Below are 72,089 nucleotides of genomic sequence, written 5' to 3'. Positions count from 1 at the left end.
GAACTCTTGAGCTTTATGGATGCTTACTCAGGATACAACCAAATCCTCATGAACCCTCCGGACCAAGAACACACAGCCTTCACTACTGACAGAGGACTATATTGCTATAAAGTCATGCCCTTCGGCCTAAAGAATGCAGGAGTGACTTATCAGAGACTGGTCAATTCAATGTTCGCTGAACAGATTGGGAAGAGCATGGAAGTTTACGTTGATGATATGCTAGTCAAGAGCAAACATGCTGACCAACACATCACCAACCTATCTAAAACTTTCACCATTCTGAAGAGGTATCGAATGAGGTTAAACCCCAACAAATGTGCCTTCGGCGTAGGCTCTAGCAAATTCTTAGGCTTCATGATAAGCCAACGAGGCATTAAGGCTAATCCCGAGAAGATCAAAGCAATCCTCGACATGAAGGAATCACTAACATCAAAAGAAATCCAGAGCCTTACTGGCAAGGTGGCAGCCTTAACTAGGTTCATCTCTAAGGCCACAAATAGATGTGCTCCTTTCTTCAAAGCACTTAAGGGAAGTAAGAAGCACATTACATGGACTGATGAATGTGTCGAGGCATTCAAGAACCTCAAATACTACATGAGTAAAGCCCCTCTGCTCTTGATCGGATCATATTTATATATATTTTTACTTCAAATTCACTCGTCTTTTCTTGGTTAGTTCCTTATATTTTTGAGCTATTTACGTTATTTTTGTGTTTATAGGATCTGTTATGCAAAGAAAATAAAAATAGCACAAATGAGTTTTAAATAATAAACAGAAATTATTTTATGTAGGAGATTATTTTTGGCTGATATGTTGACCATTTTCAAATGTTTCACTAAAATGATTAAGGTCACACCACCAATAATTTATATTGCTTTCCAGCTCACAACTTCCACATGCTGTTGGTGCTGCGTATTCTTTAAAGATGGATAGGAAAGATGCATGTGTGGTGGTGTATGTTGGTGATGGTGGCACAAGAGAGGAGTGAGGCAGTGCGGAAAGATTATGCAGTGGATGGCAGACTGGCAGACAAAGGCTGGTGGAAAGAATAAGAAAATAAAAGATGGAATATAAACCAGAGTGGAGGGAGAGCACGGGGTGGGGGTGCGAAAAAGAAAGAATAAAGACAGAAAGGCAGGTGGGAAGCCTGGGGGGGAGAAGCAGCTTAGCTGCGGGGAGAAAACCAACGAAGAGAAGCGGAAAGAAAGAAAGCTGCCCTTGGCAGCGTGAGAGAAGACAAGCTGCCTTTGGCAGCGTGAAAGACAAGGGGCAGGTCAGAGAAGAGGAGCAAAGCTGCCTTGGGCAGTTTTAATCAGAAAAGGCACGGACAGACAGAAGCAGCAAGCTGCCTTCTCTCTCGGTTAAATCTTTCCAAACTTATATTTTATTTCTGTTTTAATAATGTGTAACTAAATTTATTTTGGCTAGAGGTTAATTCAAAGCCATGAATATATTTGTAATATGAATTGATTACCTTCAGTTGTGATTTCTGAGTTGTGATTTAATTTGCTTAACTGCTTGATTGATAACTTATTTTTGTATGTCGATTAAGAATGCATACTTAATTTACATGCATGAATTTGATGCTAGAATACAAGTGAATTTCACCTAATCGTTATGAACTTATATTCACAAGTAGTGAAGGTTGTTATCCACAATCGTGTTAAGTGAATTCTAGGCTGGATTAACATGCGTATTCCATAGTTATGAATGCCTAGTCAATGTTTATGATTTCCGTTGAACTTAATGATCTTTGTTGAATGTCTCTATCATGCGTATCCCATAGTTAGGGACTTTGATGAGGAATAATTTGGTTGTAATGCGTATTCCATTCAATCCAATGAATCTAGGGAAATCTAAGAGTTAATTTAAGCGGACCTAATTAACTTGGAACATTGTCATTCACAATTTATTGAAAGAACAACTGAAAATCAATTTAGGTTGCATATGTGTCATGTGTGGAGAAGAACCCTCTAGCTAGTCCGTCACCTATCCTTTCACCTTAATTTCATGCTTTTGTCAATTCTGTAATTTATTTAAGTTTAATTTACTTCTCGTCAAAACCAAACCCCCCCATTATTAAATTATATTATTTAGTTAGTTTTCATTGTTGTTAGTCTTTTAATTCAATTTCCGTCCATTTCAGTTCCTAGTGTCTAATTTGATTGTTTTCATTATTTTGAGTCATTCTAAGTGTGTTTCGAGTTATTAGAGTTTTTAGCCTAGTTTTGTGTCCTTGAGTCTTATTTAATATTTTTAATAGATTAGCAATCCCTCCTAATCCCCGGCCTAGAACGATACCCTACTTACATCTATACTACAATTGTCAAAAAGAGGGTTTAATTTGTGTGTGAAGTAATTCTCACATCAGCTCTCCGAACTTGAGGTTGGTGATACTCTCATTATCTATATGTCGATATCGGCTTCAGCAGTAAGTTCCGTTCTTATTCAAAAGGATGGTAATGTCGAATGGCCTGTCTACTATTCTAGCAAAGCCTTACAAGATGCAGAGACACGATACTTCAACATTGAGAAATTGACTCTAGCATTGGTCATGTCTACTTGAAAATTTCGCCCTTACTTTCAAGCACACTCCATCATCATGCTTACCAATCATCATTTTCGACAGATACTCCAAAGTCCTGACACTTCCGAGCGAATGATCAAATGGGCGATAGCATTGGGTGAGTTTGACATCTCCTACCAACCAAAGCCAGCAGAGAAGGGCCAAGCAGTGGCAGACTTCATCGCCGACTTTACATATCCTGTTGACATTTTTTTGCGCCTAAAGAAATGGTTTCATTACATTCGGAAGCTCAAAAAATATAACCAACAACCCCAACATGGAGTCTATATGTTGATGGCTTGTCCAACCAACAAGGTTGTGGAGCAGGACTAGTCCTTACGACCCTTAACAAAGTGGCGATGAAGTATGCTCTTCGTTTCAAATTCAAGTTGTCGAACAATAAGACCGAATATGAAGCCATCCTAGCAGGCTTACATTTAGCCAAACACGTTAGGGTTAAACGAATTGATATTTTCAGTGACTCCCAATTGGTGGTTAACCAGGTCACCAACAACTTTGATGCTAAGGATAGCTCCATGGCAGCATATTTGACACAAACATAATTATTGCTCAAGCACTTCCACTACCAGATCACCCAAGTTCCTTGAGCGGTAAATAGTCATGCAGATGCTTTGGGTCGCCTCGCCTCAGCACCAAGCACCATGGCTGCGGAAGTATGCAACTTACAACAAGGGGATAGTTAGATTACCCCGATTTATAGATTCCTTGCTCATGGCACCCTTTCAAATGACAAAGTCCAAGCTAAGCAGATTCGATATAAGGCTACCCGTTACTTGATCATTAATGACCAACTCTACAAGCGGGGTTTTAACCTACCATACCTAAGATGCCTTACGCCCGCAGAGGAGGAAACTGTCATTGGGAAATACATGAACGAGTCTGCAGAGATCATGTTGGATCTCGATCCCTACCATACAAGGCTTTTCGCCAAGGATATTATTGGCCAACACTCCATCAAGATGCCATCCGAATATCTCGCTCATGTGATAAGTGTCAACACTACACAACTATTCCTCACTTCCCTCTTGAGCCGTTCACTCCTATGATCAACATTTAGCCCTTTGCCCAATAGGGACTTGATTTGATCGGCCTAATGCTTGCAGGGAAGGGTAAGGTCCGCTATGCAATCGTTGCAGTTGACTACTTCACAAAGTGGGCTGAAGTAGAACCCTTGGCAAACATTACTGAGGCAAAAATAGAAGACTTCGTATGGAAGAACATCCTTTGCAGATTCGGCATTCGCAATGCGATAGTCACTGACAATGGGCGACAGTTTGACAACAATAAGTTCAGGATGTACTGCTCTAAGTTTAACATCCACTTATGTTTTGCCTCCCCAGCTCATTCCCAGTCTAATGGACAAGTCGAAGTCATCAACAAAATAATCAAGCAAACTTTGAAAACCAACTTGGACAAGGCTGAAGGATGTTGGCTAGAATTTGTACCCCAAGTTCTTTGGCCATACCGCATTTCATATCGGACATCAATAGGAGAAACCCCATTCTCACTTGCCTTTGGTACAGAGGCAGTTGTCCTAGTTCAGCTTGAGCAAGTAATGTTTCGAGTTCAGAACTACATGCAAAGCGAAGGTAATAAACAACTTACCCTCAACTTAGATCTAGTCGAGGAACACAGAAACCAGGCTCACTTGAGGAATGTTGCCTATAAGTAGTGTATCTCCAACTACTATTACTTAAGGGTCAAACCTCGTTCTTTCAAAGTGGGGAACTGGGTATTAAAGAAAAGATTACTCTGACACAGAGTCCTGAGTGAAAGAACATTTAGTCCAAACTGGGATAGACCGTTTGAAGTTGTTGGCATCAGTCACCCTGGCTCCTATAACCTTAGAAGCTCCGATGGCAAGACCCTTGGTCATCCATGGAACGCTGATCACTTGAAGTACTATTACAAGTAAACTCACATTGTACAAGTGTTAAGCTTCAGCCGTTCGACATCCTATGTAACGAAGACTATTTGGCATGAATTCAATAAAGAGGTGATTTAGACAACTCGGTCCTAATCCTCTTACATTCCTAGCAATGAAACACTCGGGTTCAAAGCTTCAACATGAATGTTTCAAACATGAAACAAAGACTAAGTATATGTCAACAAGATTATACAAATAAACGAACAGCTTCACAGTATATTCGTTCAATCATACATTCCAACACATTCATACATTAGCCAACTGTGCTTCAAAAGGGTTCAACATACTTTCTATCGATCGACACTTGCTACAATATGCCTTAACATCGTACCCATACTCTCCTTCATGCCACCAACCAGGTGATGAAATGTACAACCCGTACTCTCCTTCATGCCAGCAACCAGGTGATGAAATGTACAACCTGTACTCTAATATCATTTGGTAACTTGCCATTCATGCCACCAACCAGGTGAAGAAAAAACTCATCCTCGTGCCACTAACCAAGTGATGAAATGTGATGAATGAACTCACCTTTGTACCACCAACCAAGTGATGAAAGTAACTCATCATTCATTCCACCTATCAGAAGACGAGTGGTACAACTTGTACATGTGAACTCTTAGCATTCACAAATAATCAAAAACCCTCAAGCTTGACAACTCAACTAGGGGAACACTTATGTCCAACAAGAGTTATAGTCACTAACAAAGTCTTATTGCAGCTAACAACTTCAGTGCATGGCATGTGAAGATCAAGCTATTTATCCCTCTTGCATCTGCTTCAAACATTTCTCCTCTCTAACAATGCAAACACTACAACTCGTAGAAAGCTTCACACACTTTTGATCAAGACAATGTGAAGCAAAACCAATTTATGGTGCCAACAAGAGCTTTATCAATGGAAGGCAACCATAATTCTCAAAAGCTTCACACACTCTTGATTAAGACAGTGTGAAGCAAAACCAATTTATGATGCCAATAAGAGCTTCATTAAAGGAGTTCAACCACAATTCTCAAAAGCTTCACACTCTTAATCAAGACAGTGTGAACCAAAACCAATTTATGGTGCCAACAAGAGCTTCATCAATGGAGGGCAACCACAATTCTCAAAAGCTTTGCACATTCTTGATCAAGACAGTGTGAAGCAAAACCAATTTATGGTGCCAACAAGAGCTTCATCAAAAGAGTTCAACCACAATTGTCAAAAGCTTCACACATTCTTCATTGAGACAGTGTGAAGCAAAATCAATTGGGAAATTCAACATAGCTTCATCAATGGAGGACAACTACAAATTCTCAAAAGCTTCACACTATCTTGATCAAGATAGTGTGAAGCAAAATCAATTCATGGTACCCAACAAAAGCTTTAACTCCAAAGCTTCACCTACAAAAGCTTCAACACAAAAACTTCAAAAGCTTTAACACAAAAGCTTCAACTCCAAAGCTTCACCTACAAAGCTTCAACACAAAAGCTTCACCCACAAAAGCTTCACCCAGCATAAAAACTTCAAAACAAAAGCTTCACCTAACACAAAAGCTTCACCTACAAAAGCTTCACCCATAAAAGCTTCACAACAAAAGCTTCACCCACTACAAAAGCTTCACCCACAAAAGCTTCACCCATATAAGCTTCACCAACAAAAGCTTCACCCACCACAAAAGCTTCACCTACAAAAGCTTCACACTATCTTGATCAAGATAGTGTGAAGCAAAATTAATTCATGGTACCCAACAAAGCTTCAACCTCAAAGCTTCACCTACAAAGCTTAAAATATATATATATTTTCGGAAATTCGAAAATTTGAAAATTCGAAAAAAAATAAAATCGAAAAAAAAATTTGCCTAGGCCTCATCTTCTTTGGGCATAACAACTTTTATAACAAATGTATATGAAATAGGAGTTTTGGGCTACCACTTAGAAAGGAAAATGGTTAAGTTTTGTTACTTTGGAAACTTGGCTACTAGTAAGACACCTCCTTCGTCAACTCCCTCGACCAGAGACTTGGGGGACTCCTACCATATGCTACTGCACCTTGATACTCGGAAGTCTCACGACCACTCAGTGACTTGGATTTTTTCAAGTCTCAAACCGAGAAGTTTACCTCGCTCGGGAAATTAAGGAAGCACTACCTCAACCTACATGCTTTACTCACAAAGCTTCAACATACAAGCTTTAACAAAAGGAAAAATTCAAAGAACTTAGTGCAGAAGGCTTTGGTGTATTTAACACAATACGTTGAAATGAAGCAAAGCTTATTTATTGATATCTCCGATAAGTTACAAATATGTGCATATACATGAATCAAAATAAACAAATAAGAAGGAGCCTTCACAAAGGTTGCTCAGGAGAAGTCTCAGCAGTCGGCAGAGCCCCAAAAAGAGAAGGCACCGAAGGGTGATCATTCGGAGCCTCAGTACTGTGCAGAACCCCAGAAAGATGAGGCACCTGATGTTGATCATTTGGAGCTTCATTACGCGGTACAGCCCCAGAAGACGAAGGCAATAAATGCCTTTGGAACAAACCCACAAACCTCTGATGATCAAGTAAAATCTGACCATCAGATTCCTGCAACAGGTCAAGCTTCCTCTTCATGTTTATAGCATAGTCATGTGCGAGCCTGTGCAACTGTTTATTCTTATGCTTGAGCCATTTACCCTTCTGTTTGAGACTTATCACTTTAGCCGCCAATGATTCAACTTGGTGGGTTCAAGTAAATAGGCGTTGGGCTATATTAGACATAGAACCTACACACTGAACACTGAGAGCCAGAGAATCCTTAAGAGCCAACTCATCAGACAGTTTGGAATGTAGTCTGTTATCTTTGGGAATGAGAAGGTTCCTGGCCACCACAACAACGGTCATATCATTCTTCATCATAGAGTCCCCAACGGTAAGAGGATCAATAGGGGAGAAGAAGGATGGGCGTCATACGTTGTCTTGAGAAGGCATGGTTGCCTCTTCACCAAAGTTCAAGTCAAAACGACGATCAGATGGGCCAAACATTCTCAGAAATGATGAAGGAGAAATGAGGTGCAATAAATCTCTTAAGTACAAAAATAAGGGGAAAATTCCTACAAGCAATAACTCTCTGAACGTACTTCTTGCACACAATTGGTGCCCCTATAAAAGAAAAGGCAACAGGGCCGTTGGTTCAAAAATCGAAGAGGCACCACTCTCTGGATTTCGAGAACCAGAATTTCCAAGTAAAATATGTCGACAATCCCCAGACATAACATCAGCTCCTCGGGTACCACAGATAACTTTGCCAAGGATTTCTGACAAAGTTTAGACACATAAATTTTAAAGGTCCAGCTACCCTATTATTACCCACAAGGGTAAAGGGACAGCACCACTGCTTGATAATTAGAAAGTCCTTATGTGTGTCAACCTCTGTCCTTCGTGGCAAGGTAGACTAGCAAATATGCCCAACCTTTACTCACATTCGAGAAAACACCCCCAACAAGATTGCTTGCTCAAAAATTGAAAAGGCACCATTCTCCGAATCTCGAGAGCCAGACTCCCAACAAGATTACTTGCATAAAAATCAAAAAGGCACCGCTCCGAATCTCGAGAGCAAGACTCCTAGCAGGATTACTTGCTCAAAAATCAAAAAGGCACCGCTCTCCGAATCTTAAGAGCCAAACTCCTAACATGATTGCTTTCTCAAAAATCGAAGAGGCACTGTTCTTCGAATCTCGAGAGGCAGATCCCCGATAGGATTGCTTGTTCAAAAACTGAAGAGGCACCGCTCTCCGAACTTCGAAAGCCATATGTTCTTAGATAAAGCTTATTTACAATCTTCACATGCAACATCAGCTTTCCAGATACCACAAACCACTTTTTCAAAGTGCTCTGACAAAGTTAAAACACGTGAATCTTATAGCTCCCACTACATTGCTATGACCGAGAAAGGTAAATGAACAACGTTACCACTCGCTGTTGGGATAATTCCTATATATGTCGACTTTCATCCTCCACAGCCAGGCAGACCTGCAAATAAAAAAAATGCTCAACTTTTCTTCACATTCGAGAGGGCACTCTCAGTAGAGTCTCTCGAAATACTCAGCTTCTTTTCCCCCTGATAATACCTCTACAAACAAGCCTCACCAGAGCAAGAATATCTCATATCATCAGGGTTAAAAGCAAGAGTATCCCATATCATGCTTTTTCCCCGTCTTTTCCTTTGGCTTTGTTCTTACCTGCAAGACAAGGAGAAAGAGAGCAATCAGTCAGCACTTGGAATCAAGCTTCCAGTCAGGAACTAACTGCCTAGAACCCCTTGCCTGATTACTTTCCTGGCATTGCTCTCGAGTACTCATCTTCAACATCATATGCTTCTAGAGAAGATACCACATCTGCCTGAGGAACAGATAGGGCAAGTGAGAAGGATACAAGGAAGCATGTGGAGACAAGCAAAACAGAACACGTGTCGATTCATCTATTACTTTGTCAACAACAAAAGTATCCCATATCATCAAGGTGGAACGCACTCTTGATTTGATGGACTTGTTTTCACCCTTAAATTCTTGGGTCGGCCTTATACTCTAGAGGAAACTAGAAAACCTTCCAGCCCAGTTCAAGAATAAGCCTGTGAAAAGTTACTTGTTCAAAAGAAAAAGTATCTCATATCATCTCTTCTCATTTTTCTTCTCTTTATCCTTCCTGCTGCTTGCAAGATAGGGAGAATGAGAACAATCAGCCGGAACTCGAAATCAAACTTCTGATCTAGGACTGATTGCTAGGAGCTCTGATTTCTTACCTTGTCTGTCACCTCTTTCGGCAGATCTCCTAGCTCGGCGAATTAGTGGATTCCTACTACATGGTTTGTATCGCGTTTAAACAAGCTTGAAACTACAAGTAAGCTTCAAGTGAAATTGATACATTACCTTGTACATCTCCACCGATTAAATATACCACCCCTGGATGAAGGAAGAGTACTTCCAAAGAAGATGCCACATCTACCTATGAGACAAATAAGGCAAGTGAAGACGATGCCACACTTCGGTACTTAGAAGTTTCGTGATTACTCAGTGGCTTGGATTTTGCAAGTCCCCAACCGAGGAGCTTCCCTTATTCGGGAACTTAGGGGAGCATTGTTTGTACCATACTTGACCAATCCTGAAACTACTTAGCACCGGTCAACGTTATACCGTCAAGGACCCAGAAGAGTTTCCCTTCAACCAGGAGGCCACTCACAGCGCGACACGTGTCAACATCAGAAGCCAATCATAACACGACATGTGTCAATGTCAGAATGAAACTAGAAACTCTCTTCTATAAGTAGAGATCATTCTCTCATAATATTTCCTAATGTCATTTGTACACAATACGTTGAAATGAAGCAAAGCTTGTTTATTGATATCTCCGCTAAGTTACAAATATGTACATATACATGAATCAAAATAAACAAACAAGAGGGAGCCTTCATAAACGTTGCTCAGAAGAAGTCTCAGCAGTCTGCAGAGCCCCAGAAAGAGAAGACACTAGAGGGTGATTATTTGGAACCTCAGTACTAGGCAGAACCCCAGAAGGAGAAGGCACCGAAGGTTGATCATTTGAAGCTTCATTACACTACAACCCCAGAAGACGAAAGCAATAAATGCCTTTGGAACAAACCCACAAACCTCTGATGATCAAGTAAAATCTAACTATCAGATTCCTGTAGCTAGTCAAGGTTTCTCTTCATGTTTGTAGCATAGTCATGTACGAGCATGTGCAACTGTTTATTCTCATGTTTGAGCCCTCTGATCTCCTGTTTGAGACTTATCACTTCAGCCGCCAATGATTCAACTTGGCAGGTTCGAGCAAATAGGCGTTGGGCCACATTAGACACAGAACGTGCACCCTGAACACTGAGAGCCAGAGATTCCTTAACAGCCAACTTATCATACCGTTTGGAAAGTAGTCTGTTATCCTTGGGAGTGAAAAAGTTCTTGGCCACCACCGCAGCTGTCATATCATTCTTCATCACAGAGTCCCCAATGGTAAGAAGACCAGTAAAGGATAAGAAGGATGGGCGCCATATGTTATCTTGAAAGGGCATGGTTGCCTCTTCACCAAAGTTCAAGTCAAAACGACGGTCGGATGGGCCAGACATTCTCAGAAATGATGAAAGAGAAATGAGGTGCAATAAATCTCTGAAGTGCAAAAATAAGGGGAAAATTCCTACTACCAATAACACTATGAACGTACTTCTTGCACAAAGGGCAACATGGCCGTTGGTTCAAAAATCGAAGAGACACCACTCTCAGGATTTCGAGAAGTAGATTTTCCTGAGTAAAATAAGTCGACAATCCCCACACGCAACATCAGCTCCTCGGGTACCACAGATAACCTTGCCAAAGATCTCTGACAAAGTTTAGACACATAAATTTTAAAGGTCCAGCTACCCTACTATTACCCACAAGGGTAAAGCAACAGCACCAATGCTTGATAACTGGAAAGTCCCTATGTGATGTTGGAAATATGCCTTGAAAGTCAATCTTTGGAAGAAACCTTTCAGGACAAATGAATGGATGTATTGATGACTATTATACATCAAATGGCAAAGATACTAATTAGGACTACCTCAATGAACGATATATGTCCTAAATAGTGAATCCATGGACAATGGATCGATTTAAGAAGTAATCTAATGATGTTAGACTACAGAGACCTTCTTCACATAACCGTCATGTCCAAAAGGTTCCTGGTCATAGGATTGTCAAAGGGAAACTGACAATGCATAGACCGGTACATACTATCTCCGCTTCAATTGGAAGGATGGAAAGTCTCATCCCATTCGTGTAGTGACACTAAGACTAGTATGTAGCTGCTCATTAAGGGAATGAGTTCACTGAACACAATTGAATGAGAGTACTTGCATGGAGGTCTACTCACATGTCAAGCAAGTAACTCTTATGGTTGGAATAATGTAAGTAGTCATTTGACCTGAGGCATCGTCGTTGTCTTGTGGTTAAGTACTTGATCTTTGATTATGTTAAAGTCACCCCATTCGTGGGTGTCCACGGCATAGTTGGGGTTAAGCCACTTAGTCATGAAGGCAAGTGAATGCGCAACAAGGAATCTCTAATCTTCGTTAAGAGAGGAAGAATACTCTAAGATATGATTCGGGAATCTTCGGCCGAAGTACCGAGCGTAATAAAGGAAAGTGTTCCTGTACGACTCAATTGAATCATATAAGAAGGAATAATCACATTAGGGGTTTGACATAATATATCCATACCCTAGTGATGTGATTGAGAGTATAGTTTTAGAGAAGGATCGAATTACATTGTAATTCCAACTGAATAGGTTCTCCGAACAAATTCTACATTAGCTTGGGTAGCCATGATATATAGTTAGATGTCACTCATGGCTTGTGAGTTCTTCTAGATGATTAAATGTAGTAGTCAAAGAAGAAGGTGAATTAAAAGTAAGTTTTAATTCACTAAGTGATTGGATTAAATATAATCAATTGGATTGATGCCAATCACCTCACTGCCTTGCTAATTAGAACCTAAAACGATTGTTCACCAATACACTCTTGTAGTGAGTAATTAATGGATGATGGAAATAATTAATTGGATTAATTAAGTGTTGTGATTAATTAGAAAGTCTAAAGAAATCATAAAAGCAATATAAGATCGTTTTGCGCTTAAAGAAACGTTCGGGTTTAATTGGGTCCATTGGGCCTAAACCCATTGGGCTTTTATTCAAGCATTGGATGACTTGAAATAAATAAAAGCCCAAAGCCTAAACAACACTAAGGGGGCCGGCCATATAGACTGAAAGAGGGAGAGAAAGGTCAAATGTTGACTTGTTTCTTTTTGGCTATATAAGGAACTTTATAGCATATATTTTCATTAGGGTTTTTTGAAGTGTTGAAAGAACAAAAGGAGAAAAGAAAAATTATCTCTCTAACACTTACACAGGCCAGCCACCATAAGGGTGATTTTAACTAATCATCTTCTCACCCTTTTGGTTATTCCTTCGTCCTTCTCACTACACTAATGGGTGAGGATCATTAGAGGTTTTCAACTTTGGAAACTTGAAGAGAACCTAGGAGCACTCATTCTAACAAAGTGGAGGAGGCAAGGAAGGAGGCTAGGCTCAAGGACTTCAAGGAGCAAAGGTCTTGGAGGTGGTCCATCCTTGGTCTAAGATCTAGATCAAGAGGTATAATACTACTCCTAAACTTTGTCCTTAAGTAAATTTGTTTTTGATGCAACTTACATAAACCTATGAACCTTGAAGGGGATTTACATGACTAGAGCTTTGATATTATTTGTTAAAATGCTTCCGTTGCTTTCATATATAAATTTTGAATTGTATATGCATGCTAGTCACTAGAAATCCCAATATGAAATCTCATAAATTTCCCTTCAAGTGGTATCAGAGCCAAAGGTTTATGTATGATGTGTCCTTTTGGATTTTATGCATATGGGTTTTAATATTATGTATGACATGATTATTTCTTCATTCAAAGTATGTTTATCTTTTGTTTTTCAATAGTTGAAAAATGTGAATCAATAGTTGAAAAGATATGTATGCAAAAGGGTTTTGGATGCATGAATGAAGATTGAGTTTAGAACTAAAATTTGGGGTTTTTATTCCAAAAGGGAGGGCACGGTTTGGGGGGTGGTTTTGGGTTGTGTTTGTGTTTTATTGTAAACCACTCTCACATCCTTTTAAAGCTAGAAAAAAGTGTTCTTGTCACTTTTGTTTTTGGGTTTGAAAAATCACCAAGAATATACAAATCTTGAAAATGTGTTCATGGTTTTGTTCTTGGTGTTCATGGTTTGGTTTTGGTGAAAATGGTATTATTTGGCTTTCATGCATTGTTTTGTGGTTTTGGATGATGAACATACCATCCATAGCCATATCAAAAATTTATTAAATCCTAGACTTGACTAGGAGAATTTCCATCACCTTTTTCACTAAAGTCTTCAAAGCAAAACCAAGTGACAAGCAAAATTTAATTTTTTCTACATAATGTTGATTTAATGCTTGTTGTGTAAGAATGTGTAAGAGACTTCCCATCTCCCCTTAATGTGGCCGGCCTCCCCTAGTGGATTACCCACTTGTGGGGCTATTTTGTATTCTTTGAAAAGTTGATATTTATACTTTCAAGTATTTACGTTTTGACCCCTAACTTTTGATATTTGCATAATAGTCCCCATCCATCTAAAAAGTTAAAATATTTGATTTTAATTTTATTGGTTGTTTAAACTCATAATACTATTATGCCCATATGCACTAAATCTAAATGTTTATGTTGCATTCCATTTAATTATTTAATGTGATTAAGTAGTTAGAAAATGGGTGACTATGGACTTATGCCTTAAACGATAATTGAGCTATAAGATAAGGCGCTAAAATCAAATTGTTTGAACCTTGGGAATGTGTTTTAATTACTGTTTTAATTGGACCTTGTCACCTTTGACATTAATCTATCTCTCCCTCTTAGTATATGTAATTTGTAGGAATTTGTACAAAACGGTTTGTAATTCTTATTACTCCTTAATCTCTTTTAGTTAGTTGATTCCCTCTAGTACTAGACTAGAGTTTCTTTAACTATTGGTAAGGAGACATAACTAAAAGAGGGTTTTGACATGAGATTAAAGATTAAATGGGTCCAATGCCCTAATTAGCAATGAATGATTGTCTTTCATTTCTAATGGCTCAATGAAAATGTTTTAATTGGATTGAAAAGCACGTAATTAAATTGACACAACCTCCCCGAGTTTATATTCAACAATGTTGGCTCGTTGTTGCAATAACCTAATAAGTCCATGGTCATCCAAGAGCCTAAGATAGCTATAAAGTCCAATTTCAAAGGAATGCAAAAACCATAGTAGTAATAGTTACTTCCAATATTTGAAAAATTCGTTTTTGATGTTGATTTGTTTTTCTCAAAACAAATAGTGGGAGTATCATACGCTACTAAATTATAAATGAATACAATTAGTAGTTATATATATCTCCAATATTTTGAAAATTGTTTTGATATTGATTTGTTTTATGAAAACGAATAATGGGGATATCATATGCTACTAATTTCATTAACTTTGGACTAGTAGTTATAATAGGACAATTTATTTGAATGTGATTTAATAAATAAAATTGATGAGACCTTAAAATCCCTCAACCAACATACAATATTAAGTTGAAAGCGAAAGCGTGCTTTGAACACTTTTTCGTGACCTTCCACCGTGGTAGGCTCCAAGCGTTTATGACTTGTACACCGCCTTCACCCTATCATGGGGGAGTGCAAAGTGCATGCTTATATTCAGGAGGAGTTTATTTAAAACATTTGATGAGGTTAAGGTAGGCAACGAGTGTGGCCAACATCGTATCATCGTGAGGTCATACTTGAACCCCTAGCTAAACCGGCATGGTGGGAAAGAACTTAACTAAGAGAAATGATGCCAACATCGTATCATCGTGAGGCATTGTTTTCTAGAGGCCAAAAAGATGGGTAATCACAAGAGGTTGTTGTGAATGGGTACTTGTACCCTCTCATTATTATTTTTGCTAGCCAACATCGTATCATCGTGAGGTGGGCTTGGTAATAGTGAGCCTCCCATAACCCGCTAGGAGTTTTCTTTGAAATCTCCCGGATTCCATCTTGAGGGATATGGAATTTGCCAAAAATGGTGGGTGGTGTCATTCGGTTTAAAGACCCGAATCGTTTGACTTAATCAACAACCAAACTAATTATTTTATTGTTTATGTATTTAGATATGGTTGGAAGCACACTCGCGAAAATACTCGACAAACATTGCCTAGAAGGGCACAATTTCCCATCATGGTACCGTAATGTCAAGATTCTCCTAACATTGGAGAAGATTGTTTACGTGTTAGACAAGGCTCCACCTCACATACCTCTCGGCCCTGAGGCCACTGAGGATGAACGTGCTAAGTATGACAAGCACGTTGAGGATGACACACAAGCCAAGTGCTATCTGTTGGCTTCCATGAATGAGGAGCTACAGAGACAGCACGAGGGCATGGACAGTGCATCTTCCATCATACTCCATCTTAAAGAGTTATATGGTGAAGGGACGCGCAACCGTCGCTTTAGCACTGTTTGTGAACTTTTGAAGACCAAGATGGTCAAGGGGGCTCCAGTGCATCAACATGTACTGAAGATGATAGGATTCATTGAACAATTGGAGAACCTTGGTACTCCACTTGACGGGGAATTGGCCCAGGACTTCATATTGGCTTCTCTTTCTGATTCATTCTCGCAATTTGTAATGAACTACAATATGAATAAGATGGATAGTACTCTCTCTGAGTTACTAAACATGTTAGTAACTGCCGAGAAGACTATGAAGAAAGAGAACGTTGTAGGGACTGCTGCAGTAGCCTACAACAAACCATCCTCTTCCAAGGCTAAGCCGCAAGGCAAAGGCAAAGGGAAGGAGAAGAAGTCTCCCACTCCTAAGCCACAAGGAGGAGTGAGGAAAAAGAAGGCAAAGGAGCCCAAGGGGACTTGCCACCACTATGGAAATGAGGGGCATTGGAAGAAGAATTGCAGGTTATACCTTGCAACTCTTAAGGACAAGCCACAATGTATGGTTTATGTTCTTATCTTCAATTCTAATTGTTAGATCTTCTAAATATTTATATTTGATATAAAGGGCTAATCACTTGTATAAATGTATATAGGTGGAGGAGCCAAGTAGAAGAGGAACAAGCAAAGAGAAGTGTGGAGAAGGGTTCGGCCACCATGTTTTTTGCTAACTACTTAGGAGGTTTGTTAGGCATTAAAGATAGTCTTTAAACTTTCTTATTTTGTTAAGAACTTAATGTGGCTTCATATGATGGAAGATCACTATTAGTGCCTAAATATATAAAGGTATTTATATTAGTCTCTAAATGTATAGAGCTAATACTTTTTGTATTAAACATTATGAATGTTTGAATTATCATATTAATGTAATGTGATGTATACCTTCTAATATATTATTTCCTTAAAAGTAGTGTTATGAATTGAATATTGTCTTGTTGTATCCTAGTTGAGATACAAGATTTATATCACTTATTGTAATGTGATAAACCAAATTTTAGACTTATCAATTATGGATAGATCTCACATGTAGGACATAGAAGGATACAATGAATCTTTAGATTTGGTTCCAATTGTCTACCTATGAGTTCTATATGAATTGACAAAGGTCTAGAGATTCCTTTCTTGAAGAAAAGGAAGATCACATTATAATGATATAAGTAATAAGAAAAACGTTTCTTATATGGTTATCACTTAGAACACAATAATCAAGATCACTCTTGACTCAATTAGTAGTTTTGAACAACTAATTGGGCATTCTTTAAATTGTTTTAAAATGTCAATTGTGTTAGTGATTAAACCAAGAAAGAAGTGTCTAAATCTATAAAATGTTTAAAGACTTTAGTCACTTATTAACGAGACATTAACTTAGTGAAGATTGAAACAAACGAGCTTGAAAGGTTTTAAAGCCACTACACAATGTCTTCTACCCGTATACTCCACGTTTATACATTTTGAATGTATGAAAAGATTTCTCATTAAAATCATGAGAAATAGTGGGAGGTGTAAAAATGGATATAAACTTGAATATGATTGGTTTATAGTTGTCAAAAGAATAATAGTACTTGACTATTATTGAGAGTTTGTGACTTTAATTGTTAAAAGACTCAAGCTCTTCAAATGTTAAAATTCCATGTTGTGTAACATTTTAAAGAATAGTCTATTAATGTTGGTTTCGTCAACCTAGCATAAAATGGTTATATGTTGGGAGTTGTCCATCATTCTCTTTTATGAGAACAAGCTAATAACAAAGCATATGGACAAGTTGATGAAACAAAAGAGAATAGTCTTTGAATGTTGGTTTCATCAACCTAGCATAAAATGGTTATATGTTGGGAGTTGTCCATCATTCTCTTTTATGAGAACAAGCTAATAACAAAGCATTTGGACAAGTTGATGAAACAAAAGGGAATAGTTTCAAAATGAGTCACAACATATGGTTTAACAACAAGACAATCCAAATTCAATATCTCATGTACTATAACGCTCTATGTAGTTTTGATAAAGAATTATATCAACCACCTAGAAGGAATGGTTGAGTTTCTATATCCTTAGTAGGAGCCATGCTTCCACTAAAGACTTGGATAATTCTTATATGACTACATTAAAAGATCTTAGTATGACTAAAACTTGAAGTATGGTGTATGACACCATATAATTTAAATGAATAGACTTGATAAAGCAAGTTACACATTTCAAATGGAATTACTTGAGAAGGAATTCTTTTGTGTATGATTCGTTTAAATAACTTGTGTTAGCTAGTGTTGTTGATAGTCTCAAAATTGTTGATACATCATCAATAAGCTAATGGATCTGAATGACTGTCAATGGATCCAAGACAAGTTAGTGGGAGCAGTATGCATTCAAATCAAGAAAATATAATCGTTAAGTTTTTGAATGAATGCTAAGTTACAACAAGGCCAGTGGGAGTGATGTCATATTTTGAGCAACAAGATATGAATAAAGTCTATTTGATAGACTTGATAAAACATAAATGTTACTCGAAAAATGACAAAAAGTGACACGGTCAATTTTAAAGTATAGACTTGAAATTGGACTTATTGATGTAGCAAGGCTATCTCAAGGATATTATTTGGGAAATTAAATCTCAAATGTTGAAGATTTAGGAAAGCATTTTCCTATATGATAGAAAATCACTTTCGAAACCCTTATAATGAATGTGTCATAAAATCACAAAAAGGGACACATGTATGGACTTGTAAAGTAGATACCCAAAAGTGAAGAACCACAGGGGTTGTCACTTTAAGATATTACTATATCCCAGGATCAGAACCAAAGCAACTGATAGAGTATTATTGCCTTTAAGAAAGGAACATCAGAGTGGGACTCGGGAAGCATGCGTTCACTTAGGTAATTAACCAAAGTGAAAAATAACCCATTTTAACAAATGGAACTTCATAATGGATGAAGTACTAATCATATGAATGTATTGTAAGTATTGTACTACAATGGTCTCAAGGTTGGAGCAAAATTTGTATAAAGTATACAAACGAAATATATAATGATATATTGTTTTAGAAACTGCTTCAAAAGGTGTTTTGAATGGAAAGGGTTCTTTTAGAACCAATGATTGAATCCAAACCATAAGGTCGTTAGTAGGATACTACGACGTAATGGGGCGATAGCTCAAGCCATGAAATCAAGGTCTCATCAAAGTATTCGAACACAAGAAAGAGACATCATCAAATGTTTTGGAAACATTTGATAAATGAATCCTTTTAAATAAAAAGGGATTAATACATAACCAAGTTAACCTACGAGCATAAGCTCTCTCAACTAGCATGTATAAGATACACTAGTGATTGACTTTAGTGCAAGTGGGAGATTGTTGGAAATATGCCCTGAAAGTCAATCTTTGGAAGAAACCTTTCAGGACAAATGAATGGATGTATAGATGACTATTATACATCAAATGGCAAAGATACTAATTAGGACTATCTCAATGAACGATATATGTCCTAAATAGTGAATCCATGGACAATGGATCGATTGAAGAAGTAATCTAATGATGTTAGACTACAGAGACCTTCTTCACATAACCGTCATGTCCCAAAGGTTCCAGGTCATAGGATTGTCGGAGGGAAACTGACAATGCATAGACCGGTACATACTATGTCCGCTTCAATTGGAAGGATGGAAAGTCTCATTCCATTCGTGTAGTGATAGTAAGACAAGTATGTAGGTGCTCATTAAGGGAATGAGTTCACTGAACACAATCGAACGAGAGTACTTGCATGGATGTCTACTCAAATGTCAAGCAAGTAACTCTTATGGTTGGAATAATGTAAGTAGTCCTTTGACCTGAGGCATCGTCGTTGTCTTGTGGTTAAGTACTTGATATTTGATTATGTTAAAGTCACCCCATTCGCGGGTGTCCACGGCATAGTTGGGGTTAAGCCACTTAGTCATGAAGGCAAGTGAATGCGCAACCAGGAATCTCTAATCTTCGTTAAGAGAGGAAGAATACTCTAAGATATGATTCAGGAATCTTCGGTCGAAGTATCGAGCGTAATAAAGGAAAGCGTTTCTGTACGACTCAATTGAATCATATAAGAAGGAATAATCACATTAGGGGTTTGACATAATATATCCATACCCTAGTGATGTGAATGAGAGTATTGTTTTAGAGAAGGATCGAATTACATTGTAATTCCAACTGAATAGGTTCTCCAAACAAATTCTACATTAGCTTGGGTAGCCATGATATATGGTTAGATGTCACTCATGGCTTGTGAGTTCTTCTAGATGATTAAATGTAGTAGTCAAAGAAGACGGTGAATTAAAAGTAAGTTTTAATTCACTAAGTGATTGGATTAAATATAATCAATTGGATTGATGCCAATCACCTCACTGCCTTGCTAATTAGAACCTAAAACGATTGTTCACCAATACACTCTTGTAGTGAGTAATTAATGGATAATGGAAATAATTAATTGGATTAATTAAGTGTTGTGATTAATTAGAAAGTCTAAAGAAATCATAAAAGCGATATAAGATCGTTTTGGGCTTAAAGAAACATTCGGGTTTAATTGGGTCCATTGGGCCTAAACCCATTGGGCTTTTATTCAAGTATTGGATGACTTGAAATAAATAAAAGCCCAAAGCCCAAACAACACTAAGGTGGCCGGCCATATAGACTGAAAGAGGGAGAGGCATTGCTTTCCGAATCTCAAGATTGCTTGTTGAATAAAAGCCCAAAAATGCCCAACCTTTACTCCCATTCGAATAAAAATCCCAACAAGATTGCTTGTTGAAAAATTGAAGAGGCATTGCTTTCCGAATCTTAAGAGCCAGACTCCTAATAGGATTACTTGCTCAAAAAATTAAAGAGGCACCGCCCTTTGAATCTCGAGTGTCAGACTCCTAACAGGATTACTTGCTAAAAAATCGAAGAGGCACCGCTCTCCGAATCTCAAGAGCCAGACACTCAACAGGATTGCTTTCTCAAAAATCGAAGAGGCATCGTTCTCCGAATCTCGATAGTCAAATCCCCGACATGATTGCTTGTTCGAAAATCGAAGAGGCACCGCTCTCTGAACTTCGAGAGCCAGATTTCCTTGGATAAAGCTTGTCTGCAATCTTCACACGCAACATCAGCTTTCCAGATACCACATACCACTTTTTCAAAGTGCTCTGACAAAGTTAAAACACGTGAATCTTGTAGCTCTCACTACATTGCTATGACCGAGAAGGGCAAAGGAACAACGTTACCACTTGCTGTTGGGATAATTTCTATATACGTTGACCTTTATCCTCCATAGCCAGGCAGACCTGCAAAAAAAAAAATGCTCAACTTTTCTTCACATCCGAGAGGGCACTCTCAGCAGAGTCTCCCGAAATACTCAACTTCTTTTCCCCCCGATAATACCTCTGCAAACAAGCCACACCAGAGCAAGGGTATCTCATATCATCAGGGTTAAAAGCAAGAGTATCCTATCCTATATCATGTTTTTTTTCATGTCTTTTCATTTGGCCTTGTTCTTACCTGCAAAACAAGGAGAAAGAAACCAATCAATCATCACTTGGAATTAAGCTTCAAGTCAGGAACTGACTGCCTGGAACCCCTTGCCTGATTACTTACCTGGCATTGCTCTCGAGTACTCATCTTCAAAATCTTATGCTTCTAGAGAAGATATCACATTTGCCTGAGCAACAGATAGGGCAAGTGAGAAGGATACAAGGAAGCTTGTGGAGACAAGGGTAACAGAATACGTGCCGATACATCCACTACTTTGTCAACATCAAAAGTATCCCATATCATTCAAGAACCTCAAAGACTAGATGAGTAAAGCCCCTTTGCTCTCCAAACCTGAGGTTGGTGACACTCTCATTATCTATCTATCGATATCGGCATCAGCAGTAAGTTCCGTTCTCATTCGAAATAATGGTAATGTCGAACGACCTATCTACTATGCTAGCAAGGCCTTACAAGATGTGGGGACACTGGTAGGAGCATATTTATGCAACTTAGTTAGCTTGTTTCTTGGCATTTACTTAGTTTAATTATAGTTATTTTAGTACTTTAAGCTATTTTCGTGTGTTTGTAGGTTCAAATAACAAAGTTAGCAACAAAGTGCTATTTGGAGCATTTTGGACCATTTTTGGGCCAAGATTGGATAGGGCAAGCGTGGAGACATGAGGATGGACGTTTTTGAAGATTTGAAGGCTAGAAATCAGCATGTTTGTGTGCAAGTGTGTTGACCTACAATTACCAAACATCCATCCACTACACCCATTACATCCACTCATTACCAAACACTCATCCATTACACCCATTACATCCACTCATTACCAAACATCCATCCACTACACCCATTACATCCACTCATTACCAAACATCCATCCACTACACCCATTACATCCACTCATTACCAAAACACTCACCCACTACACCCATTACATCCACTCATTACCACAACATACACCACTACCGCTTTAATTAGATGGTAGTCCTCTCTCTAGCCTATAAATACATCCACCCTTCACCATAACAAGAGCAAGGGAGAAAAGGATCCATCAAAAGACATTACATTCACATCTCACAACTCCATACACTTACACTTTCATTCCTTGGCCGAGAGAACACAATCCACCCATCCACCCTTCACCATAACTCACCTATATCCATCCACCACCATAATTTACCACTTATCCATCAAACCACACCTTGTGCCGCAACAAAGAGAAGAAGCAGGACCCTTGGACGTGCTTGCCATTCAAGTTGGATTGTTGAAGCGTTTTTAGGTGTTTTCTTTCTTTTGTTTTCAATGTCTAAATTTGTTTATCTTTGCTTTGTGAGTATGAGGAACTAAACCCCCCTTAGCTAGGGGGGAATTCAAAACCATGTTCATGCTTGCAATATGATTTGATTACCTTCAGTTGTGATTTCATAAGTTGTGAATTCAATTTGTTTAACTGCTTGATTGATAACTTATTCGTGTATGTTTATTAAGAGTGCACACTTAGTTTGCATGCATGAATATGATGCTAGAGTATAAGGGAGTTTCACCTAATAGTTACAAACTTATATTCACAAGTAGTGAAGGTCGCTTATAAACGATCGCGTTAAATAAATTCTTGGCAGGAGTTTCATGCTCATCATGGTAACGAATGCCTCGTCAATACTTATAGTTTTCATAATGCTTAATGATCTTTGATTGTATCTTTATTGTGCTATTCACGTAAAGAACTTTTGAAGAATGCTTGAATTGTTGTATGCGCTTTCCCATCCAATTCAATAACTTAAGGAGAACTTGAAGGTTAATTTAAGCGGACTTAATTAGCCTGGGGTGTTGAGTTTCATGATTGATCGAAAGTACAACTGAAAATTGGTTTATGTGCAAGTATGTCATGTGTGGAGAAGAACCTCCTAGCTAGCCTTCCATCCATTCAATTTACTCAAATTTGTGTAGATTTCATTAGTTCTTTAATTTACTTGTTTTCTTTTCAAATTCGTCAAAACCAAAACCCCCTTTACTTTAAAGTGTTTTATTAGTCAAAATATGTTTTGATTTGTGTTTTTAGGTGTCCCAAAAGTGTGTTAGAGTCCAAATCTGCCCAGTTTGTGTTTTTAGGCAGATTTGAGCGTTTTTAACTTTGTTTATATGTTTTTAAGTTAGTTTAGAGGTTTTAGCAAGCCCTCCTAATCCCCGGTTTAGAACGATCCCTACTTGCATTTATACTACAATTTGACAACAAGAGGGTTTAATTTGTGTGTTAAGTTAAAATTCGCACCAGACACGATACTCGAACATTGAGAAATTGGCTCTAGCATTGGTCATGTCTGCTCGAAAACTTCGCCCTTACTTCCAAGCACACTTCATCATCGTGCTTACCAATCATCATCTTCGATAGATACTCCAAAGTACTGACACTTCTAGGCGATTGATCAAATGGGCGATAGCATTGGGTGAGTTTGACATCTCCTACCAACCAAAGCCAGCTAAGAAGGGTCAAGCAGTGGCAGACTTGATCGCCGACTTCACATATCTTGTTGACATTGTTTCTAAGCTTAAAAAAGTGGTTTCATTAACCTCGGAAGCTCAGAAAATAGAACCAACAGCCCCAGCATGTAGTCTATATGTTGATGGCTCGTCCAACTAACAGGGTTGTGGAGCAGGACTAGTCCTTACAACCCTTGACAAAGTGGCGATAGAGTATGCTCTTCATTTCAAATTCAAGGCGTCGAACAATGAGGCTGAATATGAAGCCCTCCTAGCAAGCTTACGTTTGGCCAAACACCTTGGGGTTAAACGAATTGATATCTTTAGTGACTCCTAATTGGTGGTTAACCAGGTTACCAACAACTTTAACACCAAGGATAGCTCCATGGCAGCATATCTGGCACAAACACAATTGTTGCTCAAGCACTTCCATTACCAGACCACCTAAATTCCTTGAGCGGCAAATAGTCATGCAGATGCTTTGACTTACCTCGCCTCGCCTCAGCAGTGGAAGACAAAATTCGGAGAAAAATTCAGGTCGAACTGTTGGCCACACCAAGCACCATGGCTGCCGAAGTGTGCAACTTACAACAGGAGGATAGTTGAATTACCCCGATTTATAGATTCCTTGCTCATGGCACCCTTGAAGGATGATTTTGTGAAAACATGTTCATTTGAATAACATCTATAGCATGCATTTAACAATTAAAAGGCGGAATCATGCTTGCATGCATTCAAAAACAAAACATTACCCATGAAATTCAAAGCCTAGTAGATTGGTGAACCAAGACTCAACTCAAATCAAAGTGAGTTGAAAAATATATACCTTTGTAGATTCCTCTTTGCATAAGCAAAGGCTAATCACCCAAAGAGAGGGCCTTCATTCCTTGCATCTAAAATCTATGGATTTGGATGGAAGAATAGGTTTCTCCAAGTTCCCAAAATTGAGAACCTCTAAGTCTCCACACCAAGGAGAGATTGGAGAAGAAAATGAGTGACCTTGGAGTAGTAGTATGGCTAGATACACCCTCCAAGGGGCCGACCTCTTTAGAGAAAAATGGAGAGACATGTTCTCTCCAATTTTCTCCAAAACAAACCCCTTAATGAATTTTAGCTATAAAGTCATATTTATACCTTAATTCATTGGAGTGGCAAACTTATAAATAAGTCCAAGTTCACTACCCTTCTCTAAATGGCCGGCCCTAGGGTTTTGTTTGGGTTTTTGGGCCTTTGTGAATTAAGTTGTCATACAACTTAAGTCAATGGGCTTGACGTTCGAAGCCCATTGGGCCTTAAGGTCCAAAACTATCCCCGAGGTCTTTAACGAACTTATTTGTTTGATTAATTAACATATTAATTAATCTTTGCCATAAATAATTAAACCATTTAATCATTCTTACTCATCTCCATTGTTTCTTCAATCTTCACCTTACACGGTGTATGATCCATTAGGTTCCTTTTAGCGAGGCAGTGGGCGATTAAAACCATTTTACATCGATTGTGAATTGAAACTTACTTTCAATTCTCCCTTTAGTGATTACACACGTTTAGGGCTTCCACAAACCATGAGTGACACCTAACAGCATATCATGGTTACCCAAGCTAATCAGAAGAGGTGGAGAACCTATTCAGTTTAGGATTACAAATGCAATACGGTCTTTCTTTAATCTAATACTCTTGACCACATTGTTTGGTTTGATAGTTTATTTATTCATGTTTACTATCCAATGTGATTCGTGCGCTTATATGATTACCTTGAATTTGATTTGGAACGCTTTCCTAAATCTCATTCATACTCTGATCAGAGGTTCTAAATCATATCATAGAGTATTCTCCCTCAAACGGTTTGAAGGTTAGAGATCCCTTGTTGCACATTCACTTGCCTCCATGACTAAGTGGCTTAACCCCAACGATGCCGTGGACACCCCGATGGGGTGACTTTGACATAATCAAAGATCAAGGACTTAACCACAAGACAACTGTGATGCCTCAGGTCAAAGGACTACTTTGCATTATCCCAACCATGAGTTCTCATGTGACATGAATATGAGAACTCTTCATTGATCGTGTTCAGTGAACTCATTCTCTATTGAGCACCTACGTACTTGTCTTGATGTCACACACACCAATGACTCGAGACTAGTCACTCTCCTTGAGAGAAGACACAACACGTACTGATCTTAACGGACTGTCAATGCCCAATTGGCAATCCTATGATCAGGAACGTTTAGGATATGTCTACGAAAGAATGGCCTCATGAATCTAACTTCTTTAGATTGCATTCTCCCAATCACATATTCCTTGGACTTTATCGTTTAAGCATATAACATTTATATGAGACGGCTCAAACAATAATCTTTGCCCTTTATAGTTAAACTAGATTAGTTTAACATGTGAAATGTCCGTAAAGTATCATCATATGATTGGTTTTAGGGCACATTTTCAACAACCCTTCCAAATGAAAAAGTCCAAGCTAAGCAGATTCGATACAAGGCTATCTGTTACTTGATCATTAATGACTAACTCTACAAGCGGGGTTTTAACCTACCATACCTAAGATGCCTTACGCTTACAGAGGCGGAAACTGTCATTCGGGAAATACATGAAGGAGTCTGCGGAGATCATGCTGGATCTCGGTCCCTAACACACAAGGCTTTTCGCCAAGGATATTACTGGCAAACACTCTACCAAGATGCCATCAGAATATCTCGCTCATGTGATAAGTGTCAACTCTACGCAACTATTCCTCACTCCCCTCCCGAGCCACTCACTCCTAGCCCTTCGCCCAATGGGGACTTGATTTGATTGGCCCAATACCTACAGGGAAGGGCAAGGTTCGCTATGCAATCGTTGCAGTTGACTACTTCACAAAGTGGGTCAAAGTAGAACCCTTGGCAATCATTACTGAGGCAAAAATAGAAGATTTCGTATGGAAGAACATCCTTTGCAGATTCGACATTCCCAATACGATAGTCACTGACAACGGGCGACAGTTCGACAACAATAAGTTTAAGATGTTCTACTCTAAGTTTAACATCAACTTATGTTTTGCATCCCCAGCTCATCCCCAGTCTAATGGACAAGTTGAAGCAATCAACAAAATAATCCAACGAGCTTTGAAAATCATTTTGGATAAGGCTAAAGGTTGTTGGACAGAATTTGTACCACAAGTTCTTTGGTTATACTACACTTCGTATCGGACATCAACAAGAGAAACCCCATTCCCACTTGTCTTTGGTACAGAGGCAGTTATCCCAGTTGAGCTTGAGCAAGCAATGTTCCATGTCCAGAACTACGTGCAAAGCGAAAATGACAAACAACTTACCTTCAACTTATATCTAGTCGAGGAACACAGAAACCAGGCTCACTTGAGGAATGTCGCCTACAAGCAGCGCATCTCCAACTACTATAACTCAAGGGTCAAACCTCGTTCTTTCAAAGTGGGGGACTGGGTACTGAAGAAAAGATTACTCTAAGACAGAGTCTCGAGTAAAGGAACACTTAGTCCAAATTGGGATGGATCATTTAAAGTTGTTGGCATCAGTCGCCCTGGCTCCTACAAGCTTAGAAGCTCCGATGGCAAGACCCTTGGCCATCCATGGAACGCTGATCACTTAAAGTACTATTACAAGTAAACTCACATTGTATAAGTGTTAAGCTTGAGTCGTTCGGCATCCTATGTAACGAAGACTATTTGGCATGAATTCAATAAAGAGGTGATTTAGACAACTCGGTCCTAATCTTCTTACATTCCTAGCAATGAAACACTCGGGTTCAAAGCTTCAACATGAATGCTTCCAACATGAAACAAAGTCTAAGTATATGTCAACAAGACTATACAAATAAACGAACAGTTTCACAGTATATTCATTCAATCATACATTCCAACACATTCATACATAAGTCAACTATGCTTCGAATGGGTTCAACATACTTTGTGTCATTCGACACTTACTACAATGTGCCTTGACACCTTGCCCTTATTCTCACCAACCAGGTGATTAAATGTAAAGAAGGAACTCATATTCATGCCACCAACTAGGTGATGAAATGTACAACCTATACTCTCATTCATGCCACTAACCAAGTGATGAAATGTATAACTCGTACTCTAATATCATTTGGCAACTTACCACTCATGCCACCAACCAGGTGAAGAAGGAACTCATCTTCATGCCACCAACCAAGTGATGAAATGTACAACCCGTACTCTCCTTCATGCCACAAACCAGGTGATGAAATGTACAACCTGTACTCTTCCTTATGCCACCAACCAGGTGATGAAATGTACAACCAGTACTCTAATATCATTTGGTAACTTGCCACTCATGCCACCAACCAGGTGAAGAAGGAACCCATCTTCATACCACCAACCAGGTGATGAAATGTACCACATGTACTCTCATTCATGCCACCAACCAGCTGATGAAATGTACAACCTATACTCTAATATCATTTGGCAACTTGCCATTCATGCCACTAACCAAATGAAGAAGGAACTTATCCTCGTGCCACAAACCAGGTGATGAAATGTGATGAAAGATGATGAAGGAACTCACATTCGTACCACCAACCAAGTGATGAAAACAACTCACCAGAAGACGAGTGGTATAACTTGTACATGTGAACTCCTAGCATTCACAAATAATAAAAAACCCTCAAGCTTAACAACTTAACTAGGGGAGCACTTATGCCCAACAAGAGTTATAGTCACCAACAAAGTCTTATTACAAGCCAACAACAACTTCAGTGCATGGTATACGAAGATCAAGCTATTCACCCCTCTTACATCTGCTTCAGACATTTCTCCACTGTAACAATGCAAACACTACAACTCGTAGAAAGCTTCACACACTCTTGATCAAGACAGTGTGAAGCAAAACCAATTTATGGTGCCAACAAGAGCTTCATCAATGGAGGGCAACCATAATTCTCAAAAGCTTCACACACTCTTGATCAAGCCAATGTGAAGCAAAACCAATTTATGGTACTAACAAGAGCTTCATCAATGGAGGGCAACCACAATTCTCAAAAGGTTCAAACACTCTTGATCAAGACAGTGTGAAGCAAAACCAATTTATGGTGCCAACAAAATTTTGGTCAATGAAAGGCAACTACAACTCGTAGAAAGCTTCACACACTCTTGATCAAGACTGTTCGAAGCAAATTCAATTTATATGGTTTGTCCAAACCTTCGACTACTACAACGTGTGGCTTGTATCACAATTGATAAGCTCATATTTATATATATTTTACATAAAATTCACTTGTCTTTTCTTAGTTAGTTCCTTATATTTTTGAGCTATTTACTATGTTTTTCTGTTTTGTGTGATTTATCAAGCAAAGAAAAGAAAAGTAGCACAAGTGAGATATTAAGTAACAAATTCGTCAAAACCAAAACCCCTTTTACCTTGTTGAGTCATATTAGTTAGAAACTGATTTAGTTTGTGCTTTTAAGTATTTCGAACCAAGTTGAAACCAAAATTCGTCCGAAAGTGTGTTTAGAGTCCAAATCTGCCCAGTTTGTGTTTTTAGGCAGATTTGAGTGTTTTTAGCTTGTTTTGAGTTCTTTGAGTTTGTTTTGAATTCTTTGAGTCTAGTTTAGTGTTTTTAACTTTGTTTATATATTTTTAAGTAAGTTTAGAAGTTTTAGCAAGCCCTCCTTATCCCCGGTTTAGAACGATCCCTACTTGCATTTATACTACAATTTGACAACAAGAGGGTTTAATTTGAGTGCTTAACTTTCATCGCATCAAATTTTGATGTTGTTGCCAGGGATTAGCAATTTTACTAATCCCTTGTTATTTCTTTTTGTTTATTTTCATGTGTTTTTGTTCCTAGTTGATGACTTTACTTGTTTTCTTGTTTTAGGTGGTTTAGGACTCGAAGTTCTCAACCTATTCATAAGCACATCTGTGACTTTGACGACGATTTTGAACGAACTTTGAGACGAGCAAGGAATCAACAAGAACCCCAACCATCTCAACCTGCACCAGATCTTGGAGAAGACAAAGTAGAAGAGCAAGAGGAGCCCACGGCACAGGTTGTAGAGGAAGATCCCAACATGGCAGCAGAAAATCGAACAATCAAGGAGCTTTCCGCTTCAGGATTGGACAATGTTGCTTCCCTATGCATCCAATACCCCATGGCTGCCCTAGGGAAGACGGACGAGTTTGAATTGAAATCAAGTTTGTTGGATCACATTCCTAAGTTCCACGGGATGTCCATGGAAGATCCTAATAAACACTTGAAGGAGTTTGAGGTTGTTTGCTCGAGCATGACCCCTGTGAACGTTGATGGAAGCATTCTGAAAATGAAGGCTTTTCCCTTTTCTCTCTTAGAAAAGGCTAAAAATTGGTTGTATGAGCTAGCCCCCGGAACTGTCATATCATGGGAGAGTATGAAATGGGCATTTTTGGAGAAGCTTTTCCCAACCTCTCGAGTCATTCTACTACACAAAAGGATTAGTGGCATTCAGCAAAACCAAGGTGAATCATTTCCCACTTACTATGAGCGTTTTAAAACCCTTGTTGCTTCATGTCCACAGCACCAGATGAAGGATGAGCTTCTTCTTCAATATTTCAATGAAGGGCTTCTACCAATTGAACGCCAAATGCTAGACGCCTCTGCAGGAGGAGCTTTGGGCTGACAAAACACCTATGGCTGCCAAGATCTTAATTGCTAACCAAGCATTGAATGCTCAACAATATGAAAGCGTTGGTCAAAGGGACACCCCCCACAACAGCAAGTGAATGAGGTAAGTTTTGTATCCGACATTCAATCACAATTAGCTAATCTTACTTCCATTGTGTCTCAGATGGCCGAAGGAACGAGGATGAAAGAACCAAGTGTATGTGGTGTGTGTTCTATCCAAGGACATGACTCTGAAAAGTGCCTGCAATTGATTGAAAATGGTAGATGGGAAAGTGCCAATGCAATTGGATTTCAAGGCCAAAACCAGCCAAGGAACGATCCATATTCTAATACGTACAATCCAGGATGGAGAGACCATCCAAATTTCAGGTGGAGGGAGCCCCAACAACCCCAACAATAAGGAGGCTTTAGGCAGCAACCTCCGGGCTTCTATACCAAGCAATACGCACCAACACAAGCCCCACAACAACCTGCCCAAAATACCTCAGGTACATTTTTAGATAATGAGACACTTCTTAAGTTACTCACCAATTTGTCTCAGGGGCAAGAAAATCAAGCCAAAGCAATGCAAAACCAAGAAAAAAAGGTGGACCAAATGGAGAAGCAAATTGGGTAGATTGCAGAGTTTGTAGGACAGTTTAGAGAGCAAGGTAAGTTGCCTAGTTCAATCGTTGTCAACCCGAACGGAGGATTCGAATCTGCAAAAGTCATAAGTTTACGAAGTGGAAAACAAGTTGGATCTAATCCCCAACCGTCCAATTCACGTTCCAATGAGGTTAAAGTGTTGATAATTGAAGAGGAGGAGCAAAGCACCCAACAGAAAGGGTGGAAACACCTTTGCCGTAGGCCCCAAAAGCTCCTAAACCATCCAATTCGGCCAACAAAGGTAATGATGTTCCAATTTTGATTAATTCTAACGTTGTTCCTCCAAATGTACCCTTTCCTCGTAGGTTTATGCAATCAAAGAAGGAGGAGGCTGAAAAGGATATTTTGGAAACGTTTAGAAAAGTTCAAGTTAATATACCACTTTTGGATGCAATTAAGCAAGTTCCAAGGTATGTCAAGTTTTTAAAAGAATTTTGCACAACTAGGAAGAGAATTTTGAGCAAGGAGGTTGTCAAGGTAAGTGAAAATGTCTCAGCTATTTTACAACGTAAACTGCCCACTAAATGCAAGGATCCGGGAAGTTTTACCATTCCTTGTGTAATTGGTAATACTCGTTTTGAATCGGCCATGTTAGACTTAGGTGCATCTATAAATATCATGCCTTATTCAATCTATGCATCTATGCACTTAGGCAAATTGAAAAATGATGGTTTGATTATACAATTGGGCGATCGTTCTAATGCCTATCCAAAGAGAGTTTTGGAAGATGTTTTAGTGCAGGTCAATCACTTAATCTTTCCAGCGGATTTCTACGTGCTTGAAATGGATGAGTCGGACCACTCCCCTACATTGCCCATCCTCATTGGACGGCCATTCATGAAAACGGCTCTAACCAAGATTGATGTAGCCAAAGGATCAGTAACTATGGCATTTGGTGGTGATATGATTAGCTTTAATATTCCTGAATCTGTTGAGAATACTAATGATGTTCGTTTTTGTTGTGCCATTGATGTGATTGAAAATATAGGGAAGAAACGTTCAACACTAATAAAAAAGAAAGTACCTCGAACCACCATCTAGGAGGAAATTGGAGTGAACAACAAGGAGTGCACGACCACACCTTTCAAAACCCCAATTCTGACCGAGAGCAATCCTTGTGCATTTGTTGATAGTGCTGCCACTTCATTGCAGCACATTGGTACGTCACCTAACCCAATTTCAATTCCCATTTCAACTAATAGGTTGTTACCTTCTATGGTGCAGGTACCTAATCGAATGCAAGGTAGTAGGGAAGGTTACATCGATTGTTGGAAGCAACACACCAAAATCAGGAAGGACTACTATCCCGTTTCGTTCAAGGATTCAATGTGTGAACACTTTGAGGAGCATGTCGTGGAGAATGTACCCCTCCATGTCATGGGCCCTGTACAAGCTTAAATGGAGGTATTGTCCGGCTGGAAAACGTTAAAGCAAGTGCTTCTTGGGAGGCAACCTATGTATTCAAATAAGGAAGATTTTTGAATTGCTCCACAATCAGTTTTGCGTTTCTAAAAACCTTCCCTTTTCTGTAGTTTTATTTTGCCATGATTGTGATTTTTATTTGTTGCTTGTTTAATTGTTTTTGGTGTGGGTTTATTTTTGAAACACTGACAGTTATGCAAGGTATTTTTACATTTATAAAAAAGAAAGGAACATTAAGCAGATAAATACAAAAGGGAGCCTTCACAAAGGCTGCTTAGGAGAAGTCTCAGTAGTCGGCGGAACCTCAGCAATCGGTGGAGCTCCAGAAGGAGGAGGCATCGGAGGTTGATCATTTGGAGCTTCATTACACGGTACAGCCCCAGAAGACGAAGGTAAATGCTGTTGGAACAAACCCATAAACCTCTGATGATCAAGTAAAATCTGACCATCAGATTCTTGCATCTGGTCAATCTTCCTCTTCATGTTTGTAGCATAGTTATGTGCAAACCTGTGCAACTGTTTATTCTCATGCTTAAGCTCTCTAATCTCCACTTGAGACTCATCACTTCAGCTGTCAATGATTCAACTTGACGGGTTCGGGCAAATAGGCGTTGGGCCATATTAGACACGGAACCTGCGCACTACACACTGAGAGCCAGAGAATCCTTAACAGCTAACTCATCAGACCCTTTGGCAAGTAGTCTGTTATCTTTGGGAGTGACAAGGTTCCTGGTCACCACCGCAGCTGTCATATCATTCTTCATCACCGAATCCCCAACCAAAGGGGACCAGTAGGGGATATGAATGATGGGCGCCATATGTTGTCTGGAGAAGGCGGGACAGCCTCTTCACCAAGGTTCAAGTCAAAACGACGGTCGGAGGGGCCAGACATTTTCAAAGGTGTTAAAGAAAAAAGAGGTCGGACAAGTCAAGATCGTAGAAGTGCAAGAAGGGAGTTTTTACAGGCAGAAATTCAAGTGTGCTTTGAACGTCCTGCGTACCTCTATAAAAATCAGCACGCGATGGGATTTCAGAGATCGAAGAGGCGAGCTCAGAAATCGAAAAGGCCAACTCAAAAATCAAAGAGGCGCTAGCTTTCTCAAAAGCTGGGCTTGCTCATAAACCACGGCCAATCTTATTTTCCAGATTTGTCCGCACTTGTCACATGCAACCTCTACACTCGACGGGATTTCAGAGATCGAAGAGGCAATTCCAGATATCGGAGAGGCATCTGCTTTTCCAGACGTGTCAGCATCTGTCACATGCAGAGTAAGCTTTGCGGAAATCATAGGCAGTTTGTCGAAGTGTTTTTCTAGACGTGTCAACATCTCTCACATGCAGAGTCAGCTTTGCGGAAATCACGGGCCGTTTGTCGAAGCACCGATTCCAAATATCGAAGAGGCACTTGCTTTTCCAGACGTGTCAGCGTCTGTCACATGCACAGTCAGCTTTGCAGAAATTACGGCCAATCTGTCGAAGATCTCTTGTGAAGTAGAAAGCACGTGAAGTTTACTATTAAATCATCCAACGGTTGTTGACAAGAGTGAAAGAATAGTACCGGTTATTAATTCCTATAAATGTCACCCTTCACCTTCTATTGCAAGGCAAACATACATAACCTTTCTTCTTCTTCGAGAATGCCTTTCCAACAAACCCTCTCGAGTCACTCAGTGTTCCTTATTCCTTAGGGTACCTCTGCAAACAACTCATCCAAAGCAAAAGTATTTCATATCATGAAGGTTGAAAGCAAGAGTATCTCATATCATGCTTTCTCCATGTCCTTCTCCTTGTCGTTGTTTTGGGACAAGGAGAAAGAGAGCAATCAGCCAGCACTTGGTATCAATCTTCCGATCTGGAACCAACTGCCTGGAACCCTTTCCTGATTGCTTACCTAGCCTTGCTCTCGAGTACTCATCTTCATCATTTTATGCTTCTTCATCGTCTACCACATCTGCCTGTGGAATAGATAAGGGAAGTGAAAATGATACCTCGAAGCATGTGGAGACAATTTGCCAATTAATCCTCAGCTAGGGACAAGGAGAAAAAAAGCAAGAGGTGGGCACTTGGAAAGATTGAAGAAAAAAATAGACCAATACCTATACCTCGTGCCTGCCCGCCGTGCAGAAGAAACAAGCAAAGAAGAATGCAAACTGGACAATCAAATCAACCCAGCAGAACGAGTCTGATTTGAAACCAAGGAACTCTCATATTCCTCGCTCAGAATTCCAAACCAGTTCGAGATCAAAGCTGTGGAAAGATAACAAGATCATCTATCTCCAAAACCAGATTTGCGTTCTTAAACTCTACTTTGTCTAATTTTTACTTTGCCATACTTGTCATGTTTATTCGTTGTTTGTTTGTGTGAGTTTATGCTTGAAACATTGAGGACAATGTTTGATTTAAGTGTGGGGGGGGGGGGGGGTAACCATTGTTTTGCATGAAATTCTTTGCATGAAATTCGTAGGAGTTTATCACCCATTACTTCTAGTGTTGTTCCTTGCTGTTTTTAAGTGTTTTTAAGCTGTTTAGGAGTGTTTTAGTGTGTTTTGACATAAAAATCCGAAAATCTCATAAAAATTTGAAAAAAAACATTTGTTTTGAAAAACCCAAAAAGAGTTGTTTTTGTGTGTTTATTAGTGTCTTAGGGTACCTTCCAACACAATGATGAGGATTTGGTTTTTAATTACATGATTGTTAAAGAGAGTTATAAACATGGATGAAAATTGATTTACTCTTTGGTGTATGCTTGGTTGTGGTTATAATTTATGAATTCACAGGCAATCATAAAGGAAAAATCAGTTTTTGTAACATGCTTGAAGGAAGGAACTCAAATGAACGCTACAACCTTGTGAGACTTGAGCCTAAACGTTTATTCGGAGAGTTAATAATTTGTGCATCATTTTTTTTTCTAAAGTCGTTGCATGATCTCATTATTCTTTGCTTGGTTGCTACTTAAAAGGCGTTTCATCATTTACTTCCAAATGCTAGAACTCATGCCTATTTCATTCAAAGCATGCTATTGATTTGCATAACACATATTCAAGATGAAGTTGTGTAGTGACCACCAAAGCCAAATTGTCGTGCCCCTATTTCATTATGTGTTTAAGTTTAACCCCGTTGAGCCTTATTAAGCCTATGTTCTTTGTTAACCCGCACTATCCTTACCTAGCCTAGTTTTAGGATCATCCATACCCTTGTTCTTGAAGCATAGTAAAGTATGACCTAAAATGAACTCCTTTTTTATCAATGTATTGCAGAAAGCAAGTGTGGGGGGAAGTGATTCTTGTGTGTGTGTGTGCCAAAGTCCTTAATAAGGCACAGGTAGAGAAAAGAAAAAAAAAACGTATGAAAAAGAACTCTAAAGTGTTGTTTGTTAAAAAAGGGTCCAAAACATTGAATTCGGCCCTAAGTGTTGCATGAATCTTCCCTTTGTATGTAAAAGTTGATTCTGCATTCTAAAGTGAATTCCAAGTGTCTATTTCATTGCTTTGCTTGCTATCGCTTTAAGAACATTTTTTATTCCTATCCTTTCTTTATTAGCCAATACCCCAAGCCCCGTTACAACCCTTGACTTCTATCTTGAGTTTTATGTGTTTCAATTTGTGGAGTTTGAATTTGGTATGAGCATATGGTTGATGCGAAATATATAAGCACACAAATTTAACCCTCTTCACTTCCCTTAGACGTGAGAGACGAAGCGAAGGCATAAGATGATGAGTACTCGAGAGCAAGAGCTGGCTGGAGAAAGGATAGGGAGAAAGCATGATATGAGATACTCTTGCTTTCAACCTTCATGATATGAAATACTTTTGCTCTGGATGGGTTGTTTGTAGGGGTATCCCAGGGAATGAGGAATACAGTGTGACTCGAGAGGGTTTGTTGGAAAGCCATTTCAGAGAGGAAGAAGTGCTGAGAGGGTGTGCCTTGGCTATGGAAGGCGAAGGTAGATACTTATGGGACTTTTCTTCACAACCGGAACTATTCCCTCACTCATTGTCGGCAGCCGGTGGATGGATGAATAGTACAAATTACGCGCTTTCTGACAAAGCTGCCCGTAATTTCCGCAAAGCAGATTCCTTATTGATATCTGGAATCGGCGCTTCGAGCTCTGAGCATCGTCGATTGTAGAGGTAGCATGTGACACGTGCGGATAAATCTGGAAAAGAAGATTTGCCCGTGGGTTGAAGCCCAGCTTTTGAGAAAGCTAGCGTGTCTTTGACTGTTGAATTTCCCTCTTCGATTTCTGAATTGGTGCTTCGACAAACTGCCCGAGATTTTCGCAAAGCAATTTGCGTGTGACAAGTGACGACACGTCTGGACAAATTGATCTTTTGAAATCCGGGGTTCGGCTCGTGGTTTCTGAGCAAGCCCAGCCTTTAAGAAATGAAACGCCTCTTTTGAGAAAAGAATCTGGCTTTTGAGAAAGGAAACTCCTCTTTTGAGAAAAGAATCAGGCGTTTGAGAACGGAGCCCCGACTCTTCGATTTGCGAGAGGACGCCTCTTCAATTTCTGAAGAGCGCCTCTTTGATTTCTTCTTTTTATAGAGGCGCTAATTTTGTTCCACAACACACTTGAGCTCCCTCCTGTAAACACTCCCTCCTGTAAACTTCCAAAATCTTAATCAGTCCGACTCTCTTCTTTCTTCACCACCTTCAGAAAATGTCTGGCCCGTCCGATCGTCGTTTTGACTTGAACATTGGTGAAGAGGCAGCTCCGCCTTCACCAGACAACATATGGCGCCCATCCTTCATATCCCCTACCGGTCCTCTTACCGTTGGGGATTCGGTGATGAAAAATGACATGACCGCTGCGTTGGTGGCCCGGAACCTTGTCACTCCCAGAGATAACAGACTGCTCGCTAGACGATCTGATGAATTGGCGGTTAAGGAGTCTTTGGCTCTTAGCGTGCAGTGTGCCAGTTCCGTGTCCAACATGGCCCAACGCCTATATGCTCGAACCCGTCACGTTGAATCGTTGGTGGCTGAAATACAGAGTCTCAAAGAGGAGATTAGAGGACTCAAGCATGAAAATAAACAATTGCACAAGCTTGCACACAATTATGCCACAAACATGAAGAGGAAAATTGACCAGCTGCAAGACACTGATGGTCAAATTTTACTTGATCACCGGAGGTTTGTGGGTTTGTTCCAACCACATCTGCCTTCGTCTTCTGGGGCGGCACCGCGTAGTGAAGCTCCAGCTGATCAACCTCCGATACCTCCTCCTTCCGTGGCCCTGCCGACTGCTGAAGCTCCGCCGACTACTGAAGCACCACCTGACCAATGAATGCTATTAGTTTACACATCATTGTAAAATATTTTTACTTTTATGTTTTTTTTTTTTTTTTTTTTTTTTAAAGGTTTTTTTTTTTTTTTTTTTTTAATTTAATTTAATTTTATTTTATTTTATTATTATTTTTTTAATATGTAAATTAATGTAAAAAAAACTTTGTTTAACCTTCCCCCACACTTAAACTACAAACTCACAGAAATCAACCAAATAACACAACCAACTAAACAAAACAAAATGAAAGCAGTAAAGATAAGGGTGTAAGAATGCAAATCTGATTTGGTTAGCGATTCCAAAGTCTCCCTTCGTTGAATGCTTGGGTTGCCTCCCAAGAAGCGCTTGATTTAACGTCTTTAGCCGGACGAATCTTTCCTTTAAACTCCTCTCGGCTTCAAAGCATGGAATTTATCTTTTAATGGGAGGTGATACTTGAAATGATTCGGCAATGGTTTAAATTCGAGAGTGGGTACCTGAATCATCAAAATCAGAAACATGTTAGTATAAATTAAAATTAAAATTGGAGAAGATGGCTTACTTTCTTTTTCCGACACAAACTCAATGACAAACACCACATCTTTGAACATTTCCGGGACTTTGAACTTGGCCAGGTTTACTATGATGGTTGTGGCTTGTCCCGTGTCATCAAACTCAACTGCTTTGGGCTTGATTGTCTCATGCACAACCTCTTGGATGTATTCTTGATATGCTTCAACCACTTCATTCTCTTGAATCCCTTTTCTTGGTGTGCAAGGTTCTTTGAACGTTTCAATACCATCGGGAACTTGTTTTGGTGCACCAAGAATTGGGATATCACTTTGCACCTTTGGAAGAGCTTCCACAATGTCTTTTTCACTCTCTTTGATATTTGGAATAAAAAACCTACAAGGAAAAAGGACATTTGGTGGAATAATGTTAGAATGAAGTGGATTTAAAACTTCCTCACCTGAGTTGGATGACATAGGGATTTGAGGAGCTTGCAGCAAGAATTCTTCTAAACTGCCCAGGTCGTCCTCCTCCTCTTCTGCTTGCAGCAGCAATTCATCCATGTTTGGGCTGTGTTTGGATAGTTCTGGGACAGCTTCATCCTTCATGTCACCTTCCAAAGTGATAGCATCGTGGATTTCAAAATCTTCCTTCGAATTTTCAACAGTTGAGCTGGAGAGTTCACTTTGCTCTTGAATTTGTACTATGAATTCCATAATCTCTCCCATTTGACTCATCAATTTATCCAACTTCTTGTCTTGATTTTGTTGGTCCTGCGTCAAAGAGGTTAGTACTTGAAGAATTTGATCACTATCCATGGACATACTTGAATTTGATTGGAATTGTTGTGGGGTATGCGGTGGTGGCTGCATAGGCGTTAAATAAAACTCCTCAGATTGCTGCCAATATCCATCTTGTTGAGCCTCATTGGCTTTATTTTGTGAGCCCTGCACCAAAGAATTTAATTCATTAAGAATTTGATTATAATTTATTGACGAACCTGAGTTTGATTGAGCATATTGCATAGGTTTTGAATAGAAATCCTCCTCTTGCTGCCAATATCCCTCTTGTTGGAATTGTTGAGGTTCCCCCCACATATAATTTGAATGATCTCTCCAAGCCGAATTGTAAGCGTTGGAAAACATGTTGTTGCTTGGTTGATCATAGCCTTGATAACCCCAAGCATCTTCATTGGCAGAAAATTGAGGACTTTGATATCCTTGCCCATAGGGCACATCAAGTGTAGGGACACTTGGCATTGTGGTCCGTTCGGCATACTGCGACATTTGAGAAGTAAGATTTGCCAATTGAGCTTGAATGCTAGCAAAATCCATGTCTTACTTCTCTAGTACCTAAAATCAAAGAAAGAAAACTAAATCAAATATCAAAAGTAACACAAAATAAGGAAAACAAAACTAAGTCAGAAACTAAAACAAAAACAAACTAAACAAAAAGAAAAGAACCAAGGGATTAGCAAAGTTGCTAATCCCCGGCAACGGCGCCAAAAATTTGATGCGAAATATATAAGCACACAAATTTAACCCTCTTTTTGACAATTGTAGTATAGATGTAAGTAGGGATCGTTCTAAACCGGGGATTAGGAGGGATTGCTAAATCACTTGAAAACTAATTTAAAAACATAAAAACAAAGTTAAAAATGTAAACAAAAGATTTTAAAACAAGAAAGTAAAAGGGGGATTTGAGTTTGGTGAAGTTGAAAGTAAAAACGAATAAACTAAAAACTTAAATAGATTTTAAACAAATTTGGGTTGAATGGATAATGGAAGGCTAGCTAAGGGGTTCTTCTCCACACATGTCTTGTTTGCATACAAAATGATTTCCAATTGCATTTCAATAACTTATTAATTCTCAACGCCCCAAATTAACCGTGAATTGCACTAATTAACCCTCAGTTTTTCCACAAGTTATTGGGTTGGATGATTGCATACGACAACCCAAAACATTCCCTACAAGTTCCCTACATGAATTGCATAATAGAGATACAAGCAAGAATCATTAAGTTCTATGAAAAACATAAGCATTGACGAGACACTCGTTACTATGATTTGCATGAAACTTATGCCAAGGATTTACTTAACACAATCGTGACTAGCGACTTTTACTACTCATGAATATAAGTTCATAACGATTAGGTGAAATTCCCTTATACTCTAGCATCATATTTATGCATGCAAACTAAGTATGCATCCCTAATCAACATACATAAACATGTTATCAATCAAATAGATAAGTAAATCGAATTCATAACTTATGAAACGCAATTAAAAGTAATCAAATCATATTGCAAGCATTAACATGGTTTCGAATCCCCCCCTAGCCAAGGGGGGTTTAGTTCCTCATTATTACAAAACAAAGATAAACAAATTTAAACATTGAAAAACAAAGGAAAGAAAGCACCTAAACGTTCCAACGATCCATGTTGGATAGCAAGTGCGTCTAAGGACTTTTCTCCTTCTCTTTGCCACAACAACAAGGTTGGAATGATGTTGAAGGGTTGGTTATTTGGAGGAATGGATGGGAAGGGGTTTAGATATGTAGGAGAGGCAAGGAAAGGCTTGGAGAATGGTTAATTTCTGGATGATTTGAATGAGGTTGATGCCATGGTATTTATAGGAAGAGGATGGACTTGTTTAACACAAAATGTTGGTGGAATTGAGTAGGTGAGCATGGCAAAGAGTGGGAATTGTTGGTGGGTTAGGTATTGAGTCATCCACTCACATGTCATGGTTAGCTAAGCATTGCATCATCCACTCACATGTCATGGTGAGCTAAGCATTGCATCATCCACTCACATGTCATGGTGAGTTAAGCATTGCATCATCACTAAAAAAATCTGGTGGAAGTAAAACAAAGGGAAGGCCACGGCATTGATGAATTTTATGGGGTATGCATGGTTTTGAGTGAAGTTTTGGCCAATCCTTTTAGAAATTTATCCCTTCTTGCAACTTGTATTTGTTTCACCAGATTTTTAGCATGTTCTTAGCCTCTTTTGTCTTCAAATTCGTCCATCCAACTTGCTCATATCATATGTAATCCATTACAAGCTCAAAACTGCTCCAAAATGCACCAAAATTCACTTTCTTGCTACCTTAGCCCTTTGGACCTACAAACACACGAAAATGGCTTAAAGTACTAAAATAACTAAGAACTAATAACGTAAATGCAAGAAAACTAGTTAACTAAGTCGCATAAATATGCGTCTATCAATGGTGTCACTGGTTCTCACATCTAAGTAGTAGCATTCCATTCATGAGATCATATCTAAACATGCTTATTAATACCAGAAAATGCTTTCTTGTTATACATATATGTGAGTACTAGTTTTCATGTTTACATCAATCTTCTCTCATGTACCTAGTGTAGGGTGTGTAGTCAGAAAATATGAGTGAAAATTGAGTGCATATCTTGTAAGGAATTGAGCAAATTCTCTAAGGCATGTTACCACATTCAAAACATCGTTTTAATTGGTTAAATGTGAACTAGTAAGTGGTGACTGTGATTAAGTATGTGCTCAAGTGTTAAGTTGACTAAAATCTGTGGGAATGATGATTTTTAACTTGTCATGTGCGTTGGAAATCCCTGAGGCAAACATTGGAAGGTTTAGGTTGTGTTTTGTTTTCTTTATTTTGCTCGAGGACTAGCAAAAGTTAAGTGTAAGGGTATTTGATAAGCTCATATTTATATATATTTTACATAAAATTCACTTGTCTTTTCTTAGTTAGTTCCTTATATTTTTGAGCTATTTACTATGTTTTTGTGTTTTGTGTGATTTATCAAGCAAAGAAAAGAAAAGTAGCACAACTGAGATATTAAGTAACAAATTCGTCAAAACTGCCTGTGCAGATTAGCTGACTTTGGAAGCATGTTACGAACAGTTCAGAATGAATGAGAGAATGAGCCTTATATGCTTGGAAAGCTACGGATGTCTATTTTTCTGGATCAATTTACGGATTGTTAATATCATTTTTCTAGAAGATGTTATGGGCATTGTAACACTGAAAGGTTCAGAAAAGGGCTAAGCAGATTTGGCTAATAAAATGAGAAAGTAAAGGCACTTGTTTTGTGTTTTGCTTTGTCATCAACACTCAGCAGCAAATGGGGTTATGATTGCACTCATTTGGCTTTGGAGCAAGTGGAAATGCACAACTAGAAAGAGAAGGCACGGCACATGCAAAAGAGAAACATGGACAGCTACACACATGCAAACTGCACAGGTTGGAGGGCATACACACACTCTACATGGACAACACACACACAACAAGAAAGGCACGGCATGGAGGGCTTGGCATGGGCAGAAAATGGGTGGATTGTTGGCTGAAATAATGAAGAACATGTGTGTGCAAATGCAAAGGAAAAACACACACACATGGGCAGAAAATGGGTTGATTTGTGGCTGAAATGATGAAGAACATGTGTGTAAATGTAAAAGAGAAACATGGCAGAAAATGTGTTTGTTTTGTGGCTGAAATGATGGAGGTCATATGTGTGCAAATGTAAAGGGAAACATGGACATCACACACCCATACAAACTGCACATGCAAGGAATTGAAGTGGTCCTCTCCTTAGCCTATAAATACATCCATCATTCCCCTTCCTAAGGAGAATCTTGATCCATCAAAAAAGAGCTTCATTCACAAACACAAGTCCCTTGCCGTGAGCTCCATTCTATTTCATCCATACATTCAAACACATCTCCATACACTTGCATTTTCCAAGCCATGAGATCCATTCCATCCATACATCCATAAATCCCACATTTCACAAACACAAATACATTTTCCTTCCCTTGGCCGAGACATTCAACAATCCTAAATACATTCCTAACCTTTCCATATATCCATACACATCCTAGACACTTGTGCCGCAACAAAGAGAAGAAGGAGGACCCTTGGACGTGTTTGCCATTCAAGTTGGATTGTTGGATCGTTTTTAGGTGTTTTCATTCTGTTATTTTCAATGTCTAAATTTGTTTATCTTTGCTTTGTGAGTATGAGGAACTAAGACCCCCTTAGCTAGGGGGAATTCGAAACCATGTTCATGCTTGCAATATGATTTGATTACCTTCAGTTGTGATTTCATAAGTTGTGAATTCAATTTGTTTAACTGCTTGATTGATAACTTATTCGTGTATGTTTATTAAGAGTGCACACTTAGTTTGCATGCATGCATATGAAGGATGATTTTGTGAAAACATGTTCATTTGAATAACATCTATAGCATGCATTTAACAATTAAAAGGCGGAATCATGCTTGCATGCATTCAAAAACAAAATATTACCCATGAAATTCAAAGCCTAGTAGATTGGTGAACCAAGACTCAACTCAAATCAAAGTGAGTTGAGAAATATATACCTTTGTAGATTCCTCTTTGCATAAGCAAAGGCTAATCACCCAAAGAGAGGGCCTTCATTCCTTGCTTCTTAGATCCATGGATTTGGATGGAAGAATATGGTTCTCCAAGTTCCCAAAATTGAGAACCTCTAAGTGTCTACACCAAGGTTAGATTGGAGAAGAAATGAGTGACCTTGGAGGAGTGGGATTGCTAGATACACCCTCCAAGGGGGCCGGCCTCCTAGAGAGAAAAGGAGAGACATGTTCTCTCCAATTTTCTCCAAAAGGAACCTTTTTTGAATTTTAGGCTATAAAGTTCTTTATATAGTCACTTCTTTAAATGACTTAAGAACCAAAAACCCTAATTCTACACACATGGCCGGCCACGTAAGGAATTTGGGCTTTTGGGCCTTTGTGAATCTTTATTCATTAAATTGCCATACAACTTAAGTCAATGGGCTTGACGTTTGAAGCCCATTGGGCCTTAAGGTCCAAAACTATCCCGAGGTCTTTAACGAACTTATTCGTTTGATTAATTAACATATTAATTAATCCTTGCCATAAACAATTAAACCATTTAATTATTCTTACTCATCTCCATTGTTTCTTCAATCTCCACCTTACACAGTGTACGATCCATTAGGTTCCTTTTAGCGAGGCAGTGGGCGATTAAAACTCTTTCTAATCGATTGTGAATTGAAACTTACTTTCAATTCTCCCTTTAGTGTTTATACACGTTTAGGGCTTCCACAAACCAAGAGTGACACCTAGCAGCATATCATGGTTACCCAAGCTAATCAGAAGAGGTAGAGAACCTATTCAGTTTAGGATTACAAATGCAATACGATCTTTCTCTAATACAATACTCTTGACCACATTGTTTGGTTTGATAGTTTATTCATGTCTACTATCCAATGTGATTCGTGTGCTTATATGATTACCTTGAATTTGATTTGGAAGGACTTTCCTAAATCTCATTCATACTCTGGCCAGAGATTCTTAATCATATCATAGAGTATTCTCCCTCAAACGGTTTGAAGGTTAGAGATCCCTTGTTGCGCATTCACTTGCCTCCATAGCTAAGTGGCTTAACCCCAACTATGCCGTGGACACCCGCGGATGGGGTGACTTTGACAAAATCAAAGATCAAGGACTTAACCACAAGACAAACGTGATGCCTCAGGTCAAATGACTACTTTGCATTATCCCAACCATGAGTTCTCATGTGACATGATATGAGAACTCTTCGTTGATCGTGTTCAGTGAACTCATTCTCTATTGAGCACCTACGTACTTGTCTTGATGTCACACACACCAATGACTCGAGACTGGTCACTCTCCCTGAGAGAATACATAGCACGTACTGATCTTAACGGACTGTTAATGCCCAATTGGCAATCCTATGATCAGGAACGTTTAGGATGTGTCTACGAAAGAATGGTCTCATGAATCTAACTTCTTTAGATCGCATTCTCCCAATCACATATTCCTTGGACTTATCATTTAAGCATATAACATTTATATGAGACGGCTCAAACAATAATCTTTGCCCTTGATATTAAACTAGATTAGTTTAACATGTGAAATGTCCGTAAAGTATCATCATATGATTGGTTTTAGGGCACATTTCCAACAATCTCCCACTTGCACTAGAGCCAATCAGCTTGGTCATCAGTGATGATACCTCTTATGTAGTCATTTCATAAATGGTTGAATAGTAGGCCTAGACAATGGATATCTATATGTTATCCATAGAAGCAACCTTGAGAATAACGACGTCACCATTCTACATGATTCTCAATCATGTGGTTCAGTCTCTCATTTGAGTTCGGACCTTGATGAGACCTTGATTCCCTGGCTTGAGCTATCGCCCCATTAGTGTCATAGTGTCAGTACACTAGATACACTTTCTGGTTGGAACCGAATAGAGAGTTCATAAATGAACTTTCCCATCCAAACAACATTGTTGTAAGCTTCTATATGGCAATATATTTTGCATTCATAATGGAACACACTAAAGTCATTACTTTTAATGTTTCCATCCAAATATCTCTTTAGTCATAATAAAGAGATATCTGATTATCTCTTCATTCATAATGAAGAAACATCCAATGATGGATTAGATTCATAATCTAATACATTTACGCTTCCTTTACGTTACTCTAATTCTTCCTCATTCTTTGAGGAATCTATCCTTTAGTATTTCTTAAATACTTAAGGACTTACTTGACAGTTGCCATGGTTCTGATCCTGGGCTTGCACTGATATCGTCTTGTACCATTCTAGGTACAACTCATATCAATGTTTTTCATACAATATGAAATACATAAATCCCCTTTATGCGTATGCATAAAGGATTCTATTTACGCATTATTTCTTTGGGAGTCAAAGAGTACGTTCTCTTTGAGAATAACAACTTCTTAGTCTCACTAGAGTTGTCCTTCTAATTGAAGTTTATTATCATATGAGAAACTTCCTAGCATCGATTGTCTATTATTAGGGATTGATATAATCCAATTATATCATGAAATATATCATTATAGATTTCAATCCCATGTATATAGACTATATCTCCCATATACATTCTATCTTCATATAATGTTTCAAAGTCATAACTTTAAAGAAGAAGTATTCTTTTCATTTCCAAAATTAATATATCATATATATTTAAATTTTAGGAACATGATTAACTCCCATATACATTCTATCTTCATATAATGTTTTAAAGTTATAACTTTAATGAAGAAGTATTCTTTTCATTTCCAAAATTAATATATCATATATATTTAAATTTTAGGAACATGATTAACTCCCACTAACCTTTTGTAAACCTAGTAAACAAAAGATTCATTTACATCTTTATGAGAAATCAAACGATTTGATCCTTTTCTCATAAGATGCTTATATCTCCCACTAGCTTGCTAAGATTCATGATGGTTGGATCTCTACAACTTATATGTCTTGTGATTCATAGTTTTAGACATATATTATTAAGATTATCTTAATAATGGTTTCGGAAACACATATTATGTCCAAACATTGAATCACCATTTAGTTGTAGCTAGCTATCTTCGAATTAATTGAAACCAAGACTACGTCAAAAATGGTTTCTTCAAAGTCAACCATCCTTTTGATTGTAATTACCTTAAGCTACCATTTAGCTTATGAAGGTTTCATTATTTCGGGTCAAATGGTACTTTACCATTTCCTTGAGTATATATCATATATACACTCATTGTAGTCATAAGGATTTTCATTCTTATTTCTTTCGAATTAAGAGGTGTACCTCTATGACATAGTCATAAAGTTCAAACCATTCAACTGAGACGGTTTATAAATCCTTATCGACTACCTTGGAGCTTTTGGTATAGGAACTAGGTTGTTTATATTTGTTGATTACTTTCTTGTCTCTCAAAGAACCTATTCTTTGAGTTCTATCTCTCGTTCATTTGCTTTTAGGCAAATCACATTGTAGGATTACAATGAACTACCCAACAAAACAACATTTGTTAATTGGTTTATAAAAGCGATATCCAAAAGTTAATTTAAGGATATCCCACAAGATTGTTATCAAACAAATATTGCTTATTAGCTCACAAACCCAAATCTTAACATGCTTGAGATTTGTCTTTCTTTCCAACTACATCTTATGGAGTCATGTAAAATTTGGAAGATCTTCTAATTGACAATCATATTGTTTTAGAAGTATATATCCTATATATGGGTAATAGATAACATCTAACAAACTAAATCTTATTCGAGTTCGTTCTTCTCCTTAATGGAGAAATTTATTATCTTATGATGCTTCTTTCCTTGATATCTTTCAAGGAGACTTATCTAAAGTGTTTCTTTTCCTTGGATCAAATCTAAGGAGGTAAATACTTTAGACGTCTTACTCATCAACTTACATTTCTTGAATTCTTTGAAAACTTTTGCAAAGTATTCGGACTTGTGTTTATTCAAAATAAACTATAGTCCAACCGAGAGTGATCACTCTCGGTGAATGTCATACAACATGAGTAGTATTATGTTGTGGACAAGTGCCACTAACATCTAAGTGAATTAACCTCAACAACTTTGTGATTCTTTCTTCTTTCCAAAAGAATAAAGATTTGAACATTTCGCCTCCTTACAATTTTAATAAGAAGGTATTGGATCCGGATCTAACGATCCAAAGCATCCATCTATGACCAACTCATAATTTATGTTTTAGAGGTATCACAACTTAGTTGGGATTAGTCACTACCTTGCAACCTTTTGGGTTTTAAGCATCGTTATATTCTAAATAGTTAACACTACCATATCATCTCTACTATAGAGACAATCAATTAGATTACTATAATCCAATCATTGATTAATAAAGAACAATGTTTTGTCAAACAAAACATTCATCCATCTCTACTATAGTGACGGAATTAAGTTCCTTAAAATTGGAATGTAAAGACAATCTTTGATTTTTCCAATTTCTTTGGTATTTCATATGAGGAAGTAAGTACTATCTGCTTTCGCAGAGATCTATATTTAATTCACGTTCCGAATGTGAAGCACCTTTTCTTCTCTCATATATCTTTTACTTCTTATTAGTCACACTTTTACAACGATTGTAAAACATAGTTACTAATACGGAATCAAGCATTCAAGTAGAAGAACCAACTGTTTTGAACTTTTCAAGAACAATTTACAACACCTTCGAAAGGTGTGTTCTTGACGCTTGCAAGAAATTTCTTGCAAATACCCCTTCCAATGTCCATCCTTTCATAAAGAAAGCTTGTTCCCTTGGAGTTATTTTTATCTTCTTTATTTGACTTTCACCTTTGACTACATTAGTCATGGTCCCTAAACTCCCACTATCTCTCTTGAAACTTATTTCAAATGTGTTATACACATCAAACATTTTGGGGAGTATGTGTTTATTGTTCACCATACAGTTTACAATAAACTTAGTGAACCATTAGGATAGAGACATAAAGGTGAAGTCCTTGCCTAGTTTCCATCTCGTTAAGTGGTTTATCACTTCAACGCTCAATGATTCAAAATCATCATAAGTCCATGTTGATGGACTATTTTTGTCAACCAACCATTATTGTCACAGCCCGTCCCGGAGGTACTTTGGCGGGAATGTGAAATAACAGAATTGCCCTTATTGGACATTAAGGTACGTAGGTACGTAACGTTATTTTGAAAATAGCATTGGTTGGATGGGATTTTATTGGAAATTTATTTTTGGTATGTTTGGTTAGGATGAAATGGAGGGTGTGGATTATTTTGGACCACACATGACCTTCCTCTCTCCCTCTCCTTCCCCCGTGCTTTCCCTGTCTCTGTCTCTCTCGAACTCACACCCTCACACACACCCATATCGTACGGACCACCACCAAAACCCTTCAAAACTTGACGGATCGGGGCAAATAAGGTATGTATCTTCATCGTTTTGACGTCCTGAGTTCATTGGTGCAAGTTTTAGGAAGTGAAACCTTCGATTTCACGTAGATCCCGAACCTCCATTTTTGAGGTACTGTTCATGCGAACGTAAAATGTTGTGTTTCAGGAGATTTCAAGCTTGTGGTGAGCTTTAGGAGGTCCTAAGGAAGCTCGGGGACGTTCGTTGGAGAGTTTTGGACGTCGGGATCGTAGGTTTCAAGTTTGGCCGAATCCTTGGTTTTTGCAAGGTGAGATTTCGTAGTTTTTAGGCCCTACAACTAGTCCAACGTGATAGTACACTCTTAGGGCTTCAATTTGGTATAAAATACGAAGAAAATGGGTGAAAAACGAAGGAGAACAGTGAGTTTGAAAATCGGCCGGAGTTCGGCCGGAGTCCGGCCACCGGAGAACCAGTCCGGCGAGGCCCTGCGAAGAAGACGACACGTGCGCTGCACGTGCTGCGCGTGGCCAGCGCGTGGACCCGTGCCACGTGTGGCGCGTGGGGGCGCGTGGGGCTTCCAAAAATTTTTCTAAAAATTTCTCGACGCTCGTGACGTCGAGTAGGTCGATGTGGTATATTCATATACCAAAATTGAGCATCGTATGAGAAGTTATTTCGAATTATTGGTGATATGCTTAAAATTAATGTTTTTATAGTTGTTTCGCATATAGGTGAGACGTATCCCGAGGACGACCGCATCCAGGGACGCCACGGGGGTTACGACCCGTCGACTTATCAGTAAGTGGGCAGTTTTGTTTTCGTATTACCTATATACTACTGTTTTTCCCAGAAAAAAATGTTTTATATGAAAATATGTTCTGAACATGCCATGCATAGAATTATTTGGAAAATGTGAATTTCAGATGAGTTATATGATTGATATATGATGCATACATGTTGCATGGTGCTGTGGAGGCACAGGTAAGTCAGGTGAGTTCATTATTCATTTAATTGATTGTTGATAAGATGTTTCAGGCTCATAACCTGCACCCTAGGTGTTAGTGCTTATTTTATTCACCACACCGCACGCTCGCCTTGGATCCAAGTAGGTGGATGTCGTACAGACCATGTGAGGGTTCCGACATGCTAGTCGTACAGATCACTAGGCGTGATTCGGACTAGTGGGTGACCTTAGTTATGCGCGCTGATGATATGATGAGAGAAGCACTAGAGCGTATTTTTACACCTTTCATCGTATAGACTACCTTACGTAGTTCCGAGTGATGTGCAGAGTAGGGCCGTACAGGTCACTGTGGTGACTCCGGCTTAGTGGGATTTTGAGCTATTGAATTAATCGTATAGGACCAACTGCAGGGTCTCCGATTGATTCCTTATTTCACCTGATTTATATTTTGATTTATGGCATGGCATGTTTTCTTGAAAATGTTAAAGATTTGAGATTTAAATGTTGAGATTTTATATGGTTATATATTTCTGGGAAAGTATACAGGTTTTTACGGCGAGGGGATATAACTGTTTTAATGAAATGTTTTGCAAAACTAATTTGTTTTACTGACCCACTCATTTTGTTTTGCGCCCCTCCAGGTTCTAGTTTAGCGGTGGTTGGCTCACGAGGTCCTTTCCGGCTTTCTGACAGATTTGGGACATGTAGGACTCACCTGAGGGTGATGTACTCTTATTTTAGTACTACTTGACTGCAGATAACCTATGCTCTGAACTTATGTGTTTGCTTGTAAACTCGTCCGGTTATGTACGTATGTGGTTATGTTGAGTTTGGTTTGAATTTCTGTTGATTTATGTTGTTGTTACGCTTCCGTGTCGTGCTTATGGTTACGTCACGCCCACGTGACGGCCAGCACACCTGGATCCTCCGGATCAGGGTGTGTCAGTTTGGTATCAGAGCTTGGGTTGTAGTCCTGTAAATTGTTAATGTCTTAACGATCTTTTGATGTTTTCTGTCAGAATCATGCCGCCTCGTAGAGAGCGTAGGGAGTCCCGCCATACTTCTGAACCTAATTTCCCGGATAGTACTCAGCTAGGGGAAGCAATGGCCCAGGCATTACAGAATGTGATTCGTCCTCCCCCTCCTCCGAGGACACCTCTGGAGACCATGTACAACTTGAAGTTAGATCGGTTTATGGGTAATGAAAGTCATGAGGGGGCAGAGAAATGGCTAGATCATATTGAGAAAACCTTCCAGGTGATGCAGAGTCAGGGGAATCTCCCTGCTAATAGGTGGGTGGAGACCACCACTTGGTTTTTGGGTCGTGAACCAGCAGCATGGTGGATAAATCAGGCTAGGTACATGTCACCTGAGACGGCAGCCGACTGGAAAGTATTCAAAGAGCATTTTATGAAGAGATTCGTTCCTCCTGAGTATATTGACCGTAAGAAGCAGGAATTCACCAGGTTGAAACAGAGAAATATGTCGGCACATGAATATTATAGAAAGTTTACTGATTTGTCTCGTTATGACACTGATACAGCTGGTAATCAGGGAGAGATGCTTCGACATTTCAAGTTGGGATCTAAGAAGAAGTGGCGTACCTTTGCCAATGCACTTCCCTGCGCTGATTATCATGAGTATTTCGAGATTCTGGTTAGGATGGAGGACTCTGATAATCTTCCTGACAGTGAGGATGACGAGGACAAGAATGAGGGTCAGAAGAAGAATGACAAAGGTAAGGGTATTTCTATTCCGGGACCTCGACAGACACAGAGTTTTAAGAAGAGTGGAGTGAGTTCGAGTTCTTCTAGTGGGGGATATAGTTTTACTGGCCCGAGGAGAGGTGGTGGAAGATTTTCTGGTGGGCCCAGATTTCAGGGTCAGAGGGATGCTGGTGGATCTGGCGCTCCATGGTGCCGCCATTGTAACTCCCGTCACCATGGTGAGTGTAGGAGAGGTTCTGGTGCTTGTTTTACGTGTGGGCAGATGGGACATCGGGCTTCTCAGTGCCCCCAGGGTCAGCAGAGACCGCAGCAGACTAATATGCCACCTCCAGCACCAGTTCAGGAGAGTTTTGGACCGGGTGGTTATGGCCAGCCGAGTCGTGGTGGTGCCTACCACTATCAGGGGGATGCTGCTCCGTATGCTTCCGAACCTTATCAGTATTCTCAGGAGCCTTATCCTCAGGCAGGGTATTCTCAGGATTTTGGAGGTTATTCTTCTTATTCCTCTATGCCAACTGGCGGATCGCAGTGGCATCAGGGAGGTCAGCCCCGTCAGGGGGAAATTGCTACTGGTGGTGCAGGATCATCCAGGCAGCCTAGTCAGCCAGGCCAGGGACGTAATCCTCAGGGACGAGGTAATCAGGGCAATAGAGGCCGAGGTGGACGTCAGCAAGCTCAGGGGCGAGTTAATCATACGTCCCTGCAGGAGGCTCAGAACCATCCAGACTTGATAATGGGTACGTTAAATGTTCTTGGTCATTTTGCTAAGGTTTTGATTGATTGTGGTGCTACGCACTCTGTGATTTCTCATACGTTTGCTCAAATAACCCAACCTCACCCTTCACCTCTAGGATTTGATTTAGAGTTTGCCATGCCTAGAGGAGATAAATGTTATGTGGATAGTGTGTATCTGGGGTGTCCAGTGATGGTTGAGGGCGTGATTATGTCCGCTGATCTTATTCCGTTAGATATTGTGGATTTTGATGTGATTTTAGGGGCCGATTGGTTACACCATAATCGTGCCCATATTGATTGTTATGGTAAATCAGTTACTTTTTATCGTCCTGGATTACCCGAGGTTACTTTTGTGGGCGAGAGAAGTGGGGTGAGACATGGAGTTATTTCTGCCATGAGGGCGAGGAAATTATTATCGAAGGGTTGTCAGGGATATTTGGCACATGTGGTATTAAATGATGTTGCTCCTACTAGTATAGAAGAAGTTGGTGTGGTCAGACATTATCCGGATGTTTTCCCTGATGATTTGCCGGGATTGCCGCCAGACAGAGAGGTGGAATTCTCTATTGATTTGCTTCCAGGTACGGACCCTATATCTCTGACTCCTTATAGAATGGCTCCTGCTGAGTTGAGGGAATTAAAAATCCAGTTGCAAGAATTACTTGATAAAGGTTTTATTCAACCTAGTTCTTCACCTTGGGGTGCCCCAGTATTATTTGTGAAGAAGAAGGATGGAACTTTTCGATTGTGTATTGATTATAGACAATTGAACCGGGTAACGATTAAAAACCGTTATCCATTGCCTCGCATTGATGATTTGTTCGATCAGCTGAAAGGTGCGTGTGTATTTTCTAAGATTGATTTGAGATCTGGGTATTATCAATTGAAGATTAAAGAAGACGACGTACCTAAGACGGCTTTCCGAACTCGGTACGGACATTATGAATTTTCGGTTATGCCGTTTGGGTTGACTAATGCACCTGCAGCTTTTATGAGATTAATGAATGAGGTATTCCAGAAATATCTTGATAAATTCGTTATTGTTTTTATTGACAATATTCTGGTATACTCTAAGTCCCAAGCAGATCATATCCGACACCTTAATTTGGTGTTAAGGAAATTAAGGGAGCATCAGTTGTATGCCAAGTTCAGTAAATGTCAGTTTTGGTTGACTGAAGTGGCATTTTTGGGGCATGTTGTATCAGCTCAAGGTATTCAAGTTGATCCTCAAAAGATTGCAGCAGTGGAGAATTGGGAGCAACCTCGAACCGTCACGGAGGTACGAAGCTTTCTTGGCTTAGCAGGTTATTATCGACGGTTCGTTCAGGATTTCTCTATGATTGCTTTACCGTTGACAAAGTTGACCAGGAAGGATGTTAAATTTGAGTGGGATGAGAATTGTGAGCGGAGTTTTCAGCAATTGAAGTATTGCCTCACTCATGCACCGGTGTTGGTACTTCCCGACGATAGCGGTAATTTTGAGATATATAGTGATGCTTCATTAAATGGTTTGGGATGTGTTTTGATGCAGCATAATAAGGTGATTGCCTATGCTTCTAGGCAGTTGAAAAATCATGAAAGGAACTATCCTACTCACGATCTTGAATTGGCAGCAATTGTTTTTGCTTTGAAAATTTGGAGGCATTATTTGTATGGTGAGAAGTGTAAGATCTTCACTGATCATAAGAGTCTTCAGTACTTATTCACCCAGCATGATCTTAATCTTCGTCAGCGAAGGTGGATGGAATTGCTAAGTGATTATGATTGTTCTATTGAATACCATCCAGGTCGTGCTAATGTAGTAGCGGATGCACTGAGTAGGAAACCTCAAGGTAGACTTAATGCCCTATATGCTAGTCGTGTTCCTCTTCTTGCTGAACTGAGGGCAACTGGAGTAAGATTGGAGTGGGAGAATCAAGGTGGAGCATTTCTTGCTAGTTTTCAAGTCAGGCCAGTTTTGGTGGAGCGTATACTTGCATCTCAAATGGTGGATGAAGAAATTCAGGAGTTGGTTCAGTTAAGAAGTGAAGGGAAAAAGAAAGTCCTCAGAATTCGGGAATCAGATGGTATGCTCATGCAAGAAAACAGAATGTATGTTCCGAATAGTGAGGAATTGAAGAAGGAAATTCTGGACGAAGCACATTGTTCAGCTTATGCGATGCATCCGGGAGGAACAAAAATGTACCATACCATTCGACCATTTTATTATTGGCCGGGTATGAAAAGAGAAATTGCAGAATATGTGAGTAGGTGTATTATTTGCCAACAAGTGAAAGCAGAAAGGAAGAAGCCCTTTGGGCGAATGCAACCACTTCCCGTTCCCCAGTGGAAATGGGAAAATATAACCATGGATTTCGTGTATAAACTTCCTCGTACGCGAAATGGATTTGATGGTATTTGGGTGATTGTGGATCGACTCACCAAGTCGGCGCATTTCATTCCAGTGAGGGAGAAATACCCTCTGAATAAATTGGCTAAGTTGTTTATTTCGAAGATTGTCAAGTATCATGGAGTCCCAGTAAATATTATCTCCGATCGAGACCCGAGGTTTACTTCTAAATTTTGGGTGGCTTTTCAGGAAGCTCTGGGTACTCAATTACTGTATAGCACAGCTTATCATCCTCAAACTGATGGGCAATCAGAGAGGACCATTCAGACATTGGAAGATATGTTGAGATCTTCGGTATTACAATTTGGTGATTCTTGGCATGATCGTCTGGACTTAATGGAGTTTGCTTATAATAACAGTTTTCACTCGAGCATTGGTATGTCCCCATTCGAGGCACTTTATGGTAGGGCGTGTCGAACGCCATTATGTTGGTCTGAGGTTGGTGAACGGGTATTAGAAGGCCCTGAGATCGTGGATGAGACGACTCAAAATGTTCAGGTAATTAAGTCAAACCTGAAAGCAGCCCAGGATCGACATAAGAGTTTAGCGGATCGGCATACTACTGATCGAGTGTATGATGTGGGTGATTGGGTATTCTTGAAATTGTCGCCTTGGAGAGGTGTGGTACGATTTGGGAAAAGAGGAAAGCTAAGTCCGAGATATATTGGACCTTATGTGATCATTGAAAGAGTTGGTGAAGTTGCCTACCGGTTGGAACTGCCTCCGGAGTTATCTAAGGTCCATAATGTGTTCCATGTCTCTATGCTTCGGCATTATGTTTCTGATCCTTCTCATGTGATTCCTCCTCAACCGTTAGAGATTAATCCGGATTTGACTTATGATGAGGAACCGGTCACTATATTGGATTGGAAGGATAAAGTTCTAAGGAACAAGACGGTGAGTTTGGTGAAGGTATTATGGAGAAATCATTCTGTGGAGGAAGCTACTTGGGAGACGGAAGACCGGATGAGGGAGATGTACCCAAGGTTATTTTACGAGTATTAATTGATTTATTTGGTTATGGGAATTTCGGGGACGAAATTCTATAAGGATGGGAGATTGTCACAGCCCGTCCCGGAGGTACTTTGGCGGGAATGTGAAATAACAGAATTGCCCTTATTGGACATTAAGGTACGTAGGTACGTAACGTTATTTTGAAAATAGCATTGGTTGGATGGGATTTTATTGGAAATTTATTTTTGGTATGTTTGGTTAGGATGAAATGGAAGGTGTGGATTATTTTGGACCACACATGACCTTCCTCTCTCCCTCTCCTTCCCCCGTGCTTTCCCTGTCTCTGTCTCTCTCGAACTCACACCCTCACACACACCCATATCGTACGGACCCGTGCCACGTGTGGCGCGTGGGGGCGCGTGGGGCTTCCAAAAATTTTTCTAAAAATTTCTCGACGCTCGTGACGTCGAGTAGGTCGATGTGGTATATTCATATACCAAAATTGAGCATCGTATGAGAAGTTATTTCGAATTATTGGTGATATGCTTAAAATTAATGTTTTTATAGTTGTTTCGCATATAGGTGAGACGTATCCCGAGGACGACCGCATCCAGGGACGCCACGGGGGTTACGACCCGTCGACTTATCAGTGAGTGGGCAGTTTTGTTTTCGTATTACCTATATACTACTGTTTTTCCCAGAAAAAAATGTTTTATATGAAAATATGTTCTGAACATGCCATGCATAGAATTATTTGGAAAATGTGAATTTCAGATGAGTTATATGATTAATATATGATGCATACATGTTGCATGGTGCTGTGGAGGCACAGGTAAGTCAGGTGAGTTCATTATTCATTTAATTGATTGTTGATAAGATGTTTCAGGCTCATAACCTGCACCCTAGGTGTTAGTGCTTATTTTATTCACCACACCGCACGCTCGCCTTGGATCCAAGTAGGTGGATGTCGTACAGACCATGTGAGGGTTCCGACATGCTAGTCGTACAGATCACTAGGCGTGATTCCGACTAGTGGGTGACCTTAGTTATGCGCGCTGATGATATGATGAGAGAAGCACTAGAGCGTATTTTTACACCTTTCATCGTATAGACTACCTTACGTAGTTCCGAGTGATGTGCAGAGTAGGGCCGTACAGGTCACTGTGGTGACTCCGGCTTAGTGGGATTTTGAGCTATTGAATTAATCGTATAGGACCAACTGCAGGGTCTCCGATTGATTCCTTATTTCACCTGATTTATATTTTGATTTATGGCATGGCATGTTTTCTTGAAAATGTTAAAGATTTGAGATTTAAATGTTGAGATTTTATATGGTTATATATTTCTGGGAAAGTATACAGGTTTTTACGGCGAGGGGATATAACTGTTTTAATGAAATGTTTTGCAAAACTAATTTGTTTTACTGACCCACTCATTTTGTTTTGCGCCCCTCCAGGTTCTAGTTTAGCGGTGGTTGGCTCACGAGGTCCTTTCCGGCTTTCTGACAGATTTGGGACATGTAGGACTCACCTGAGGGTGATGTACTCTTATTTTAGTACTACTTGACTGCAGATAACCTATGCTCTGAACTTATGTGTTTGCTTGTAAACTCGTCCGGTTATGTACGTATGTGGTTATGTTGAGTTTGGTTTGAATTTCTGTTGATTTATGTTGTTGTTACGCTTCCGTGTCGTGCTTACGGTTACGTCACGCCCACGTGACGGCCAGCACACCTGGATCCTCCGGATCAGGGTGTGTCAATTATGTTCTAAACACAATTACAAACTTTCAAGAGTTGTTCAAGGCAACTCTCATTTCTTCATACAACAATTTGTAAGTGAAGAATCATGGCACATAAAGTGTCCATGCCTTTGTGCTTTCTTCTCAAGTTCTTTGTTCATTTAACAAAGAAACAAGCACTAGTTTTTGCATTGACTAAGGGTTGTTCAAAGCAACTCTTATTTCTTCATACAACGATTTGTAAGTGAAGAACTAATAACACTAAAAGTGTCCTTGTCATTATGCTAATCTTCGTAAGTTCCTTTGTTCATATAACGAAGGAATAAGCATTGGTTGTTTGTGTTGTCCTTTTTCATGATAGACTTATCTAACATGTTCTTCCAATGATACATTACCAATAGGAAGAATTTGAGGATTAGACTACTTAGGTACATATACAATCCATTTAAGACAATCTTTGGGATTTATGTACCAAGTCCGGAAACTAAAGCTTTCGGCTTTTATTTGTCAAGTGTTGGATAGCGTTTGCAAATATAATGGTAAACAAATACATAACGAATATAAATTGATTGATTTTAAGCCATTTGATTCGGGTCTTTAAATCAAATAGCACCACCCACTATTTTTGGCAAATTCCATATCCCTCATTGGAATTCGAGAGTTTTGGATGAAACTCTTAGTAGGGTATGGGAGACTCACTATTACCAAGCCCACCTCACAATGATATGATGTTGGCTAGCATTAATAATAATGAGAGAGTACGCTTACTCATTTGCATCTCTTGCAAGTACCCATCTTATTTGGCCTCTAGAGAATGTCACCTCACAATGATATGATGTTGGCTCCATTGCACTTAGTTAAGTCATTCCCACCATGCTTAGTTCATGAAGGGGTTCAAGAATAGCCTCACAATGATATGATGTTGGCCATCCTCGTTGCCTACACTCACCTCATCAAGTATGTATATAGACTCCTCCTGAGTATAAGCATGGACTTTGCACTCCCCCATGATAGGGTGAAGGCGGTGTACAAGTCATAAACGATTGGAGCCTACCACGATGGAAGGCCACGAAAGAGTGTTCAAAGCACTCTCACGCTTGTCAACTTAATAATGGTTTGGTTGAGGGTTTTAGGTCTCATCATATATAAACATACATTTTAATCTTATTAAAACAATTTTGGTCCTATTACAACTATTGGTCCATTTGATTGTTTTAGTTGTATATAATACTCCCACTATGCTTATAAAACGGTTTTTAAAGCAAGAGTATATGATACTACTAACATAAGGTTTGCATTCATTGATGGACTAAATAGTTGCCTTAGGGCCTTAGGATGACTATGAACCTTTGTTTAGATTCAACACGAGCCTAGTGTTGAATCTCGGTCTAGGGATGGTGATTGATTTTAGTTACGCGTTTAATCACATTAAGGCGTGTTGTCTTAGGGGCGTTGGACCCTCTACTCCATTTTCATGCATATCAAATAAAGCAAGAAAGAAATACTTCAAAGTAAAGGTGAGCTTATGCTCATTACAACATTTGCATAAAACAAATTACTTTAAAGTAAAGAAGAGCTTAAGCTCTTTTACAACATTTGATCAAATCAAATTACAACCAAAATCTAATCTACACATTCCCATGGTTCAAACAAATTTGAAACGGCCTTTCACATAGCTCAATTATCGTAGGCTTAGGTTCATAATCACCCTTTAATTAATTAACACTTTAACTAATTAAATTGAATGCAACATTTTCATTTGGTTTTTGTATCCATAAAATTGATTTAAATGGAGCTAAATGAAATGAAAATCAAATTCTCATTTAAAGAGACAAAACAATTTTGTTCTCAACCTAATTTGGGCCCATATGCAATTACCACAACCTTTGGGCTATATTGCAAAAACATAAACTTTTGGGGTCACTTTGTAAAAACACAAAAGTCCACTACTTCATGTAATTACAACTAGAACCCAAAATTTAAACAATGCAAAAACTTCATTAAAGGAGCAAAGCAATTTGTCCTTTAGCGTTTTTGGACCTAAACATAAAAACGTAAACTTTTGGGCCAAAGTGCAAATACACAAAAGTATCAAAACTTTATGTAATTGCATAAAAGCCCCAAAAGTACTCCCACTTGAGGGAGGGCCGGTTTTGGATAGGAGAAATGAGTGATGTGTGTGTTGATTGCTAAGTTAGACATAAAGCATGCAAGTGGTGCATGACATAAATGTCATGCAAGTGGTGTGTGTGAAAGGGAATTAATCTTTACACACCCATCACCATTTCTTACACCTTTTAAATAAATATCTAACACATTTAAATATTTGAAAAACATATAACATAAACTTTATGAAATAAATCAAAACTTTGAATCAAAACACAAAACTTTTTGTTCTTGGCAAAAAATGTCAAGAACAATGAAGAACATTCATGAAAAACCCAAAAAATTTCCATGAACATTTTTACTCCAAAAACATCCCAAAACCATTCAAACTTTAGGGAAATAACATATAACCAAACTAGGGTACATAGGGGTTCCAAAAGTTACTTGAAAACACTTTTAACAAGTCAAACAAGAACCCAAAAATCCACCCTTTGGATTTGGCCGAAAACTCCCAAAAACATGGCATCAAATTTTAGCTCCAATATTCATGCTCATAAGAACTACATCTACAACATTTGAGATGGCAAATTTTCTAACAAAATTTACATTCAAAGAAACAAGAATAAAGCTTGTAACATATTACAACGTTTAAATCACAAACTATGAACCACAAAACCCAAAAGGATTCACCAACTACTAGACCTAGGCTCTGATACCACTTGAAGGATGATTTTGTGAAAACATGTTCATTTGAATAACATCTATAGCATGCATTTAACAATTAAAAGGCGGAATCATGCTTGCATGCATTCAAAAACAAAACATTACCCATGAAATTCAAAGCCTAGTAGATTGGTGAACCAAGACTCAACTCAAATCAAAGTGAGTTGAGAAATATATACCTTTGTAGATTCCTCTTTGCATAAGCAAAGGCTAATCACCCAAAGAGAGGGCCTTCATTCCTTGCTTCTTAGATCCATGGATTTGGATGGAAGAATATGGTTCTCCAAGTTCCCAAAATTGAGAACCTCTAAGTGTCTACACCAAGGTTAGATTGGAGAAGAAATGAGTGACCTTGGAGGAGTGGGATTGCTAGATACACCCTCCAAGGGGGCCGGCCTCCTAGAGAGAAAAGGAGAGACATGTTCTCTCCAATTTTCTCCAAAAAGAACCCTTTTTGAATTTTAGGCTATAAAGTTTTTTATATAGTCACTTCTTTAAATGACTTAAGAACCAAAAACCCTAATTCTACACACATGGCCGGCCACATAAGGAATTTGGGCCTTTGTGAATCTTTGTTCATTAAATTGTCATACAACTTAAGTCAATGGGCTTGACATTCGAAGCCCATTGGGCCTTAAGGTCCAAAACTATCCCGAGGTCTTTAACGAACTTATTCGTTTGATTAATTAACATATTAATTAATCCTTGCCATAAACAATTAAACCATTTAATTATTCTTACTCATCTCCATTGTTTCTTCAATCTCCACCTTACACGGTGTACGATCCATTAGGTTCCTTTTAGCGAGGCAGTGGGCGATTAAAACTCTTTCTAATCGATTGTGAATTGAAACTTACTTTCAATTCTCCCTTTAGTGTTTATACACGTTTAGGGCTTCCACACACCAAGAGTGACACCTAGCAGCATATCATGGTTACCCAAGCTAATCAGAAGAGGTAGAGAACCTATTCAGTTTAGGATTACAAATGCAATACGATCTTTCTCTAATACAATACTCTTGACCACATTGTTTGGTTTGATAGTTTATTCATGTCTACTATCCAATGTGATTCGTGTGCTTATATGATTACCTTGAATGTGATTTGGAACGACTTTCCTAAATCTCATTCATACTCTGGCCAGAGATTCTTAATCATATCATAGAGTATTCTCCCTCAAACGGTTTGAAGGTTAGAGATCCCTTGTTGCGCATTCACTTGCCTTCATAGCTAAGTGGCTTAACCCCAACTATGCCGTGGACACCCACGGATGGGGTGACTTTGACATAATCAAAGATCAAGGACTTAACCACAAGACAAACGTGATGCCTCAGGTCAAAGGACTACTTTGCATTATCCCTACCATGAGTTCTCATGTGACATGAATATGAGAACTCTTCGTTGATCGTGTTCAGTGAACTCATTCTCTATTGAGCACCTACGTACTTGTCTTGATGTCACACACACCAATGACTTGAGACTAGTCATTCTCCCTGAGAGAATACACAGCACGTACTGATCTTAACGGACTGTCAATGCCCAATTGGCAATCCTATGATCAGGAACGTTTAGGATGTGTCTACGAAAGAATGGTCTCATGAATCTAACTACTTTAGATCGCATTCTCCCAATCACATATTCCTTGGACTTATCGTTTAAGCATATAACATTTATATGAGATGGCTCAAACAATAATCTTTGCCCTTGATATTAAACTAGATTAGTTTAACATGTGAAATGTCCATAAAGTATCATCATATGATTGGTTTTAGGGCACATTTCCAACAGCATATGATGCTAGAGTATAAGGGAGTTTCACCTAATAGTTACAAACTTATATTCACAAGTAGTGGAGGTCGTTTATAAACGATCTCGTTAAATAAATTCTTGGCAGGAGTTTCATGCTCATCATAGTAACGAATGCCTCGTCAATACTTATAGTTTTCATAATGCTTAATGATCTTTGATTGTATCTTTATTGTGCTTTTCACGTAAAGAACTTTTGAAGAATGCTTGAATTGTTGTATGCGCTTTCCCATCCAATTCAATAACTTAAGGAGAACTTGAAGGTTAATTTAAGCGGACTTAATTAACTTGGGGTGTTGAGGTTCATGATTGATCGAAAGAACAACTGAAAATTGGTTTATGTGCAAGTATGTCATGCTCAACAGTGTGGAAGCAAAATTTGAGTGCTTAACTTTGACAACAACAAGGTTTAATTTGAGTGCTTAACTTTCATCGCATCAACAATCTCTTGCTCAACAGTGTGGAAGCAAAATTTGTATATGTTGTCTCTCCCACATTTTCAAATTTCTAGTTTCCCAAAAAAATAAAAAAATGGGAAGTTCAATAAAGCTTCATCAATGGAGGACAACTACAAATTCTCAAAAGCTTCACACTATCTTGATCAAGATAATGTGAAGCAAAATCAATTCATGGTACCCAACAAAGCTTCACCACAAAAGCTTCACCAACAAAAGCTTCTGATGCGTAAAATAAGTTAACACACAAAATTAAACCCTCTTTTTATCAAATGTAGTAAAGTATGTAAGTAGGGATCGTTCTAGGCCGGGGATTAGGAGGGATTGCTAAACACTTGAAAACTGACTTAAAAACATAAAAACAAAATTTAAAACACTAAACTAGACTCAAAGAATGCAAAACTATACTTTAAAATACTTAAACAAACATAAAACTCAAAACAGCAACCTAATGACTCAAAACTGCCTAAAAACCACTTTCTGGGTAGTTTTGAGAACCTAACAAGAACTTGGACGAGGTTGGATGAAAACTTGAATCAAAACACTTAGAAACACAAATCAAAACACTTTCTAACTAATCTAAGACTTCAAAATAAAGGGGGATTTGTTTTGGACGAAAATTGAAAACAAAACAGAAACTTTAAAACAAAACAGATTGTAAAACGTTTTTGGATGAAAAGGATGGATAAAAGGCTAGTTAGGAGGTTCTTCTCCACACATGACACACTTGCAAACAAAATGATTTTCAGTTGTTCTTTCAATAAATTATGAAACTCAACACCCCAAGTTAATTAGATACGCTTAAATTAACCTTCAAGTTCTCCTTAAGTTAATGAATTGGATGGAAAAGCGCATATAACAATTCAAAGCATTCCTCAAAGGTTCCTTACGTGATGAGCACAATAAAGATACAATCAAGAATCATGAAGCACAATGAGAACTATAAGTGTTGACGAGGCATTCGTTACTATGATGAGCATGAAACTAGTGCCAAGAATTCATTCAACGCGATCGTTTTCAAGCGACCTTCACTACTTGTAATTATAAGATTGTAACTATTAGGTGAAACTCCCTCATAATCTAGCATCATATTCATGCATGAAAACTAAGCGTGCACTCTCAATCAACATACACAAATAAGTTATCAATCAAGTAGATGAACGAATTGAATCCGCAACTTATGAAATAACAACTGAATGTAATCAAATCATATTGCAAGCATGTACATGGTTTCGAATCACCCCCCAACTAAGGGGGTTTAGTTCCTCATTCTTGCAATACAAAGATACATAAAATTAGACATTAAAATCAAAGGTAAGAAAACACCTAAAATGCTCCAACTTGGAAAGCAAGTGCATCAATGGATCTCCCTTCCTCCTTGTTGCGGCATGAAGCTTGTGGACAGATTTTTGGGTGGATTTATGGTGTAGAATGGATGGGGAATGATATGGAGGGGTTTAGGGTGAGTGTGGAAGAGTGTTTGATGGTTGGAAGGTGGTGGAGAACTAGGCAAAGAGGGTGGAAGAAGGTGGAGTGGCGATTATGTTTTCTAGGCACTAGAATGGTGTTTTTGGGGTGTTTTGCTTCCTAAGGTGTGTATGGACGAATTTCTGTGATAAAATGATGAATATGGGGGATTCTTCTTTGGCCAAGGGGTGTAAACATGTATTTATAGGCCCCCAAAAACCTTAGAAAATCAGGTTAGGTTAAGGATGAAATGCATGGTAATTTGTGTGTGTGGTGTGCAATGGTCCAAGGGTGAAAATGAAGTGATGATGCAAAGTGTTAAGGGTAAAATGGAGTGGTCTTGAAGCTAGGGAGCATGAATGATTGTGTACATTGCATAGAGATGGAAAGGGAGGTGAAAATGTGTCAATAAATGGGTCAAAGGTGCAGCAACATGTGGTACACAAGGCATGGGATTCCAAATGTGAATGATGAAGCATCAATTGGTGCATGTAATGGATGTAAATGTTGTCTAAAATCTAATGAGTGAAGGGAACAAGAGGTATCAAGCAATTGAGTGTAATAATTAAATGAATTGAAGCATGAAATTAGAAATTATGTAGGGGACAAGAGTGATCAAGCATGGCATGGAATCCAAAGGGAATTCTATGTGGTTTGCATGGCAAGGAATGCAAGTTGGGGTGACAGATTTTTGGGCTGTTTTCTTCATCTTTTGGACCATAATTCTTCATATTCTTGGCCTCTTTAGTTCTCAAATTCGTCCATCCACTTGGCCCATGCATTTGCTATCCATTCCAAGCCCGAAACATGCTCCAAAGGCCTCCAAAATGCATCTTCTTGCATACTTTGTACTTAGAGTCTGAAAACACACGAAAATGACTTTAAACATTAAAATAACTAAGGAAACACGACATAAATGCACAAGAACAAGCCAACTAAGTCGCATAAATATGCTCCTATCAAATTCCCCCACACTTAGCTTTTGCTAGTCCTCGAGCAAAACAAAGAGATAAAACGAAACAAAACAAATAAAACACAACCTAAACCTTCCAACATTTGCCTCAGGGATTTCCAATGCACATGACATGTTAAAAATCATTATCCCCACAGATTTGAGTCATCTTTACACTTAAGCACATACTTAATCATAGTCACCACTTACTAGTTCACAATTAATCAATTAAAACAATGTTTTTGATGTAGTAACATGCCTTAGAGAAATCACTCAATTCCTTACAAGATATGCACTCAATTTTCACTCAGATTTTCTAACTACACACCCTATACTAGTTATATGTGAGAAGATTGATGTAGATATGAAAACGAACGCTCACATATATGTATCACAAAGAAAGCAATTTCTGGAGTTAATAAGCATGTTTAGATATGATCTCATGAATGGAATGCTACTACTTAAATGCGAGAACCAGTGACACCATATGCTCATACCAAATTCAAACTCCACATATTGAAACGCATGACACTCAAGATGAAGTTAAGGGTTGTAGCGGGGCTTGGGGTGATGGCTAACAAATGAAGGATAAGGATAACAATCGTTCTTAAAGCAATAGCAAGTAAAGTAATGAAATTGAAACTTAGAATTCACTTAGATTGCAGAAATCAGCTTTTAGACACGAAGGGAAAATTCAAGCAATAATTAGGGCCGAATTCTATGTTTTGGACCCTTTCTTCAACAAGCAGCACTTTAAAACTCTTTTTTTTTTTTTTTTTTTTTTTTTTTTTTTTTTTTTTCAACTCTTCTTTTCTTTTCAACAAGCATAATAACTCACACTTCCCCCACACTTGTTTTCTGCCATACATTAATCAAAAGAAATTCAATTTGAATCATGTTTTACTATGCTTCAAGAACAAGGGTATGGATGGTCCTAAACTAGGCTAGGTAAGGATAATGTGGTTTAACAAAGAATGTAGCCTATCAAGGCTCAATGGGGTTAACTTAAACATATAACGATATGGGATACATGGCAGTTTGGCTTTGGTGGTGGTAACTACACAACTTCATCTTGAATATGTTTTATGCAAATCAATAGCATGCTTTGAATGAAATAGGCATGAGTTCTAGCATTTGGAACTAAATGATGAAACGCCTTCTAAGTAATAGCCAAGCAAAGAATAATGAGATCATGCAACGACTTTAGAAAACAAGAATGCACAGATTTTAACTCTCCAAATAAACGTTTAAGCTCAAGTCTCACAAGGTTATAGCGTTAGTTTGAGTTCTTTCCTTCAAGCATGTTACAAAAACTAATTTTTTCTTTTATGATTACATGTGATTTCATAAGTTATAACCACAACCACGCATAAATAAAGAGTAAATCAAACTTTCATCCATGTTTATAACTCTCTTTAACAGTCATGTAATTACAAACCGAATCCTCATCATTGTGTTGGAAGGTACCCTAAGACACAGATAAGCGCACAAAAACAACTCTTTTTTTTTTGAATTTTCAAAAACAATTTTTCAAATTTTTATGAATTTTCGGATTTTTTATGTCAAAACACACTGAAACACTCCAAAACAGCTTAAAAAAATACTTAAAACAACAAAGAACAACACAAGAAGTAATGGGTGATAAATTTCTACGAATTTCATGCAAAACAATGGTTACCCCCCCACACTTAAATCAAACATTGTCCTCAATGTTTCAAGCATATACTCACACCAAAAACAAGCAAATAATAAACGACAAATAAACATGACAAATATGGCAAAGTAAAAACCAGACAGAGTAGAGTTTAAGAACGCAAATCTGGTTTTGGAGATAGTTGATCTTGTTGACTTTCCACAGCTTTGATCTTGAACTGGATTGGAATTGTACGGTGAAGCTTTTCTCTTTGGCGATGTTCCAATTCCTTATTTATTCTCCAAGCAGATGTGGCAGCTTCTCTAGTTCTTCATTTCAGACTCTTTCCGTGGCCCCACCGACTGCTGAGACTCCGCCGACTACTGCAATCTCTCCCAAGCAGCCTTTGTGAAGGCTCCCTCTTGTATTATGCTATGTTTCTTTATTTCCCAGTTTGCTGTTCATTTCCACGAAGTTTAATGTTAAAATCCTTTGCATATTTGTTAATGTTTCAAAATAGAAAGTCACAACCAAAAATAATTAAACAAGTAAGAAAATTGACAATCAAGCAGAATAAATGGGTTGCCTCCCTTAAAGCGCTTGCTTTAACGTCTTCCAGCCGGACGATGAACACCTTCACTTCTCCTTGGAACCCACGGCATGCAGTGGGATCTCCTCCACAACATGCTCCACAAAGTTCTCGTAGTATGGCTTCAAGCGATGTCCATTCACTTTGAATTCTTGCCCGGTTCTCAAGCTCTTAATTTGGACTGCACCATGCACAAAAAGATTAGTAACAACAAACGGGCCAACCCATTTGGAACGTAACTTACCAGGGAATAGACGAAGGCGAGAGTTGAACAACAACACTTTCTGCCCAATTTCGAAAGTCTTGCCTCGAAGCATCTTATCATGGAATGCCGTGGTCTTCTCTTTGTAAATTCTAGCATTCTCATAAGCTTCATGCCTTATCTCATCAAGTTCACTCAATTGAAGCTTTCGATGAATTCCAGCTTGGTCCACATTCAAATTGAAGGTCTTGATGGCCCAATGAGCTCTATGTTCTAATTCCACGGGAAGATGGCAAGGCTTGCCATACACAAGTCGAAAAGGAGACATACCAATGGGGGTTTTGTAAGCCGTTCGATACGCCCATAGTGCATCATCCAGCCGTAAGCTCCAATCTTTTCTATTTGGCCCAACGGTCTTCTCCAAAATCTGTTTGATCTCACGATTAGATACCTCGGCTTGGCCATTGGTTTGGGGGTGGTAAGGTGTGGAAACCTTATGCGTCACATGATACTTCTTGAGTAATGCCCCAATGGTACGGTTGCAAAAATGAGACCCTCCATCACTGATTAGCACCCTAGGCATCCCAAATCTAGAAAAGATATTAGTTTTCACAAAATCTGCCACAACTTTAGAATCGTTAGTTCGAGTGGCTTTCGCTTCCACCCACTTTGAAACATAATCAACGGCAAGTAATATGTAGGTGAAACCAAAAGATGAAGGAAAAGGACCCATAAAATCGATACCCCAAACATCAAAGATTTCAACAACAAAGATGGGTACCTGCGGCATTTGATCTTTTTGGCTAATATTACCTGTCCTTTGGCAGCGATCACATGTTAAACAGAAGGTTCTAGCATCTTTAAACAAAGTAGGCCAATAAAAACCACATTCAAGAACCTTAAAAGCTGTCCTTTGGGTGCCAAAGTGACCCCCACATGCATATGTGTGACAAAAACTTAAAATTGAGTGAAAATCTGATTCATGCACACATCTTCTTATAACCTGATCTGAACAATATTTCCACAAGTATGGGTCATCCCAAACATAAAATCTAGCATCCTTTTTAAGTTTATCACGTTGGAATTTGTTTAGGGTGCTAGGAACTTGTTTAGTCACCAAATAATTCACCAAATCCGCGTACCAAGGCTCACTTACCTGGATAGACATTAGTTGCTCATCGGGGAAGGTTTCAGAAATTGGCGATGCTTCCTTATGCACCATTCGACTTAGGTGGTCAGCCACCACATTCTCCACGCCCTTCTTATCCCGAATCTCAATGTCAAACTCTTGTAGAAGCAACATCCATCGAATTAGTCTAGGCTTGGCCTCTTTTTTTGTGAGTAAATACTTGAGAGCTGCATGATCAGTAAAAATAATAACTTTAGTACCAAGTAAGTATGATCGGAACTTATCTAATGCAAATACCACAGCAAGTAATTCTTTTTCAGTGGTGGAGTAATTTAATTGAGCATCATTTAATGTCCTAGAGGCATAATAAATAACATGAGGTTGTTTGTTCTTTCGTTGCCCCAAAACAGCACCAATCGCATAATCCGAAGCATCGCACATCAACTCGAATGGAAGGCTCCAATCTGGAGGTGTGATAATGGGAGCCGAAGTAAGAGCTTCTTTTAATTGCTTGAATGCCGTGGAGCATGCATCATCAAACTCGAAAGCCACCTCTTTTTGAAGCAATCGGCATAGTGGTTGTGAAATCTTGGAGAAATCCTTTATGAAACGCCTATAAAAACCTGCGTGACCAAGAAACGAACGAACCTCTCTAACCGAAGTTGGAGAGGGTAAGTGACGAACAAGGTCTACCTTAGATTTATCCACTTCAATGCCTTCTTCAGAAATAATATGTCCTAGAACAATACCTTGCTTAACCATGAAGTGACATTTTTCCCAATTAAGCACAAGATTCGTTTCAACACAACGTTTCAAAATTAAGGTCAGATTACTCAAGCAATGATCGAATGAATTACCAAACACGCTGAAATCATCCATGAATATCTCAATAATTTTCTCCACATAATCAGAAAAGATACTCACCATGCATCGTTGAAATGTCGCAGGGGCATTGCACAAACCAAATGGCATGCGCCTGTATGCAAAGGTGCCAAAGGGGCACGTGAACGTTGTCTTTTCTTGGTCCTCCGGAGCTATCACAATTTGGTTATATCCGGAATATCCATCAAGAAAGCAATAAAATTTATAACCGGCTAACCTTTCTAACATTTGGTCCAGGAATGGCAACGGAAAGTGATCCTTCCTTGTCATGGCATTTAACTTCCTGTAATCAATACAAACACGCCAACCAGTCACCACACGAGTGGGTACAAGCTCTTGTTCTTCATTCTTCACCACCGTGATCCCGGACTTCTTTGGAACAACCTGCACGGGAGACACCCAACGACTATCAGAAATAGGGTATATAACACCACAGTCAAGCAATTTTATAACCTCCTTCTTTACTACTTCCAACATGGGTGGATTAAGGCGACGTTGAGCCTCCCGAGATGGCTTAGCTCCCTCCTCCAAAAGGATGCGATGCATGCACGTGGTGGGACTAATGCCTTTGATATCCGCCAAGGTCCATCCAATGGCAGATTTGTGCTCCTTTAACACCCTTATCAACTTGTCTTCTTCTTGGGCCGTGAGTGAGCTAGATATGATGACGGGTAGTGTTTGATCTTCTCCCAAGAAAACATACTTCAAGTGACTAGGTAATGGCTTCAACTCAAGTGTAGGTGGCTGCACAATGGATGGAAGTAACTTGTTAGCCAAAACCGAATCTAAAATTGAGAGTGAAGACTTACCAGAATGTGATGGCAATGACTCGAGGGCCGCGACCATTTCAAACACTTCACCACAAGGAGGCACGGCAATATGGTCAGATTCCATGCTGTGGGTTGCTTGGATTCCCCCACACTTGTTTCTTGCTCCTATGCCGTGCACTAAGGCTATTTCAAGTGCATCGTCGTTCATTCGATCCAAATGTACCTGTGCCAAAGAATCAACAATGTCAATAGCGAAACAAGAATGGTCCTCCATTGGATATTTAATGGTTTCAGAAAGATTAAAACGAATAATGTCTCCATCAAACTCCATGGTTAATGTTCCCATAAACACATCTATTTTTGTTCTCGCTGTTTTCATGAATGGTCGGCCTAGCAAGATTGGCAATGATGGAGCATGGCTTGAATCCTCCATTTCTAAGACATAAAAATCTGCAGGAAAGATAAGATGATTGACCTGCACTAAAACATCCTCAAGGACTCCCTTGGGATAAGCGTTAGAACGATCGGCCAATTGAATTATCACGCCATCCTGTTTTAACTCACCAAGGTTCATTGATGCATAAATGGAATATGGCATAACATTAATAGAAGCACCTAAATCTAACATGCATTTTTCAAATCTAGTGTTTCCAATTACACATGGGATAGTAAAGCTCCCTGGATCCTTACACTTTGGAGGTAACTTCCGTTGCAAAACCGCGGATACATTTTCACTTACCTTCACAACTTCTTTGTTTGAAATTCTTTTCCTAGTTGTGCATAATTCTTTTAAAAACTTTGCGTACCTGGGCACTTGCTTAATAGCATCAAGTAAAGGAATGTTCACTTGGACTTTTCGAAAGGTATCCAAAATGTCCTTTTCGCTTTCTTCTTTCTTCGATTGTGCAAATCTGCGAGGGAAAGGAACATTGGGCAGATTAGTGTTCGAAATCACAACATTTGGAACATTCTTACCTGAGGTGGACGGATGGGATGTCTTAGATGGCTGCGGCATGGGTGATGGTACCCTTGCCGTGGGGTAGGTGTTCTCATCTTCCTTGAGTTGTATCTTCTCATCTTCCTTGTTTCTCACCTCTTTTCCACTTCGTAATGTGATAGCCTTTGCAGATTCGAAGCCACCCTTTGGATTGACCACTGTAGTGCTTGGTAACTTACCATTTTCACGGAATTGCCCCAAAAATTCGGCCATTTGGCCCATTTGCTTCTTCAGCTCATTAACCTCCTTTGCTTGGTTCTGCATTCCCTGCGCCATGGTGGTTAGTAACTGATATGTTTTATCATCATTCATAGACGTACCTGGGTTAGTTTGGGAAGATTGTGCCTGAGGAGGTGGTTGTGGTTCCATTGGCCTTGGAAAGAAACCCGGGGGTTGTCGGAATCCACTTTGTTGGCCATATTGTGGTGCATCTCTCCATCTGAAATTGGGGTGGTCACGCCATCCCGGGTTGTATGTATTGGAGAAAGGATCATTCCTTGGTTGGTTTTGATTCCCATAACCTACAGCATTGGCCGATTCCCATCCTCCATTCTCAATTAATTGAGGGCATTGATCAGATTGGTGTCCTTGAATGGAGCATACACCACAGATTGTAGTTCCTTGCGTTTTGGGGCCTTCAACCAACTGCGATAACATAGACGTAAGGTTAGCCATTTGGGACTGTAACTCAGAAATAGAACTTACCTCATTGACATGATGTGGCCGTGGGGTGTCTCTTTGCCCAACACCTTCATATTGTTGTGCATTGAGTGCTCGATTCGCAATGAGGGTTTTGGCATCCCTAGGTGTCTTATCCACTAGAGCTCCTCCCGCGGAAGCATCCAACATTTGCCGTTCAAGTGGTAAAAGACCTTCGTAAAAGTATTGAAGAAGTAGCTCCTCCTTCATCTGATGCTGTGGACAAGAAGCAACAAGTGATTTAAATCGTTCATAATAAGATGGGAAAGATTCACCTTGGCTTTGCTGAATTCCACTTATTTTTTTACGAAGAAGAATGATGCGAGAAGTTGGGAAAAACTTCTCCAGAAACGCCCTCTTCATACTCTCCCAAGATGTAACTGTACCGGGAGCCAACTCGTATAACCAATCCTTGGCTTTGTCCATTAA

General features: G+C 39.0%; 2 protein-coding genes and 1 long non-coding RNA gene across 4 annotated transcripts in view; 2 read left to right on the top strand and 1 right to left on the bottom strand.

Annotated features, from left to right (window-relative positions):
- The first annotated feature begins 49,456 nt into the window (after positions 1 to 49,456).
- Positions 49,457 to 50,571, top strand: LOC139188215 (uncharacterized). Its single transcript, XR_011571507.1, has 2 exons — positions 49,457 to 49,540; positions 50,348 to 50,571. It is a non-coding gene; the product is annotated as an uncharacterized lncRNA (long non-coding RNA).
- A 158-nt stretch (positions 50,572 to 50,729) lies between these two features.
- Positions 50,730 to 53,062, top strand: LOC139187831 (uncharacterized). Its single transcript, XM_070804435.1, has 5 exons — positions 50,730 to 51,172; positions 51,250 to 51,252; positions 51,368 to 52,170; positions 52,285 to 53,004; positions 53,058 to 53,062. The coding sequence occupies exons 1-5, from the start codon at positions 50,730 to 50,732 to the stop codon at positions 53,060 to 53,062; spliced, it is 1,974 nt and encodes a 657-aa protein (XP_070660536.1).
- A 13,865-nt stretch (positions 53,063 to 66,927) lies between these two features.
- Positions 66,928 to 72,089, bottom strand: part of LOC139188209 (uncharacterized) — a 7,169-nt gene continuing 2,007 nt past the window's right edge. Inside the window, exons 1-2 of one of the 2 annotated variants that reach the window (XM_070805406.1) lie at positions 69,237 to 72,089; positions 66,928 to 69,065 (exon numbers count right to left, since the gene is read on the bottom strand). The exon at positions 69,237 to 72,089 is cut by the window's right edge and continues 2,007 nt beyond it. In XM_070805406.1, the coding sequence (XP_070661507.1) occupies positions 67,029 to 69,065; positions 69,237 to 72,089 (4,890 nt within the window). In that variant the 3' untranslated portion in view covers positions 66,928 to 67,028. The other variant, XM_070805407.1, reaches the window with a different exon arrangement.

Source organism: Malus domestica, chromosome 09, assembly GCF_042453785.1.
Source record: "Malus domestica chromosome 09, GDT2T_hap1".
NCBI lineage: Eukaryota > Viridiplantae > Streptophyta > Magnoliopsida > Rosales > Rosaceae > Malus > Malus domestica.
Note: the sequence above shows the minus strand (reverse complement) of the source record. Positions and strands in the feature narration are given on the sequence as shown.

What these genes read in the sequence shown, in the direction of transcription:
- LOC139187831 (XM_070804435.1), top strand. Translation starts at nt 50,730, where the DNA reads ATGCCGCCTCGTAGAGAGCGTAGGGAGTCCCGCCATACTTCTGAACCT. An exon ending in CCATCCAGACTTGATAATGG is followed by an intron (nt 52,171 to 52,284) that starts GTACGTTAAATG and finishes CTTCACCTCTAG; the next exon opens with GATTTGATTTAGAGTTTGCC.